Source organism: Gossypium arboreum, chromosome 3 (assembly GCF_025698485.1).
Source record: "Gossypium arboreum isolate Shixiya-1 chromosome 3, ASM2569848v2, whole genome shotgun sequence".
Taxonomy (NCBI): Eukaryota; Viridiplantae; Streptophyta; class Magnoliopsida; order Malvales; family Malvaceae; genus Gossypium; species Gossypium arboreum.
The window spans coordinates 117,093,215-117,165,303 of NC_069072.1; the positions used below are offsets into that span (position 1 = coordinate 117,093,215).

A 72,089-nucleotide genomic window follows, 5' to 3' on the forward strand; every position below is an offset into this window, starting at 1 on the left:
TTGTAAGATAGTTGATTATAAGACATTGTTCTTATTGAACAAAAAAGATGAATTAAGGGCTAAATTGATAGAAATTCAAGTTAGAAATGAAATAAGGATTGAATTGTAAAGTGATTCATAAGTTTTATGCTTTAAGGAATAAATTGAAAGAATTTCGAAATTATGGTTTTATGATGAAAAATAGATAATTATGTGTAAGTTTGGTTAAAATTGAGTAGAAGCAAAGTATGAATTAAGATAGAAAAGTAAGTGAATTTAGTTAGGATTAAATTGAAACTATTTTGGACAGCAGCAGTAGTTTAAGTTTGAAAAATCACAAAAATTGTACAAATTGAATTAGAGGATTAATAAAATATGGAATTAAATCTTATTGAGTCTAGTTTCTTATGAAAGAAACTATATAAGCAATTGAATTGTAAATTATGAGATATAATAACTTTTGTGAGACAAGGTCAGAATGATTTCGAGTTCCCTTGTTCTGACTTTGGAAAATCATAAAAAATGGATAAAAATAATTATGGGCTTAAATTTATATGTTTAGAATCTTTAATTAGTCTATTTTCAAGAGAAACAAACGAAGACATCATTAGAATCCTGTACAAGAAGATAATTAATTTTTAGTGAAGAAGGGTCGGAACTGTCAGACAGCAGAACAGGGGAGAATTTAATGAATAAACTGTATTAATTGGCCCAACCAAAAATTATGAAATTTTTTTGGTACGAAGGTATAAGAGTCTAGTTTCAGGGAAAATTATATGATCTTAATTTGGAGTTCTGTAGCTCAAGATAAAAATAATTTAGTGACTATGACACAGATGGACAGCTTGAATATTCACATAAGTAGATAGTGAAAAATTATGGATAATGTTACCTACAAGTGTGTTGTTTATACTAAGGATGTGGAATGGAGAGGAGGAGGAGGAAAAATATGTATGAATATTCAGCTAGCATGGCTAATTTGTATGTTTTTGGCTCAAGGACTAAATTGAATAAAAGTAAAACTTTATGGGTAATTTTGTAAAAATGTCGAAAATGACTAAATTGAAAGGAATGAATTGTTTTATTATCTGAATTAATATATGCAATGAAATTATCAATTTAAGATTGGGTGAAATTTGAGAAAATGGTAAATTACCAATATGCCCCTAAATCTTGGTATTTCTACAATTTAGTCAAGTAGGTTCGTATATCCTAAATGAGCATTGTAAATATGACAATTTAAGTATTGTATCGTATTTTATATGATGATATTTTGAATTGAATATATGAAAAGGATGTTACATGAAACATAAAAATGAATATTAAATAATAAAAATTAATTGAAATTATTCTGAAAATCTCGGTAATGCCTCGTATCCTATCCCGGTCTCAGGTACGGGTATGGGGTATTACATTGCATTTGGTTGCCAGAGGATGTAATAAAACGTATAGTAAGCATTCCACCCCTACATCCTGCCTCGAGCCCAGATAGGGTAGTTTGGGCACGAATGACCTCAGGTGCTTTCTCAGTTCGAAGTGCTTTTTGGTCTTTGAAGGAGGCTTCTCGGAATTCTAAAGACGTTTTTTGGAAACATATTTAAAAGTTTCAAGGGCCACAAAGAGTTAAAAATTTTCCTCTAGTTAGCTTCCAAGCACAGATTACTCACCAACTCAAAACGAACTCGCCGGGGAATTATGAACAATAGATCTTGCTCCCTTTGTGGTCATGACAATGAGAATACTATCCATGTACTTCGGGATTGCCCAACAACTAAGGAAATATGGATGCAAGTGCTCCCATCTAATCAACAACACATGTTTTTCTCTAAATCCTTTCAATCTTGGTTTTCTACTAACCTTTCCTGTCACATAAGGTTGTAGGGACGGGGCACCATTTGGTCGTGTCTTTTTGGAATAATCAGTTGGCGCATTTGGAAAAACAATAATTTATTCATTTTCCACAATATTACTTTGACAGCAATCGATGTTGTTAAAGTCTCCCTTAGTTGGGCACAACAATATGAATTAATCCACAAGGATTATAAGACTAGGAGCCATAATTTGAGGTCTCATCTAATCTCTGATGGATCACTAATTCACTTATTTACGGATGGGGCAGTGACTACTTCAACAAGAAACACGTCTTCTGGAGGAGTGGTTTGAGATCAAGAACGAAACTGGATCACAAGGTTTAACCGTTTCTTGGGATGATGCACGTCTTTTGAAGCTAAGCTCTAGGGTATTCTAGATGGAATACTAATTATTCTTAGTAAAGGATACAAGCGAGCCACAACTCAATCTGATAATTCAGAAGTGATCAAATCCTTGATTGTTAATAATTGGGAAGACTCGGGCATCACAATACTTTGAAGGGTATGATGACTCTTGAGAACCGAAGGACTATGGTGGTTGCGACATATACCTAGAGAAGATAATATAACTGCGAATTGCTTAGCCAAGTTGGGTCTTACGTGGGATTCAAGTATTTAAATCTTTGATTCAATCCCTAATGAAGTTTCAAACATCTTTCAACAAGATAAAGCAAGAGGTGATTTTGATCTTTTTAATTTGATGTAATTTTACTATTTTTCTTTTAAAAAAAAAAGGATTCAGATTATTTTAATAATTTAAAAATCAAAATCAATTAAAGTAATTACATCAAGAAAAATCTAACATATCAATCAATGTATTAATTTTAAATTAACCTCATTTCTTCACAACTTTGATTTTGATTTTGGAACATTTAGGATTCTTTCACAGAAATCTAATTGAACAAGCAAAAGATGGGAAGAAGGGATCTGCAGTGAGGACAAGCGGTGGCTGCTATAAGTTTATATAGAAAAAACCATAGGTTGTTTACGTGGAAAAGAGAAAGTAGGGGGTAATAAATCTTTACATTAAAAAATAGATCCAGAGTTTTACGTCATAAAAGAAGAAAAGAGAATAAAGGTGAAATTGCTCTCCAGTCCTTGGACGATTCTTGGATTATTTTTTTCCCTTAGCTTGTTATTTCATATTTATTTTGTTCAAGTTTAATTTATTTGCAATTTGGTATTCCTTCTTTCAATTCTTTGGTTTTAATGATTGACTGTTACTGTTATTAATACTATAGGCACAATCTTGACATTCTAGTTGACTGTTAATTTTAATGGTCAAAGGGTTTAATTGATTGTAATTTTAACGTTCAAGAGTTTAATTAAATATAAATATATATATATATATATATATATGAATTTAATTGATTTTTGAAAAACTTCAAGAGTTTTTAAACCCTTTAACCTACAACACAATATTTAAGTTTAATTAGTAATCTACATTCACTAATTAATAACTAAAATTAACTCAGAAATTACTATATAAAATTATAATTTAAAACAATGTACTAATATAATATTTATCTTTAAAAATAATTTTAAGATTTTTTATTTAAATTCAGCCTTATAGCAATTATTATGTTTTTAAAATTAAAATTATATATTTTTATATTTTAATTTCATAATCATATTATTAATCAAAATTATAAAATTTATGAATTTTATTTTAGAAATAATTAACTTTAATTTAATTGATACATACAATCAACATTACAATAAAAATTAGTTTGTTTTAATACATATCATTTTTTTAAATTTCATTTAATAAGTTTCCAAATGAATGCTAAATATGGAAACAAATATTTTGTTGCCATATACTTTTAATTAATTTACTAAATTTTATCTAAGTCTAAAATACTATTTTAAATATGGAATAATCTACAAAAATAGTCACTTTTATTTGCCCCATGTTATATTTTAGTCACTTATGTTTAAATGTTACGTTTTACTCACTTATGTTATTATTTTGTTACGAAGTGATCACTCTACCGTTAAGTTCCATTATCTTTCTAACAGTAATCCTACGTAGCAGTCCAACTAGATTTTAGCTGCCAACTTAGATTTCTAAATGGGATGAAAATAGGTTTTTAATTAAAAATTTTAATTAATTAAAATTTTTAAACCTAAACTTTAACTAAAAAAACTGTTCATCTCCTCTTTTTTATTTTTCTTCCGTCTCTTCTTTTTTTCAATGGTTTTTTTTTTCATTTGACTGGAAAAACTATTATTAAGATCAAAATGGTTGAAATCAAATTAACCACTTCATAAAAATAGATTCAATGGAGGGTTTAGGTATGTCTTCTTTGTATTCCTCTATCTCTTTTATTCAATACTGAAAAACAAAAGATTAGATTTTTTTATTGTTTAATGAAATCCCTAAATTAAAATTCTTGAAATTAAAAATCGGCTTCTTCTCAATTTTAGGTCACTTTATTGACAATGAAATCAATGTTTAAGCTTGGATATGTATGGTACTTTTCTCTTGTCTAATGTTTTTCTCCAGTTGGATGACAGGGCTACGATTAAGTTAGAAATTCTTAGATTTTTTTGGTAATCCACTTGAATTCTTTCAAAAATTTTAATTTAGGGTTTTTATTAAACAATAAAAAATCTAATCTTTTGTTTTTCAGTATTGAATAAAAGAGATAGAGGAATACAAAGAAGACATACCTGAACTTTCTATTGAATCCATCTTTATGAAGCAGTCAATTTGATTTCAACTATTTTGAACTTAATAATAGTTTTTCCAGTCAAATGAAAAAAAACCATTGAAAAAAGAAGAGAAGGAAGAAAAAAAAAAGAGGAGATGAACAGTTTTTTTAGTTAAGGTTTAGGTTTAAAAATTTTAATTAATTAATTTTTTTAATTAAAAATCTATTTTCATCCCATTTAGAAATTCAAGTTGGCACCTAAAATCTAGTTGGGCTGCCATGTAGGATTACCGTTAGAGAGATAACGGAACTTAATGATAGAGTGATCACTTCGTAACAAAATCATAACATAAGTGACTAAAACGTAACATTTCAAACATAAAGAACTAAAATGTAACCTGGGGCAAACAAAAGTGATTGTTTTTATAGATTACCCTTAAATATGAGTATTGTACCCATTGATATTACTACAAGTTTAATAGTTGTTTTTTTTTTAATAAATGGAGGTGGAGAATGAGTTTATCCAAATTTTTATGCCTACAATATAATTTTCAGTCAATTTTGTAAAAATAACACCCATGTCCAAAATTACGAGGGATTATGGCAAAAACATTGAAAATGGATTTAAGGGAAGATTTTTTTTTTTTTAATTTTGAAAATCAAATCTCTGAAAATTTGGAAAACAAAAGGAAATAATTAATTACAAAATCAACTTTTCTTTTCTGTTCTTACCAAGAAATTGACAACATTTTTATCGATTCTCAATCAAAAACTATTGAAAATTACACATCATTATAAGGAATTAGTGGAGAAATTGCATGAAGAACTTCTGATCATTACTATGAAATGGGGATCTGAAGCAAGGGACCATCTATCAGTTAAGAAAAAAATTTATGAGTTCAGAAATAAATTTGTATAGTTATGTTTTAATATATCTTAAAACTATTATCTCTCAATTTTTTTTAGTGTTATCTTATATTTATAATTCATTTAAAACATTTTGATTGATACATATGATCCACAAGGATAAAAAACTAATTTATAACTAAAATAAAAAAATGGGTGAAGTAATTTGAATTTATGAGAATCAAATTAATTGAAATGAAAGACCTTTTCTATATAGATGAGAGGATGTCAATTGAATATCTATAACCAGAGTCTTTGAATTGCAAAATTTGGAATTCTGAAATTATATTTTCTTGTCTTATAATTCTGGGGTATTTTTAAGATTTAATTACAGTTATTTTTTAATTAAAAAAATTAAGTTTATTTTTATCTTTTGTTTTTTCTTTAACGGTAATGTTAATTTTCAAGTTGGTTATCGTCTGCCTTTCTTCCCCTCCCATCAATTTTCTCTTTCTTAATTTTTTTTCCTCATTCACTCCATATCTTCTCTCTTTTCAGCTTGTAGATTTATTTTGCGGGTATCTTTGTTGTATTCACAAATTATGATGGAGAGATTGTAATAAGCCTAATTTGCCCTAACCTATTAAAGAATAAACCAAAAAATAATAAAAATAATCAGCCCAAAACTAACCTAAACCCTAGCCCAAATTACAAGCCCAAAATCCTAAAACTTTTCAAAAAAAAAAGGGGCAAAAAACCCTAGGTGCGCTTCACCTAGGTCTGCCACCGCCTCTGCCACCTCTGTCATCATCACCCTCCACTTGCACCACCACATGCAAAGACCAAACGCAGAAGTGACAGCAAATATACAAAATAGATTAAAACTTTGTAAAATGGCTATATAAGCCATGATAAACCATTGTAATTTTTTTTTCCGGACAGAGAGATTGAATACAAAAACGGTAAAAATATATACACAAAAACAAGAGAAAATCGAAAGGCAACAATTTTCAAAGGTTCTTCTTCTTCTTTATTTCATTTCATTTTGTTTTATTTTGAATATATATATATATATATATCTAATAAACATATACATATATATAAAAAAAAGAAAAAAACATACATTTCTTATTGGAACTGAAAAGTTCCTTCTCTTTTTGGCCATTATTGGCCCTTTTTTCTAAAGAATGACCCCAAATTCGGAATCGGGAGATCGAGAGGATTAAATGGGGCTTTTTTAATTTTTTCGACCACCACGGACGGCAGCGCCGTCACCGGTGGCCAGTGCAACAGTGGATGGCCGGAGCTTGGCCGGAGGGGAGAGGTATTTGAGAGAGAGGAGAACTTTTTTCAATTTTTTTTTAAACAAGGGCTAAAGGATTTTTTTTTTGTCTAAAAAACTAACTTATATAGGCTCCCAAAACGATGTCGTTTTGGGACTGGCCTCAAACGCCCAAAACGATGTCATTTTGAGCTACTTGATCCGACCGACCTGACCCGACCCACTAGCAGATCCGCGTGTTTTTTTAGCGGAAGGGCTAATTGCACTTCCAGCCCTTCCGCTTTTTAATTAGGTTGCAATTCAGTTTTTTTTTATTTCTTTAAATTTACCTTATGATTTTAGTTTTTGTTCATTTTAATCCTATAAAGAACAGTGTCGTTCTAGTGACCCGGGAATATTTCCATTTCAGTCCGTGCACCTTTGCTCATGTTTTATTTTAATCCTTCGATCGGCCCTAACCTTTTTATTTTTAAAAAATCCGCCCCAAAATATTGCCCAAATTGCAATTTAATCTTGGGCAACTCAATTTCAACTCTCTTACATTTTTATTATTTTATTTATTTACTTTTAGTTATTATTTATTTATTATTATTTCTTCATCCTTTTTACACTAAAATAGATCTTAAATAGATTACTCATATTTTTTAATTGTGTATTTTATTATTGTTTTTGTTTGTAATTTTAATTTTTTTATTTTGTTGTTTTAATATTTCTTTTAATTATTATATCTTCATGTTATATTTACTTTTTCTTATTATTATGCATTTCCTATTTTCATTTTATTTTATTTTATGTTACTTTATTTATTTTGTTGTTGCAATTTGATTATCAATATTGTCATCATTATTATTATTATAGTATTCTATTATTATTATTATTTATCATTTTAATACTTTACCTGTATTATTATTTTACATTATTTCATTGCCTTTTTAATTGTATCATAATTTTTATCCGATACATAAAAAGATTTTTAAAATAAGCAATATTTTGTATTTTGGAGATTCAAAAGTCATTCCCCAACTTACAAGATTTCGATTTTATCGATAAATCTGAATAACTGATCATTTTTTAAGTATGAGATTTTCATTAAAATATTCTCAGGAATTAAGAAAAATTGTGTTCTAACTTACGGAATATGATTTCTTTCTAAAACCGAGATAATTAAACATCTTCCAAAATAAATAATTTTTGGGGTTTATTCTCGTTTCGGGGATTTAAAATATTGTGTCCTAACTTACGGGACATAATTCTTTTCCTCGATTAACGAAGAATATGCTATTTTCTCAAAAAAAATTCAATTAAGCAATATTTAGCAAAGGATCGTATTTTAAAATTTCTTCAAATTTTTAATTTTCGACACCAAGACATTAATTAATCAACTAGGTACCAATTTTGGGCGTTACGAGGGTGCTAATCATTCCTCGTGTGTAACCGACTCCCGGACCTATCTTTCTGAATTTCGTAGACCAAAAGCGTTGTTTTAATAAATCAAACTGTTTATTAAAAACAACCACTTTTCGAGGTGACCCAATCCCACCTCATCAAAAAGGATTGGTGGCGACTCTCATTTTTTATTTTCTTTTTCAAAATAAAAAGTCGACCTCTTTTACAAAAAAATGGTTTCGACAGCCTGGTGACTCCACTAGGGATCCAAAATAAGAGGGTCAAGCCACGAGTTGATTACCTTTTGTCTTTTTGTCAAAAATTAAAAATTTTGTTTAAATTTACAATCCTTTCATTGCATTTCATCTGTCTTTGTTGCGATCTTCATCATTTTAGTTTATATTTGCTTTACTGGGTTGAGTTTTTGATATATTTCTGCACATTGCATTGCATAATCGGTCGATTTTACCTTTTTAAGTGGGAGTGAGAAGGTATTCCTTCGTGAGGTCTTCACCTCCGTATAGGATAGCGGATTGCTTTCGGGATACATCCATACTATGTCTTCGTGAAATTTTCATCTCTGTATAACCATAGGGAAATGTATTCCCCTGAACTGAACTCGATCCATATGAGCCTATAATGGGTGAGGATCAAGGACTCTGCTGGTTCAAGTACCTTTACTTTAGAATCGAACCCCATATAACGAGCCTTAATAGCCTACCTTAGGTACAGCTATACCAAACCCTAGTGGTTACCTGAGTAGGTGCTTTACTTATTATTCTTGGCTTGCTTTAAACTATGTATGAAGTACTGACTTGTTTTGTTTTACTTTTATTGTAATTGCATGGCATTTTCATCATAAAAAGGGTGTTGATTCACATTCGATTGCTAAATAGATAACTTGTCATGGAAAAGGGGTTTCTTGATAAAGTGGAGGATAATGCAGCCATCCAGATATGGGCTGAGACAACGCAGCAAGAGAAGGGTGATAGTCTTACAGAGGAGTATGTGCCAGAGTTGTGGGATTTTACTCGTATCAGCGTAACCCAAAATAATCTTCAAGAGATGAAAAAAATACGGGATCAATGGGATGGCGAGATCAAGCAACTATTCTACTGGAATTATGGTAATTTGCCCTATCTGTTCAATGTCAAAGTGGACAAGCATTTATTCCGAGCTCTCGCCCAGTATTGGAACCTTACTTATGGTTGTTTTACTTTTAGAAAGGTGGATTTGGTACCTACTACGAAGGAGTATACGGCCTTGCTTCGTTGCCTGAAGATTCAAATTGATAAGGCTTATTCCAGAGCTGCCAACGTCCCAGCGTTCTTAAAAAAGCTGATAGCATCATGGGAATAAGCAAACAATGGGTTGCAGCCTGAATCAAGCGTGTATTCCTTGGAGAAATTTGAGAGATTTGATCCTAGTACATCTTGATATGAAGAAAATGGTTGATGTCTTCGCGTTAAGCATTTACAGATTGGTTATCTTCCCTAAGGTTTTAGGGCATATAAACGAGGCGGTCTCCGATTTATTTGACCAACTTGATAAAAGGGTCACACTTGCTCCCGCAGTTTTGGCCGAAACTTTCAGATCCTTGAACGCATGCTGAAGAACAGGTGAAGGAAGATTCATCGGATGCGCACAACTCTTACTAGCATAGTTTCACAACCATTTTTGGAAAATGGAAAAGGTCTCATATCAAATCTTCTCCGAAGACTATTCACGCTGAAAGAGTTAGTGGTTACACCAAGATGAGATGATATTACGAAAGAAAAATGAATGATGATTCTCTAAATTCTGCAAGATGAAAACGTCGAACGGAAAGCCCCTTAGATGGTCCTTGACGAGATTTTATATCAGTGTGGAGATTTTGATTGGGTTCCCTACTTGGAATATGTGGGGCTGTTGGGTATGCTCCTCTACTCGTGTTAAGACAATACAGATCAAGATAGTTTACTTCAGCAACACAAGGGATAGCTCAGTGCGAGTTTGTATACAATAGAGATAATTACAAAAAGAAAGTTCGTGAAATATCGAATGCCTGGAACCGAACTCGCAGAATGAAAAGGTTTGTTGCCAACTCGATCACTACCACTGAGTACGATCGGTGGTGGAGTCAGAGAATCAATGACAACATCCATACGTCAAACCAAGAAAACATCCGTTTAATAGAAAAACACTTGCAAGTGATCCTAACCGAACTAAAGATTATCAAATAGGATTTTGAGAGAAAGAGTTTAGAACTAGAAAAAAGGATAGAGCAAATTGAAGGAGGAGAAAATGCAGCTAGGTCTAGATGTCGACGTCCAAAAACTAAAAGCTGAGAAAGGGGAAGAATAAAGCTGAAGAGGATTTAGATAGTTTGAAAATAGACTACAAGAAGTTGCGGTTGTCAATAAGAACTGCCGGTTTGGGAAAAACGTCAAAATAATGGCGGCAAAAAATTAAGGAGGAAAATAGTACAGCCAGTAAATAGAAAAGGAAATTCTGAGATGCTTAAACACGAAAAGACGTTCTGGAAGAGAGTTCGATGGAAAGTCAAAATAAGAAGGTGATGTTAAAAACTCGGGTGTCAGGGTTAGAAAGATCCCTACATCAGTGTCGTAATCGTAACTCTGTAATCAAGTTGAAGGCTAACCAGAGTAAAATTGAAGAGCTAAAAGGAAAGATAGAAGAACTCAAAACCGCGCTACAAAATTGTGAACTTCGACTTGAACTCTTGGAAGCAAATAATGATCAGTGGCAAAAACAACTTTATCGATCTCAGGATCAGATCAGGGATACGGATTACGTTATGGGTGTAGGTTTGACTCAAGTACGAGAGGTGGCTGATCATTTACAAACCTTAGCAGTCCAGGCTGATGTATTGAGTTTGAAATATGAGTCAGAGTCAAATCGAGATCGAGAGCTAGCTTGGATTCTTAGGAAGGTCGGGGCCTTAAGTATTAGGGTAAGGCCTTATATGTAATCCGTTTTATGTGAAAAAATTTGTTTTCTAGAAAAGTTACTCTAATGAAATTGAATCAGAATCAGTGTCTTTTTTGTATGCATTTCATGCATTAGCATTACATTGCATCATGTGCATTAAATATCACAAAGGGACCCTAAAATCATGTCAGTTACCCTGGAATATCATTACGATACACAAGGGAAAGCTAAAGCAATGGACCAAATATTGGAAAGTGTAACACCCCCTTACCCGAGTTCGACGCCGAAGCAGGATACGAGGTGTTACCAGACTTAAACACATACATATAAACATTTTCAAGTCATAAAATCTTGCTTGATTTTTAAAACTTTCAGACTTTCTCTTAACGATCTTAATATAGACCTACGAGGTCCAAAACACAATTTGGAAATCATCCGAGAATAAACTAAACATTTTAGAAAATTTTGTAGACTTTCAAAGAAAATAGGGGCACATGCCCGTGTGAAAGGGCGACACGCCCGTGTGTCCTCTTAACATGGCCATGTTGAAGGCCCGTGTACTTCATACAGCTTGAACATATTGGGACACACCTGTGTCCCTAGCCCGTGAGAACTTATTTTTTGATTCGAACCTACAGGGATTTTCACACGACTTGGCATACGCTTGTGTCCATGACCCGTGTCCCCCACACGGCCATGACACGCCCGTGTCTCAGCCCGTGTGGTTGTTACTGGGTATTCTGTTTTGAAAACTTTAGGTGCAAGGGACACACGGCCTTACTACACGCCCATGGGGCAAGCCGTATGTCATTCACAGTCTAGACACACGCCCGTGTGTCTGCCCGTGTGGATAAAAACAAGGCTATCTATCAAGCCTTTTTACCACCCTTACTTGCACTAACCTATACAACATCAAACATAACCAATCCAAGCATAAACACACATAACCAAAACAACCACAACCATTAGAATTTTCATCAAATGCATTTAATAATAATCAATATTAGCCAACATTAATGGCCTATACAAAATGAATATCACATCCATATGACCCAACACTTGTGGCTAAACTAACATTACACTAAATAAAAGATCAAGTCCCTATACATGTCACACTCAAAACATTTAAACTAACTATACCAAAAGCTTCAGGTGATAGTGTGATCGATGCCTCCGACATCCCTTGATTTCGGGTGCTAAGTTAGCGGAACTACACGAAAATAGAAAAGAGAGGGAGTAAGCATAACGCTTAGTAAGTTACATATAAATAAGTAACAACATCAGCCATGCATTTTTAAACATATAGCATATTATAAATCAACACAACATTCTTGAGTGAACAAAGGTAGATATCACTACATACTTATATATTACAAGTATAAGTCAAAGATTACAAAATCATCCCAAAATCATTTTCATAGATAGAACTTACTCATGTTATTCTTACCATTAAGGCAACATAACTAGATTCAATCTCATAAGTTTTGAATGAGAACCTGTACCACTCACAACATGATTATATCATTCCATATCTTTATCATAAGCTTTAGAATAACCTGTAAAACCATTTGGAATACTAAAGGATATCCGACAAGCCTTACACAAGAGGGTAAATTGTCGATGCCATGTCCCAGACATGGTCTCACACTGGCTCACATGTCGAGGCCAATGCTATGTCCCAGACATGGTCTTACACTGGCTCTCATAATGTGGTCGTTGTCATGTCCCAGACATGGTCTTACACTAGCGCACCTAACAACGCCGATGCCATATCCCGGACATGGTCTTACACTAGCTCTCATAACATTGCCGATGCCATGTTCCAAATATGGTATTATACTGGCTCTCATATCATGGCCGACACCATGTCCCAGACATGGTCTTACACTAGCACACATATCACCCAAATGTCATGGCATGGATATCCGATCTATTCCTAGGTTTAATTGGGACTTTACTACATTAAATTTCATCATGCATTATTCATAAGCATTTTCAACCATATTACGCAAAATTAATCACTCAACACATAATAACGATAAAGTTGTCTTACTTACGTACAACTTACTTCGGTATACAAAAAGTGGACGACTAGTTGGATTTAGTCTACTGGCTCGGTCTTCCCCCGATCTAGGTCTGGATTTTTTATTTCTTGATATAAAATCATAAAATTTCACTAATTTAATCATCATATTAATTCATGCATTTCATAATTCATATTTTGACAAAATGACCGTTTTACCCTTAGGCTCGTAAAACGATTTTCATTGAATTTCCACAATAACCAAGCCTAGCCAAAACTACTTTAAGTCTATAGCATCTCACAATTTCAATTATTTCACACATTTGCAACCTATTTTATAAACTTTACAAAATGGTCATCTTAGGTGTTTTCATGAAAACCCCTTTCACAAAAGTTGTTTATTTAACAATCATGATTCATTTTCTTCCATGAAAATTCAGTAAACAACATGAACACTCTTATGGAAAAACCCTATACTTTCAACCATTTTGCAAAATAGTCCCGTCATTAGCTAGATTAAGCTACAAGGGTTCCAAAAACACAAAAATTATCAAGAAAGATCATCAAAATCACTTACTTGTAAGGGTAAAGAGTGGCTGAAATTTTTGAAGCCCCAAAACCCTTATTTTTGCTCATATTTTCGGTGGAGAGGAGGAAGATGAAAGGTGATCTCTTTTTCTTTTTATTATATTATAAATCTAGTCAATTTAGTCACCAAATTTCACCTAACTTTGACCCTACAATTTCTTTGTCTCTATGTTCAGCCATTAACAAATTTTTAGTCTATATACTCAATAAATACCTCTAATTTAATGTTCCATAGCTATTTGACACCTTTAGCTAGTAGAACAAAACTTTCACATTTTATGCGATTTAGTTATTTTTCGCAATTAAGCATGAAATCGCTAAAATTATTTCACCAAAATTTTCATACGCTCATATAATCATGCTACAACACATAAAATAATATTAAAAATAATTTCTCTGACCTCGAGTTAGTGTTCTGACTAGGCCAAAAATCGAGCTGTTACAGAAAGATTAGAGCAAATACAAAAAGAAATGCAAGATCTGCTGCAAATACAGATGCAAGAACAATTGGCTAAAATTTAACAAGACATGAGGGATCAGATGCTAGAGTCCCAAAAGAATATGATGAGCCAATTAACTCAGTTACTGACTGGAGTGCTAGAAAAAGGAAAAAGCCCTATGGTCAATTTCAGGGATGATAATGAGGACCATGCTTATCCTCTAGGCTTTACCCCAACAAACAACCAAGCACAACCAAACGCATATCCACAAAGGGTGTCCATTAACATTAGGCCCCAATTTCAAGCGGGTACCTCGGCACCAACAAGCTTCCCAACAGGATCAGGCTCCAACCCAGGAAACCATCCAGCGAATGCCTTTGTCTCTGATCTTGATAATATAGTAGAAATAGAAAAGGCGAGAGTGGAGCTCCCAAAACAACTTGAAGACCGATGCAGATGGTTAAAAGAGAAATTCAAGGCATTGGAAAGCGCTGATTACCATTATGGAATTGATGCTAAAGACTTGAGCCTGGTTCCAGATCTAATGCTCCCGCCCAAGTTTAAGACCCCAGAATTTGAGAAATATAATGGGACTAGCTACCCTGAAGCCCACATTACGATGTTCTATCGGAGGATGACAGGATATGTCAATAATGATCAGTTGTTAAGTCACTGTTTCCAAAATAGCCTGACCGGGGCTGCGACCAAATGGTATAATCAATTAAGCTGTGCCCAAATCAATTCAAAGAAGGACCTGAAACAGGCCTTCATGAAATAATATGGCCACGTAACATATATGACACTCGACAGAATCACATTGCAAAACATGGAGAAAAAGTCAAGAAAGAGCTTCAAGCAATATGTTCAAAGGTGGAGGGAAGTCGCTACGCAAGTCCAACCACTTTTGCTAGAAAAGGAAATGACAATACTCTTCATTAATTCCCTGAAGGCTCCATTCATTCATCACATACTAGGAAGCACAACTAAGCGTTTCTCAGACATAATATTATCCCGTGAGATAATAAAAAATGCAATAAGGTGTGGAAAAATAGAAGCCGAGGAAAACGTCAAGAGAACTGCCCCGAGAAAGAAGGAAAATGAGGTAAATAATGTGAGTACGTATGACAAGGGCTATTCAAAACATATTACTGTAAGTCAGCCAAGGGCAGTGGCTACTAGCCATCAAGGCCTCCCAAGGCAAGAATCCAATACAAGGCAAAATACGGAGAAACTCAAATTTACGCCCATCCCAATAATGTATAGGGAGTTATACCAAAATTTGTTTGATGCACATGTAGTATCCCCTTTTTACCTAAAACTTATGCAACATCTATTCCCCAAATGGTATGACGGGAATGCCTAATGCGACTACCATTCAGAAATCACAAGACACTCGATCGAGAACTACACCGGTTTTAAAAAGTTAATCAAAAGACTCATCAAAATGGGCATTGTGAGATTTAATAATCCATCTGGTGCAGAGAATCTGTTACCCAACCATTCTAAAAAAGTGGTAAACACAAAAATCGAAAATTCAGGGAAAAGAATCAAGATGAATATAGAAGAAGTGAAAACCCTAATGAGAGAGGTTTGGAAGCAAATGGTAGAAAGTGGATTAATCACACAGGATTTAGGGGAGAAATCTCGATAAGCAAGGAACTACTATGAGTTCCATAATGAAGAAGGTCATGAGATTCAAAGATGCAGTGAATTTAGGGCCCTAGTACAAGGTATGATGGACAATAAGGAGCTAGAATTCTTTGAGTATGCCGAAGGCCCAAAAGGAGAAGATGTATGCTCCTCAGAAGAGGGGTTGACATAGAAGATCTATAAATTCAACCACCCAGTGGTTATCATTTCACTACCAATAAGCAATGAAACCGAAGTACAAATTGCACCAAGAGTCATAATCCAGAAATCTGTAGCCTTTCCTTACAAGGACAACAAGAGGGTTCCCTGAAATTATAACTGCAACATGATGACCCCGGGAGAAGAGAACCCAATTAGAGCTTCAGAAGAAGGTTGAGATATGGGTTTCTACATGCACAGTGGAAGGCGCTACGACCCATAAAATGCAAAGGCTGAGCCCGCAAAAGAAAAAGCCTTAATGGTTGAACAAAAGAAAGAAAAGGCGACCAGACTTGAATCGCCTGTTAACGAGCCGACAATTGAAGAGATGACTAAAAAGTTTTTGAAATTCTTAAAGCATAGCGAGTATAGCATTGTGGAGCAACTGCATAAACAACCAACTCGCATATAAGTGCTAGCTTTACTCTTAAGCTCGGAGGTACATCGTAGCGCGTTGATGAAAGTATTTACTGAAACTTATGTCGCTAGTAATATCTTCATCAACAGGCTAGACCGTCTGGTTAGTAACATAAGTGCCGATAATTTCATATTTTTTAATGATGATAAAATATCGCCTAGAGGCATGGGATGGACTAAGGCTTTGCACATCACCACCCGCTGCAAGGGATATACACTGCTAGGGTGTTAATTGATAATGGATCCGCACTGAATATCTTACCCTTATCCACACTAAACAGATTACCTGTGGATAGCTCTCATGTAAAGACGTGTCAGAATATAGCGAGAGCATTCGATGGTACCGAAACAAAGGTGATGGGAAGGATTGAAATACTTCTTTTGATTGGTCCAAACACGTATGAAGTAGATTTCCTAGTGATGGACATCAAGCCTTCTTATAATTGCTTACTGAGGAGGCTTTGGATTCACTCGGCTGGAGCAGTGCTGTCATCACTGTACCAAAAGCTAAAGTTGATAATTGAGGGTTGACTGGTAATGATAAATGCAGAAAAAGACATTATTGCATCCGTAACCAGTGACGCGCTATACATAGGGGTAGATGATGAAGCTATAGAATGTTCTTTTCGATCACTGGAATTTGTAAATACAACCTTCATTGTCGAAAGGAACAAGATCCCTATGCCCAGAATATCCAAAGCTACAAAGATGGGCCTACAACTAACGGTCAGAAAGGGAGCCATGCCAGGAAAAGAACTCGGGAAATATCTCCAATAGAGAGTCGAGGTACCAATTTTGATGGATAAACAAGATCACTTTGGCTTGGTATATAAGCCTGATGCGAAGCAAAATAAGAAAGAATAGGAGAAGAAGTAGGAAAGGAGAAAAACTCGATTAAGCGAGGAAGAAGTAAAATGAGAACCGATGACCTTTCCCCATATATCTAGAAAATTTGTGTCAGGAGGAATTATTCACCCTGAACGGAAGATGACAAGAAAAGAAACTGCTGAAGAAATAATGGGAAATCTGTCAATGCCATATCTGAAGAGAGAATTTGGGAAGAAAATTTATCAGCCATTCGCCTTTATGTACTTGGAAGTGTTCTGAACAATTGGATTGTAGAAGAGATTTCTGTAATTTTTAGAGCTAATTTAGAGTAATGTTCAAAACACACTTATTACTTTAAGCCTAGGGGCAATAAGAATCCTTTTGTGAAATATGCCTATGTCCAAATCTTTATTTCAATGAAATGCATCTTTTTGTCTTATTCTGAGAAAATATTCTTCTATTCTTTCATTTCATTCATAATCATACCATACAGATACTTATTCTTAGATTCTTTTGTTATTTGGATTTTTCTTCATCCCTATAACAGGTTTTCAAAAATCAATGATATGAGCGACGCTGCTATTAACTCAGAATCTCTATTTGAGCGAGATATATGTTTAAAGGAACCTCAGGACTTTGAAGATGACAAAAATTGTAACCTATCTCTTGATTTGTTAAGGATGGTGGAACAAGATGAGAAACAAATTCTATATCATAAAGAGTCAGTAGAGATTGTGATTTTGGAAGAAGAAAAATAAGTAAAAATTGGAGCTTGCATTGCCGTAGAGAAAGCGAGACCTCATTGAGTTATTCCAAGAATTCAAAGATGTTTTCGCATGGTCATATCAAGATATGCCTGGACTAAATACTGATATCATGGTACACTGACTCCCCATAAAGGAAGAGTGCAAGCCAGTTCAATAGAAGCTCCGAAAGATGAGGCCCAATGTTTTGCTAAAAATAAAAGAAAAAGTCAAGAAGTAAGTTGATGCTGACTTCTTACGAGTGGTTAAATACTTATAATGGGTAGCCAATATAGTCTCTGTCCCTAAAAAGATGGAAAAGTATGAATGTGCGTAGACTACAGAGATTTGAACAAAGCCAGCTCGAAGGACAATTTCCCATTGCCCCATATTGACACCTTAGTGGATAACACGACAGGTTACTCATTATTCTCCTTCATGGATGGCTTCTCAGGATACAACCAGGTAAAGATGCATTTTGAAGACATGGACAAGACCGCATTTGTAACCATGTGGGGAACATTTCGCTATAAGGTGATGCCATTTGGACTAAAAAACGCGGGAGCGACATATCAAAGAGCCATGGTAACCCTGTTCCATGATATGATGCACAAAGAAATTGAATTTTATGTCGATGATATGATCGCCAAATTCTGAACAGAAGAGGAGCATGTACAAGTCTTGAGGAAATTATCCTTGAGATTGAGGAAATTTCAACTAAAGCTCCATCCAGCAAAATGTACCTTCGGGGTCAGGTCAGGGAAACTGCTAGGATTCGTAGTCAGCGAAAATAGGATTGAGATTGACCCGGATAAAATCAAGGCTATACAAGAGCTACCTCTACTGTGTACTCAAAGAGAAGTTCGAGGTTTCTTAGGGAGATTAAATTACATTGCCCGGTTCATCTCACAACTAACTGAGAAATACGACCCCATATTCTGTCTCCTTAAGAAACGCAATCCAAGTGTATGGGATGACAAATGCCAGAAAACTTTTAACAATGTCAAACAATACCTGTCCAATGCCCTAGTGCTGATACCACTTAGTCTAGATAAGCCACTGATACTGTGTTTGGCAGTATATGAGAATTCTATGGGATGTGTGTTTGCCCAACACGATGAGTCAGGAAGGAAAGAAAGGGCGATATACTACCTCAGTAAGAAGTTCACTGAGTGTGAGATGAGATTCTCGCTAATTGAGAAGCTGTGTTGCGCCTTAATCTAGACAACCCGAAGATTGAGACAGTACATGTTGTACCACACAACTTTGCTCATCTCGAAACTAGACCCTTTAAAGTACCTGATGGAGTCGACTGCTTTGAATGGAAGGATGAACTGATGGCAAATTCTGCTTTCCAAATTTGATATAGTCTATGTGAATCAGAAAGCTGTAAAAGGGAGTGCAATAGTAGATTTTCTAGCCAATAGAACTCTAGAAGATTACGAGCCTTTGAACTTTGATTTCCCAAATGAATGTCTAATGTATGTTGCCATCACCGAAGAAGACTATCAAGAAGGCCATCATTGGAAGCTAAACTTCGACGGAGCCTCAAATGTTGCGGGTAACGAAATCGGGGCAATTTTAGTATCCCCAAACGAAGATCATTATCCCTTCACTAGTAAATTAGATTTTGATTGCACAAATAATATGACTGAATATCATGGGAATTCTTGCAACTATAGAATGCAAGATCAAAGTGTTGGAGGTCTATGGAGATTCTGCACTAGTGATCTATCAGCTCAAAGGTGAATGGGAGACAAGAGATCCTAGGTTGATCAATTATTGAAAGTTGGTCATTGAATTAATTAAAGAGTTTGATAATATCACCTTCTGCTACCTCCCGCGATAACAAAATCAGATGGCTGACACCCTAGCAACTTTAGCTTCCATGGTCAAAGTGAACAAACAAAAGGATGTGAAACCGATCTAGATGAGTATTTATGAGGCTCCGGCTTATTATTACAACATCGAAGAAGAAGAAGAAAAGGATGATCACCCTTGGTACCACTATATATTGCGATACGTGAAGAATCGTGAATACCCTAACCAGACAATTGAGAATGACAAAAGGACGCTAAAAAGACTGGCAGTGACTATGTTTTGGATAGGGAGATCCTATATAAAAGAAGAAATGATCAAGTACTACTAAGATGTGTGGACGCTGTTGAGGCTAAGAAAATCTTGGAAGAAGTCCATGAGGGCGTCTACGAAACACATGCTAATGGTTTCACAATGGCCAGGAAAATCATGAGATTCGGGTATTATTGGTCAACCATGAAATGAGACTGTAGCAATTATGCCAAGAAATGCCATAAGTGCCAAATTTATGGAGATAAAATTCATGTACCTTATTCGCCTCTGCATGTTATGACTTCTCCATGGCCTTTCTTTATGTGGAGCATGGATGTCATTAGGCTGATTTAGCCAAAAGCCTCGATGGGTATCGATTCGTCTTTGTGATCATTGACTACTTCACCAAGTGGGTAGAGGCCGTTTCATATGCCAATGTTACAAAATCGGCAGTTAGCAAATTCCTGAAAAAGGAAATCATTTGTCGATATAAAATGCCAGAAAGGATTATATCTGACAATATATTGAATTTGAACAACAACACGATATCAGAAGTCTGCAGTCAGTTAAAGATCAGACACCACAACTCATCACCGTATCGTCCGAAAATGAACAGTGCAGTTGAGGCAGCCAATACAAAAATTAAGAAGATTATGGGGAAAATGACTGAGACTTATAAAGATTGGCATGAGAAATTATCATTTTCCCTATATACTTATCGAACGTCTGTCAGGACCTCCATCGGGGTAACGCCTTTCTCATTGGTTTATGGAATAGAGGCAGTTATGCCTATTAAAGTCGAGATTTCTTCTCTCTAGGTTTTGTCAAAATTGAAGTTGGATGAAGCAGAATGGATCCAATCTTGATATGATCAGCTAAACTTGATCGAAGACAAAAGGTTAAAAGCCATCCGTCATGGTCAGATGTACCAAAAGCAAATGATACGAGCTTACAACAAAAAGGTTCGTCCTAGAGAATTCCATGAGGGAGACCTAGTATTGAAAAAGATCTTGCCCATACAAAAGGACTTCAGAGGGAAATGGATGCCAAATTGGGAAGGACCTTATGTGGTAAAGAAGGTTTTTTTCTAAAAGAGCATTAATATTGACCGATATGGATGACAAGAACATGCCTAATCCAGTGAATTCAGATTCGGTCAAGAAATACTTCACCTAAAAAAATGGGGGGAGAGGCCAAGGCTAAAACCCGTAAAGGGCTCTTGAGACTAAAGGGATTTGAGTTGAAAGCCTGGAAAGAGGCAGCTTAAATTTGGAATGAAGATTGAACATGTAATGGTCAGGTCTTTTCAAAGAGAAGAACGTTACATCTTGAGGCATCGACAAAGTACTCTAGATTCCCTAAACACATAATTGAGCTCAAAATAGTTCTTAGGAATTTTGTGCAGAGAAGTTCATGCTGCGATGTCTGGGGCACTGACTTCATCTTACCGCTTTGTACTTTAGCAAAATTTACTATTTTGATTAATTTCATTCATTTCGAGCTTTGCTTCCGATAAATTTCAGTCTTGACCATTGTTACAATCTTTTTCAAGTATTTTTTTATTAAAATAACGATTAATGGACTCATAATATTCACGTAAAAGGATTTTTGCATATTGCTCTGAAAAACGTCTAAATAGTACAAGGACCTGAAATATGACCACTAGTTAGAACCAACTAAACCTAAGAATTGGAAACATTTGAGAAAGAATAGTCTAAATTGTGACTATTTCTTCGAATTTTCTGCAAAAGAGATCAGTTGAACAAGAAGGCATGGTAACACGTCAGTGATAAAATCTTGATGAACAACGAGCAATAACAACCCAAACATTAAAAAGGGACCATTCTCAAAAAATGACATTCTGCATTCATGCAAATACCATTCATACACATCTAGTTAGGAGCATTCGATTCATCCTGATCATGACATCCTAATCACTAGGCATAAATAGGCCCATGAAATGGATTCTACAGGTCATGTTCCCTAGAGAGCGGTGTAACAGATCAATGAAACCACAAATCCTATACCTTTGAAGTTAAAATGGGACGAATTATAGTCATCATGGAAAATCTTATCTCCCTGAAGTTGCAGTGGAGTAGACTGAAGATAGCAAATCTTATCTCTCTGAAGTTGCAGTAGATCAGATTAAAGTTATAAACCTTATCTCCCCGAAGTTGCAGTGGAGCAGGTTGAAGTTACAAGTCTTATCTCCCTGTAATAGCAGTAGAGCAGACTGAAGATAGTGGATCTTATTTCTCTAAAGTTACAGTGGAACAGATTAAAGCTAAAAATTACAAATCTTATCTCCCTAAAGTTACAGTAGAACAGATTGAAGTTATAGATCTTATCTCCCTGAAGTTGGAGTGGGGTAGATCGAAGATAGCAAATTTTATCTCTCTGAAGTTGCAATAGAGTAGATTAAAGCTACACACTTTATCTCCCTGAGGTTGTAGTGGAGCAAGTTAAAAATAAACAAATCTTATCTCCCTAAAGTTGCGGTAGAGCAGATTAAAGACACAAATCTCGTCTCCCTGAAGTTGCAGTGGAGCAGATTGAAGCTGCAAGTCTTATCTCCCTAAAGTTACAGTGGAGTGGATCGAAACTACAAGTCTTATCTTCCCGAAGTTGTAGTGGAGTGGAACGAAGCGACAATTCCTATACCCCTAAAGATAGAGTGGGTTGAAATGAGGCTACTTAAAAGTCGAGATTTGATTAGACGGAGCAAAATTGGTCTTTCTTAAAAGTATTTGCTCCATTCTCATTACACGACAACGAGCAAAGAGGGGCAGCTGTAATAAACCCAATTTGCCTCGGCCCATCAAAGAATAAACCAAAGAATAATAAAAATAATCAGCCAAAACTAACCTAAACCCTAGCCCAAATTACAAGCCCAAAATCCTAAAACTTTTTAGAAAAAAAAAGGAGAAAAAAACCCTAGGTGCCCTACACCTAGGTCTGCCACCGCCTCTACCACCTCTGTCAGCACCGCCCTCCACTTGCACTGCCACCTGTAAAGACCAAAAGCAGAAGTGACAAAAAATATAAAAAAAAATAGATTAAAACTTTGTAAAATGGCTATATAAGCCATGATAAACCATTGTAATTTTTTCCCGAATAGAGAGATTGAATACAAAAACAGTAAAAAGTTATACACAAAAAATAGAGAAAATTGAAAGGAAGAAATTTTCAAAGGTTCCTCTTCTTCTTTATTTCATTTTATTTTGAATATATATAATAAACATATACATATAAAAAAAAAGAAAAAAAAACATACCTTTTTTCCTGGAACCGAAAAGTTCCTTCTTTCTGGCCATTTTTTCTTAAAAAATGACCCCAGATTTAGAATCGGGGGATCGAGAGGATTAAACAGGGCTTTTTGTAATTTTTCGGCCATCACAGATCAAGATCTGATTGTCGTTTGGTGGTCATGCAGCCGATGATGGCCGAGCTTAGGCTGGAGGGAGAAGTATTTGAGAGAGAGGAGAGAGAGCTTTTTTCAGGTTTTTTTTAAAACAAAGGCTAAATGATTTTTTTTGTCAAAAAAACTAACTTATATGGGCTCTTAAAACTTCGTCGTTTTGGGACTGGCCTCAAACGCCCAAAACGACGTTGTTTTAAGCTACTCGATCTGATCGGCCCAACCCGACCCACTAGTAGGATCCACGTGTTTTTTAGTGGAAGGGCTAATTGCACTTTTAGCCCTTCCGCTTTTTAATTAGGTTGCAATTCAATTTTTTTTATGTCTTTAAATTTAACTTATGATTTTATTTTTTGTTCATTTTAATCCTATAAAGAACGGTGCCGTTCTAGTGACCCGGGAATATTTCCATTTCAGTCCGTGCACCTTTGCGCGTGTTTTATTTTAATCCTTCAATCGGCCCTATCCTTTTTATTTTTAAAAAATTCGCCCCAAAATATTACCCAAATTGCAATTTAATCTTGGGCAACTCAATTTCAACTCTCTCACATTTTTTATTATTTTATTTATTTACTTTTAGTTATTATTTATTTATTATTATTTCTTCATCCTTTTACACTAAAAATAGATTTTAAATAGATTATTCATATTTTTTAATTGTGTATTTTATTATTGTTTCTGTTTGTAACTTTAATTTTTATTTTTGTTTTTTAATATTTCTTTTAATTATTATATATTCATGTTATATTTACTTTTTCTTATTATTATGCATTTCCTATTTTCGTCTTATTTTATTTTATGTTACTTTATTTATTTTGTTGTTGCAATTTGATTATCAATATTGTCATCATTATTATTATAGTATTCTATTTTTATTATTATTTATCATTTTCATACTTTACTTGTATTATTATTTTACATTATTTCATTATCTTTTTAATCCGTATTATAATTTTATCCGATACATAAAAAATATTTTTTAAAATAGGCAATATTTCGTATTTTGGAGATTCGAAAATTCGTTCCCAAGTTACAGGATTTCATTTTTCTCGATAAATCTGAATAACTGGTTATTTTTTAAGCATGAGATTTTCATTAAAATATTCTCGAGAATTAAGAAAAATCATGTTCTAACTTACGGAATATGATTTCTTTCTAAAATCGAGATAATCAAACAACTTTCAAAATAAATAATTTTCGGTGTTTTTTCTCGTTTCGGGGATTAAGATATTGTGTCTTAACTTACGAGACATAATTCTTTTCCTCGATCAATATAGAATATGCTATTTTCTCAAAAAAAATTCAATTAAGAAATATTTAGCAAAGGATCGTATTTTAAAATTTCTTTAAATTTTTAATTTTCGACACCAAGACATTAATTAATCAACTAGGTACCAATTTTGGGCGTTACGAGGGTGCTAATCCTTCCTCGTGCGTAACTGACTCCCGAACCCATCTTTTTGAATTTCGTAGACCAAAAACATTATTTTAATAAATCAAACCGTTTATTAAAAACAACCACTTTTCGAGGTGACCCGATCCCACCTCATCAAAAAGGATTGGTGGCGACTCTCATTTTTCATTCTCGTTTTCAAAATAAAAAGGCGAACCCTTTTACAAAAAATGGTTTCGACAGAGATGATGGTGCCTATCACCACTAAAACTCCACGAGCTACCAGAAATTTCTCTTGGAAAGTGGGTGACCCTTCGCTGGCTTCTTAATTTGTTTCTGTTTTGAGAATATTTCATGAGTCGGTTTGGACCCGTGTTATCTTAATCTCTATATGTATTTTTGTTTATTTTTCATTATTTAATAAGTCTTCACTTTTAAAAGTTGGGTCTACTCTTTTAGCACATTTTTTGGTTTTGCTTTTGCAAGTGATTTTAAGGATGGTTTTGTCGTCATCCTCTCCAGTTAGGTGGTTGCTTGGTTCTTGTGCTGATTTTTGTTTGTCGCTTTGGACCATTCGAGGTTGATTTTCTTATCGTATTAAGTACTTGTAATCATTCCAAATATGACGTGCTTGAGTTGTGACAAAGCCAATTGTCAATGTGCCATAATATTCATTTGATGCTGAGGCTGAAACCTTTGTTGTGTTGATAGAGCTTGTCATTCACGTCCTACAATAAGTGATCATTGTTTTTTCTCCTCGAATTGTATGGTCTCATTAATGGAATGAATTAATGATTTTTTCTTAAAAAGAAATCAAATTATTGGATAACCAATGGGTAATTAATTTATAAAATTAGGAGTGATTGATTTAGAGAATAGTTTATATATTATGATCATGGTAATTTATAACATCTTTTGTATAATTTGTCATAGTAATTTATTTTTAAAGTAAATGTTTATTTTATATTAAGTAAACTATATCGTATGTCACTTTGAAATAATGTTGTTTCTATTTTGACCACTCTAATTTTTTTTTTGTCAATTTAGCCACTCTAATTAAGATCATTTCTCGAATGAGTCGTTACCATAAAAGTTTTCCATTAATTCACTAACGAATTGCTGACGTAAAATTTTTTTGACTTTTGACTAAAGCTAGGGACCTCTTTGTAATTAATCGAAAACACTTTTTTTGTTTATTTGCAACATAAGGCTAAAACTTGTAAGTTTTTTGTTTTTCTTTCTTCTAGCTTGTTTGCTGGAAAAGTAACTGAGGGAAATGATGATAGTTTTGACTTGTTTGTTTGACTTGTCCAAAACACCTCATGTTCTAGTTTCTTACTCTTTTATGAGAAAACATGCAAAAGATAAAAGAAAAGAAAAAAACTCAAAAATTCCTTAAAATCTTCTCTTGAGTACGCTCAAAATTATCCTTTCATTATTAACGTTTAATACCCGGTAACAATAACATAATTACTATGAAAAGAATAAAAAATATATAGGAATTATTTATATAAAAAACATTGTTTGGAGGATTTTTTTTATCATAAAAGTTAAACACCTAACAAAGCCAGATTTGTAAATAAACAAAACACTAAAATAACCTAATTCTGGAAATGTAAGAATTAAGGGGAAAAATAAACTTTTCCTAAAAAAGAAAAGAAAAGAAAAGAACAGAAAAACTTACCATACTATGACTAGATCTTGAAGAAATTACAAAGGATTTCTAAAAAGCATGTAGTCGAATCTGAGCACAAATCAAACGTGTAGAAATAAACATTATGAACATAACACTATTTTAAAACTATAAGTCAAACAAATAAGTCAAGACTATTCTCATTTTCCTCTGTTATTTTTTCCAAGAAACAACCAACAAGAAGATGGAAAAAAAACCTACAAGTTTTAGTCTTATGTAGCAAATAAACACACACAAAAAAAATAGTGTTTAGACTAATTACAAAGAGGTCTTTAGCTTTAGTAAAAAAAAAAAAAAAGCCACATCAACAATCTGTTAGTAGATTAATGAAATTTTTAATAGTAGTGACCAATTCGAATAATTATTTTAATTAGAGTGACTAAATTGACAAAAAAATAGAATGAGCAAAATAGAAACGACACTATTTTAGATTGACATGTAGTTTACCCTTTTATATTTTCTCTTTTCTTGTATAAATATTGTAAATTATATATACTTTTTACATATTAATATTTTGTTTAAAATAAATTTTGACATTTTTATATTTAAGCCATGCTCATTTTATTTATTTATTTTATTTTTAGTAATGACATGTTCCAATTATTTTCAAAATTTTTATGTCATGATTTAGTTTATTAATATTAGTTGTACAATTTTAATATAATACCTCAATTTTAACTCTAAACATATTCTTTTTAAAAATTGAATCATTATACAGTGACTAATTATTAGTTTAGTTATGCAATTGTAATCTTTTTGGAGGTTGCTATATTTCATCATGGGTTGAGTCGAGTCAAGTCGAGTTGATGTAGGATTATATAAAAAAAAAATTTAAAATTTTACCAAAACTCGACTCATATTAAAAATATTAAATTCGAGCTTGACTTGGCCCGATCATAGTAATTTTTTTACATTACTATTTTTATACTTTTTTTAAAAATATATAATATATTAAATATACTAAAAATATTAAAATGAATGTTTCCCAACAAATTAAAAACACACAAAAAAAGTATAGGCATGTGATTTGGGATGGACCCGGGGCGTGACCCGTTTAGAAAATAAGCTTTATTTTTTATCCAAGTCCATTTTTTCGGCCTATATTTTTTCTCAAACCCTTTCACTTTTCAGACAAACCTTCGAGCTTGGACAGATGACACGACCCATGATTAGGTTTAGAGGTTGCGGATCTAAGTGGATTTTTTTAGGTAGGGTTGAAGTAGACTTAAGCATATAATATAGTTTGCTTCCACATTGATACTTAAATCATACCTTTTTTCCAATTTTGGTGCCTTAAATTTTTTTTGTCATAAGTAGTATCTAAACTATTTTTTTTTCTAAGTTGCAACATTTGTTAGTCAACTTGTTAAATTTATTTTAAAAAGGGCTTAATCCACAAATTAGTACCTAAACGGTACTTTTTTCCTATATTCGTACCTAAATTTCTTTTTTGTTATAAGTGGTACCTAAACTATTCTTTTGTTACTCATTTTATACCAAAATATTATTTATGTTAACAAAATTCCAACCAACAATAAACTGCCACATCATATAAATTTTTAAAAATGTATCTTTTTAATTCTTTTTTTTTACATTATTCCCCTTTTTTTTTTCTTTCTCTTCCTTTTTAATGTTTGGCAATACTAGTAATGCTCGAAATTTGCCCTCTTGAGGCTGAGACATTGATGATTAATTCTATTTTTGAATTCACCGCTTGCTTGCTTAACTTGATGATATAAAAAAAGTTATTTCACTGATAACCAATGCTTTAAGAATCGAACTGATTAGTCCAATAATCGGTCAAGATATTGGTCCAAAGACCAAGGTTGAATCAATTGACCTACAAACATATACAAAATGATTAAACCAAGCTAAAAAAATTAGCTGAATTGGTTTCCTCTTTTTTAAATATTTTTTATTTTATGAATTTTTAATAATTTATTGACTGAAGGATAAATTGATCAAATTGAGAATTAGAGGCCTAATTAGTTCGATCGTCATCGATTCTCAAGAAAGAAAAATATATAAAAGAGAAAATAATATTTTTTGTCTTTTTATCATATGTCAATTTTAATTAGTTATCTTTTTTTAAAATTAGACTTAAAGATTTAACTAATTATTGAACTAATATAGGTATTTACTTAGAAAAAAATAATTTAGGTATCATTTATGACAAAACAAATATTTAGGTAATAAACTTTAACAGTTTAACTAATGAATGTATCAACTTAGGAAAAGAATAGTTTAAATATCACATATGATAAAAAAATTAAGTATTTAGATGAGAAAAAGGTATAATTTAGAAGAGAAAATTGATTTGAGTTTTTTAGTTAAAATTTAGCCTGATTTTAATAAAGATAGAAACGAAACATATATGTTTGAGTTAAACAGTGATAAATGAGAGAAAACTTTATCCCAAAAATTTGAAAATAAAAATATATATTACTTTATCGGGTGTCAACAAAAGTTTGAAATATATATACATATAGTATGGCTGTTAACCACAAAGTCCGAGGTAAGCCTCCGTTAAATTTATTTTACTTTTACTTTTTGGACTAAAAGCCCATCTATATCTGAGTTACCGTTTATATTTATTTTAGACCTAAAACTCATCTGTATCTGCGCTTATACAACCCCATTTCATCCATCCAATTTGAGTCCGAGGAAAAATCATTTTATACTTTTTATGATTTTAACTTTTGAAAATAATTTTAAAACTTAAAAATTAATTAAATATTAATGTGTTATCTACGTTTATGTCACATCAACAATGCTAAAAAAATATTATTATTATTATTTTGATGATTTGACAAAAAATCAAGTTTAAAGACTAAAAGGTAAAAAATTAAATTAGGGTTAAAATGATTTCTTTTATAAAATTGGAGGGTTAAATAGGTTATTATGCCTAAAATTTTCAAAAAAAGTGTGAATAGTATAAGTAGGTAAATAACTAGTTATCATTTAATGTTGAAAAAGCCTTAAGGGTATGTTTGATAAATTAAAAATTAAGTATTCAATTTATCATTTATATATTTAAATTAAATTTTAGAAATAAAATATATTAATTGTTTAAAAAGTATTTTAATTTTATATTATTGTAATATTAATATTGAGTTGCCATAAATTATTTTATTATATTTGTATTCTAATCTAAGAAGAATATTTGTTAATATCAAAAAATAATGACTTGGTATCCTAGTGTTAATCTATAATATATATATATATATATATATATATATATATATATATATATATATAAAAGCACACATTTAAAGAAATTTTTGAATTGACAAGAATATCGTTGTTAATTATCATTTAGTTAATATTATAATTATATACCAATTAAAATTTTAATTAAATATAAAATATATAATATAATATAATATAAAATAATCATTGATAATATTTCTGGGACAATATTGAATGTAAAACTAATACATAGCTTTTGGATTTATTTTCTCATGATAAGTTATTAATTAAAATATTTACAATGATAATTATTTTATTAATGATATTTTCATTAGTGTTACAATTATTATTTCTTAACTATATATTATTATTATAATTAGACTTAATTATAATTATTTTATTATCTTAAATTAATAACTATTTAATTAGTATTATAGTTATATACCATTTAAAACTAATATTTAGCACTATAAATATATATATATATATATATATATATATATATTAGTAATAGATTTTCAATTAAATAACATCTAAAGTATTATATTTTAGTGCCATTTAATAGGTTATGTTTCCATCACCAATAAAATGTATGATTTACATTATTATTTGGTATATTTAGTTTTCATTATTAATTTAATATTTAATAATTTTATTATTAGATTTTAATTATATTTAAACAATTGTAAATAATTTTTATCATTATATTTTGAAATATTATTCAAAAGCTAAAAAGTATTAAGTAATGGTTGTTTGTAGATGAAATTTTAACTCATATTCAAATGGTAGGTTATTTTATCTAATTACTTAATATTTTACTATTGTTTTTTTCCCATTTTTATTTTTAATACTTTTAAAATATTTTATTCTCTTAATTATTTATCAAAATTAATAGGATTTTACTATAAATTAGACTATTCCTCTTTTATTTAGTAAATATATTTTTTTAAATTATAAAATTATATTATTTACTAAATTAAAAATAAACACATAAAATCACAAGTAACATAATAACATTGAAACTAGTAATAATAAAGACAGGAAAATAATGATACTTTACATTTGAATCAATCATTTTTTTTTTATATATTATGCATTTCTATTTTACGGTCCATGTTCGAGATTCATGGCTGCCTCTCTCAATAATATTGTCTCCAAGATTCAAATCTAAGTTCTCCCATTGGGAGTGCAATGTGTCTTCCCATTATACTCAACCACTTATTGATTGAATGAATCATTTTATCCTTCATGAAATTTTTCTTAGGCTCTGTTTGTTTGCCAGTAAAATATTTTTCGAAAAATAATTTCTAGAAAATGATTTACTTTTTTGGTGTTTGGATGAATCTGTGTAAAATATTTTCTGTTGTTTGACAAATTTCCCTGAAAATATTTTCCGAAAAAGCTGTTTTTACATATATTAATAAATGTCTATATATATTAGTAAATTTATATTTTAAATTGTTTTTCCATAATTGCAATGATTTATTTATAAATAAATAAATCAAATTAAATTATAATAATACTCAATTATTAAGCTAGAATATTAACCGTAATAAATTAAAAACAAACAAAACAAAAAAAATTCTAATTGTGTTATAAAAAATTAAAAACAAAGATTAAATAATTATAAAAAGGTTCTCCCCCATTTTTTGGCTTATATAACAAACTTGTACATGCAAAAAACACAACATGAGTGAAGCAAATGTACTAATCCAAGAAACAATCAATTCAACCACAAGTATGTAAAAACAATCAATCACAACTTTAATATTTTTTCATCAATTTTACATAATTTTGATTAGAAAAATAACAAATTTATCCCTTAAAATTTACACATTTTGTCTATTTATATATATATTTGAAACTAATTTTCTTATTATATTTTTGAGGTTTTATACATTTTTCAATTATTTTTAAAATAAGAATCAAATTAACAAAATATATAACATTGAAGATTTAATATGTTATTATGTCAATTAAAATTATGTACAATTAACATAAAATATTAATAGTCGTAATGAATTGTTCTTAATTGCTTACTTTTGAAATTAAAAGATTAAATTACTCTTTTTAGAAGGACTAAATTGCTCAATGTCTAAATTGAGAGAGACTAAAAGATGGCTTTACACAATTTTGATTCAAAATCCGAATCTGTTTATTTATGTATTATTTTCTAATTATAAATCCGAATCAATTAAATTCGGTCTAATATCCAAAACTGTTAAATATCCACATTTATTATATAAAAATAAAAGTGAAAATCCAAGTATATTATGATATCCATTATACGAATTTGCATCCGGAATATCAATATCTAAATCCACTAATAAAAATACATTTCATATCACTTTACTCTAAATCTTTTAATCATTGTTCATACAACCGGATTGCACATGAACAAGTTCACGAATCAAAAAAATTAATCCAAAATTGCAGTTGAAAACAATGCATCATGGCAATGCCTTAGGCATAAGCGTGCATTGTCCAAGTGACAATGCTACTTGTAATAAACTAGTGCATAAACCGGTTAACCAAACTAAGCAATTATCGAGAGCGCATAAATTGTTTTAATATGGAAATAAACTAAACAATTACACATGGATAGAAGAACTCGTAATGTGGACGTGTTAACACAATCCACAGAAGCAATAGTCCATTAGCGTTACGACCAGCTCCATATAAATGAGATCTTTGGCAGGTGCTAATTCACCGAAAACCATCTTACAATGGTTCGAGTTCTTACTTTCTTCTGAACCAAACAAACTTTTGCTTCAATCTTTATGATCCTAGATAAGTCATCTAGTATTCAAGAAATTCTGCACTAGTGCACCTGCAGGATCTAGTGCAAAAAAATGGGAAAAATAGTCCCAAATTTAAGCAGATCAGCTCAAACTCATAACATTTTACATTGAATCCAAAAAGGTCAGTCAAGCTAACTTATTTTTCTATGAAGCTTCACTTAGTTTAATAAAGTATATGGACAATATATAAGAGGTACTAATTGGTTCATGAAAATGGTAAGCATTCTCTTTCACAGCTCCGAGCCCTTTCTTTGTTTTTCTTGTTTAAGAGGAAAAATAAACAAAGAAAGCAAAAGAGCAGAAAATCTAACCTAATCATGTCACTAATATAGAACTTGAATACATATTCTCTGTGTTTATTCAATCTCTAAGTATATTATGGTCGATCTCTGCCTTAACTCTCTACCGGTTTCCTAACACTGGTTGTCTTTCCACACTTTTCATGAGTTTATTCATAGAATTCCATAGACAACAATTCTCAGTCAACTAGAGTGTCAAATGATGGTGTATATAAATAATTCTTTGAAACCATAAAATAATGGAAACTAAACTTATGCCATTTCTATTTGATTTCTTGAAAGAAATAAACTATTACTAATAGGAAAAGTTATTATCAAATTGGGGGTAAAATGTCTTTGTCCTTGGATGTTAGTAGAGGATTTAAACCTTACAGATAAATTTTCAGTGTCCATTTCAAACCAAAGTGCAGCATAAATTAAGTTTTTGAGACTCAGATAGGGAACTGAATAATGTTCCCACCTGCTCAGACCAGATAAATTGAAATTAGCACACAGGATTGTTCAAACCAGACTAGAGTTGGTCTATGCTAGTTAATATCTAATTTATGACTTACCATTTTATGTTTATACCATCATAAGTATGGTATGCAATACACATATGGTTTTGGTGTTATATGACTATATGGAAGGTAACATGAACCATTATAGACATACCATACATGGCATAAAAGAAATAGACATACACCACAAGTTACCTTGAAAGACAGACCATGCATACTACACATGCTTTTCTTACCTTTTGGGTCACAAAAGGCAGTGTTTTTGGCACATTCCTGTCAGAATTTAAATATTAGGATACAGTGAATGCACTATCTGTCAGAAAAGGCAGTTAATTTGGAGAAAATATATTTTCCATATATGAATTTTTATTTAAAGATGCAGGTATTAACTATCCAAATATTGTGATGCCAATTGAATGGAAATTCGATACAAGGAGAGCAACACAATCTCTTATTTATAAGGTTGTTTGAGATCAACTATTTCTTCGCTACATCCATCTTGAGGAAATAGTTACTGTATGGCAGGAAGAAATTGGCCATTGTGATGCCATCTGATAAGAACTTAGACACAAGGAGAGCAGTACAATCTCTTATTTATAGGGCTTTTTGAGACCAATTATTTCATGATTGCATCGATTATCAGCTAGAAATGAACTGTTAATTCAACATAAATAAATCTTCCGTAAATGGATTCTTATGTGATATTTGAATATTTAATACTTGCATCTTTACTTAAAAATCTATGTATGGAAAATTTATTTATGCTAAATTAACAGTTCATTTCTGACTGAAAATTGATACAATCATGAAATAGTTGGTTTCAAATAGCCTTACTTATTAGTGAAGCAAAATTATGTAAAAGTTGGATGACTTCAACAAGGCTAATATGTTGTCAACAAGCACTGCCTCAATATCTCAGTTCAACGACAAGTATATTGCAAGCATTCAGTAGAAGAAATTCAAAGCTTACTTGTTCCTCTTTTATTCCCTCTTGACTCTGCTTCCTCATCTGCTTTCCTTACATCAATCAATGCCTTCTTCACTCCCTTCACATTAGCAAATTCAAATAGTCAAAGCTTAATCTCTAGGTTTCGGCTATACTACATTGCATTAAGAAATGTGAGATAAAAAAGCATATATATAATGTGAGATTAAAAAGGATTTTGCATTGGTCACAACCTTGACATTAGCACCAGAAATTTTGTGGGAACTTGTTTTGTTGGTGAGGATGAAGATATCAAAATCACCCTTACTCTGCAACTGCAATTCCAGTAGAGTATTGAATCTGCGTATGGCTCGACTTTCATGCAAGTTTTACGAAATCTAAAAGATAAAGCACAACAAATAGCAAACACTTAGATCAGCATAAGCAACCTTTCTTATTAACATATGTATAGAGAATAGTTGGAAGGTTACGTTGTCTAACATTAACCAAAATAAAAAATCATGTAATCAGAATTGATTACATATGTATTCACTAAATTTTTAAAGGAAATATGAAACATAAATCTTTACTTATGTCATATTGCATGAGCACTCACCGATGTTATAAACTGAACAATGAGGTTGAATGAAGCCCACCGCTGGTCCTATGATTTATAAATATAAAGCATAAAAGCAATAACAAGTCAACTGCCACAAATAATTTGAGTATGAATGTTATTATGTTAATATCTGAGTTTTGGTACCCACCACAGCTTCCTATGGATATTTTATGTACTCCAAAGCAGAATCATTTTGCTACTGTATTGATATCTCAGAGTTTCCATTCAGTTTTCCTCCAAAGTAATTAATATGGAGAATTTCCTAAACAATGAAGCTGAATGAAGCCCACCATTGATCCTATGAATAAAAAACAACCAATAACTGGTCAACCGCAAAAAAGAATCAAGTATGAATCTTGATATCTGAATTTTGGTACCCACCACGGCCTTCTATGGATATTTTATGAACCCTATTAACAATGGCAGAAAAAAAGTATGATCATTTATATGATAAACCAGAAATTGTATCTCCTCAAAAGTAGACCCAAAGATGAAAAGGTGTACAACTATTTCAATCTTTTAGTCCCTCCATCCCTTTCTTCACCATTATTACTAAAACTTCTTTTGTACCGAGCACGTCTCTCTGCATCCCCACTAACTGATAATGTATATATATTCAACTAATTTTTGAAGGAAATATGAAACATAAATCAATGCATTGAGAAAATTCACTATTAACAATGGCAGGGAAGGACAAAAATGTGTATGGTAATATGAAAAATGAAATGAAGCCCTCTTACCTACGCATTTGGAAGACTTCATTGAGAACCTATATCTCTTCGAAAGCAGACCCAAAGCTCTAAAGGAATAAAATATATATTTCAATCTTTGAGACCCTCCATCCCTTGCACCATCATAGCTGAAGCCTCGGTTGTGTATTACCATCAACTTCCTCAAAAATTGCATCTTCTGCAAAGTAAAAACTGTCATTGGATTCATCACTGCTCATCTCATTCAAGTTGGGGTTTTCACTGGATTCAACAACATGGGGAAAAGCTTTGATGAACGCCGGTGTCTAGTGTTGAGAATCGGTGTTGGCTGACGGCAAGCAGAAGATCAAGTGTCAAGAATGGGGGAAAGGGAAGGGGAAGGGGAAGCAGAAAATCGGTGTTGGCTTCTAATTTTCCTGAAAGTGTCTTACCGAATTAGAAACGGTAAGACATTTTCCAAAATTAAGGGGCTGTTTTCCTGTGTTTGTAATTGGTTTTACATTAGGAAAATATTTTCGGGCAAACAAACACTGTATGTAAAATGAAGAAAATATTTTCCGGAAAATCAAATCCTTGCAAACAAACACACCTTTAATTTAAAAAATTGTATTTATATGTAATTTTAATATTTCAAATATTATTTATGCATTTAAATTAAAATTTAAAAATATGTTATATCGAATTAAATACTTATATTTAAATTCATATTTCATACATCATACTATTAACGAAATAAAATCAACTTACTTTTACTTTATACCATCATATATAAAATCAATATTTTAACTTTTCAAAACATTTTTAATAACATTACTAAAATCATCAAATTTCTAAATAACACTTTTAAAAGCCTTAATCTTCTAACTCCTAAAATCAAAGTCAAAATTCGCCGCTACTACCATATCTGAAGTAAATTAATAAAAATCAACAATCAATAATTTCTCCTAAGTATGAAATTGTTGCACTATTCACAAAGAATGCTTAACGTTATCAATCATCAGTGCCGTTAAACAGCAGCTTCAACTTTTTTTTCCCTAATTTTTCTTTTCAAAATATCAGTTTTTCCCCATACTTGAAAAAGCAGATCCAAGTTCTTTCAAAAAAAGATTTGAGCAGAAAAAGAAAATTAATATTTTAAAAAAGAACCCCTCTTACTTTTCTATATTTTTCCCCCAAACTTCAACGATACAATTAATATCTCTGTCTCTCACACTCTCTCTCTTAAGTGGGGTAAACTATGATTAAACTCGCTTTCTCCATTGGGACGACTTATCATTATGTTCATTAATTATATTTGCAGTCTCTGCCTTATGATGTCATTCATCATCTTCATTATACTATATGTTTCCAGCCTATGCTTCAAATTATTTTTATCATATTAATCATAAAATGTATTACTCAAGCTCCATCTATTCATATATAAATTATGGGAATTGCTTTCCTTTCACAAATTTGTCACTTTTTTATCAACTGTCCCCTTTGCCATTTTTTGTTTGATTTATTGTTTATTTTCATTGCTTTATAGGTTGTTTAGTTTTTTTTTTCTGCTTCTAACAACTCTATTTGGTTACATAATTTAAGAATTGAATCTATTCGTATCATTTTAATCTATCTTAGGAATACCCAAATTATATTTAAGAAGAGTGGTAAAAAAATTATGTTCAAAATTTTAGGTTGTACTAATTTCGAGTTATATCTCTAAATAATTCTTACTCTTTATCTAAAAAAATCTTAAAATATAATTGTTGATACAACGCACAACAAAAAAGGAGGACAAGGAGGGGCAATGAACAGATCAAGTGTGGTACAATGGGGGCCAGTTCACCTAAAGAGGTCAAGAGCCAGAACAAGGACAAAAGAACAAGTTGATCAATAAGACAATAACTCAGAGTAACTTTAGGATGCTAAAAGATCGATCCCTTTTTCATCGTTCCTCAAGGTACTTATAGGGAAGGTTCTCTTGTCTATTGGTGTGACGTGGGTGGATAAACATTCAATACCATTAAATGCTTAAAGGATATTCATAGGAGTATATCATAGAAACTTATTGATTCAAGGCTATAATGCCTAAATGGACTCCTTATTACATAAGAAGTGTGTTCACATTAAGAGAGTGCTCATACTTAAAAACAGGTAAATAGTTCCTTTTGAGAGGAATGTGTGGTCTATTGAAGCGTTACTTCAGATAAGGTCAATGAGAAGGTTAACAGTGTGTCTAATGTTAACATGTTTTCGAGTGGCAAATGGGTAACAATAGCCCCATCAAGTTAAATGGGAGGTTATAAAGTGGCCTTTTGCAAGGCATCATTTGAATTTTGGTGAAGGTCTGTCCCATCGAAGAAGATGAAGTGTCAGATTCTTTATAGAAAAACTAATATAAATACAAGTTTTTAGGGAAAATGTGGCCATGATGAGGTGTATCTGATACTATGTAGGTGGCTAAATGTTATTGGTCATGGCCTTCGAACCCCAAATGGTTGCGTTTATAAAGGAGCACTGCAATATATATAAATATAAGCTTTTGTCTACCATGTAATCACTTTATCTTTTCAAAGTTCTCATTTAGTTGTAGTTTGAAATTCTTTTTCAGTGGTTGTAGTTTGAGATTTTCTTTATTTCTTCATTTTTTTTCGCAATTTTACCAGAAAAAAGGTTAGACTTGCAAGGATAGGGGAAAACTGGTAGGTTTATATTGCAAAGGGGCAGAGGTAGGTCTTCTACTATCGACAACAGGGTGGCGACAGCCAATCCTAAGGAAACTACGATGATTAGTGGCAATAAGGGCAAATCCCCGAACATCTAAAAGATGTAGATAAGCCAATGGCCTACGGTGAATATGGAGGGTGCTGAGGTGTAGGGGTCTTCCTAAGAGGCATCCCAATTATGAATTTAGTATTCTAGAAGGGAAGCATCATCTGAGCTCTATGATTAATTTGAGCTATGGTGGGGGAGGCCAGGATTCTACCTATCGATATACTTGTTGGAAACGGGGTTCCACTTGCCACCTCATTAGTTTGTATGGATTTGTTGAATTTCTACTACTTGGCACTCAGATAGCAAGTGGGGAGCTCATGGTGGCTGATTATTGGGTTTATCATCAAGTGTGAACAAAAGGGTATATAGCCTATAATGTCATTGTTTTAGTATATGTACACCCTTAAGGAGGGAGAAAATCACCAGAGCTTTATTTCATTGTCCTAATGGAAGAAAGATAACAATTCATTTACGAAGGGGTGGGAAAGATGAAGCCAGACCCAAAAAGTATATTCTATAGGAGTTAAAGTTAGGAACATCTTTTGATTTTCCTATTGAATAGAAAAGACCTATACCCTCTCGCTTTGTCTATCATCTTGAAGTTAGAAAAGATTCTTGATAGGGGTGACACTTATAATATTCTTAATCATAATGGCCATTTAGTTATTCCTTAGGATATTTCTCTCTGGGAAGTACTTCGTTATTGTCTTCATGATCAAGGGACAATGAGATATGTGCCTATGAACCTCATAGATAGCTTGAGGGATGTTAAGTGTTGAAATGACATGAACATTCTTGGCAATTTTGACTCTAGGGATGATGTTGCTAAGTATCTCTGAGGATTGCGTCCGGAGCCGTGAAACTTTATTTTAAAGTATGCAAGGCTTCCATATCACAGGTGGTAGATCCCTCACGGGGCTTCACTCATAGTGCCTATGCTAAGGCCAAACTTGAAGGAACCAATTTATTCTTTTAGTATCAACATTGTTTTAGATGAGTGTGATGCAATAGTTTCTAGGTCCTTAACGGGTATAAAGTGTTTTAGCTACTTTTCTAGTGGTCTAGATATGGTTGTATGCTCATTTTATCTTTTATGGTTTTGCATATATTCCTTTGAAAAATACAACCAACTGAATGAGGGTACAATAATTTAAGTCCTGTTGTGTCGTTGAAAGCACCAAAAATAACCTATCCCTAAGAAATAACGAAAAGAATAGCATAAGGTAAGTAGTGTCAAATTTTCAGGGACTGGATCACTATAGGTTCTTGTTTCTGGAAATCTTGGGCACAGTCGTGCCCAAGAAAAACATCTGACCTAGGGAAAAAAATAAAATTAGAAATATGGACGAGTTGAAATTAAATAAATTGAAATTGCAATTATAAAAAGAAATAGAGTTTAGGAAAGATTTTCTTTTTAATTTGAGGGATTCCAATCTTCAGTTTTCTTAATCCTTATTTGGTTCAATCATAGGCTTTTAGATGATCTTTCTCATGATCGAATAAGCCAGTTATAGTGGAAAAGGACGCCTACGACCACCAGCTCCACTTAGGTTATAACCTTATGATCTAGAGGAACCTAACTCTAGCCAACCGTCACTTTTGTGGGACCATCTTACGTTAGATCATTATTTCTCAATGGTGAATGCCATGCCATTTCATCTCTTGGGCTCAACAACTTCTGACACAATAACTTAGCAAACCAACTGTGCAACCTTCCCAAAACATACAAAGTGATTGTTCTTTGCACAAGTTGAAAACATGGACAGAAGCGTCAGTCCATAATGCGGAGAAATGATGAATACTCGTTAAGAAGGGTTAAGCGCGAGTTCTAAGCCTCATGAACTCTTTTGGAGGAGTCTTGATAACCTTAGGTTAGATGAGTTTAGTGACTCATGCTTTTCGAAAACAAAAACACGAGTTTAATGGAATGGAATTTTATTAAAGAAGAAAAGAAACAAGAAGGCTAAGAGCCTTAGAGGGAAGGAGTTTTTTTACAGAAGTGGTGGGTGCATATTCATGTCACGCTATCCCCTATTTATAGTATATAAAAACCTATTTTGTTCTTATTTAAACTCTAGATGATAATGTTTAAAAGATATAATTTGAAATTAAATCTGTAACACCCCTTACTCGTGTCCGATGCCAGGACAAGGTACGAGGCATTATCATATTTAAACATACACATACATGCAAAAATCGGGCCATAAAATTTCTTTTAATTCAAAAAATTTCAAACACATGCATGTCATCCCTTATTTGGGTCTACAAAGCCCAAAACACACATCGGGATTGATTCGGGACTAAATTGAGAATTTGAGAAGTTTTAAGAAAACTTAGAAAATTTTTCCATGAAACAGGGTCACATGCCCATGTGGACATAGGGACATGCCTGTGTCCTCAGGCCGTGTAACTCTCTGCTTATGACGTCAGCATGCAAATCGAGCCACACGGCCAGGCCACACACTTGTGTGCTAGGCTATGTCATCCACACGGCTGGGACATATGGCCGTGTCTCTGCCAGTGTGGCTAACACTTAGGCTATTTTTCAAGCCTTTTGTTCCCATTAATCCCTCACATCTTTACACACATCAAAGTTATACATCATGGCATCATTTTAATGATTTAGCATACTTTACTAAGGTGTATTCTCAACTTTAACGTGCTATCGTACACAAGTTTCACCTACTCATATAATATCAAGTCTAGACGCAATAAATCCATATTCATTGACCTTGTTAAGTGACCTTATTTAAAGATTAAGCATTCATGTTCAATCATCATCGTCTTGTTTCTATACCATACAATTACTTCATGGCTATAACCATTTCGATTGGTCATGAAACATTTATCATACACACATGTCTTAACACCCAACATGCATTTCCCACAAGCATAAAAACATCATCGCATCACAAGCATTAGAACTTATCATGGATAACTAAGCTTACAAGCCACAATCATTATAAGCCACATCTCATGGCTATATACAATGAATCAATATAAGCTAATACATTTGGTTGATCATAACAACATCTATTATAAAAAATAAGTCTCTATACATGCCACTCACTTGAAGGTACTTAATACACATATGTCAATACTCCAAAGATGATAGCTTGATAGTTGATGCTGCCTCCGACGATCTCCAACCCCGAGCTAACCTGACAACACTAAGAAATAGAAAGGGGAGGGTAAGCTTTATAGCTTAGTAAGACCGTATGAAAATAATAAGCAATTTATCAACTTACTTCTCAAGGTAATACAACCCTATTTGCATTTTTACTTATGTTCCAATCAAGCTGTTTTCTTGGGTCATAGTTACTAAATTATTTATATCTGGAGCTACGGAACTCCAGATTAAGATCCACTAATTTTTCCTGAAACTGGACTCATATCTTTTCTTACATAAAATTTTTAGAATTTTTTGTCTAGCCAATAAGTACAGTTTCTTCCTTAAACTTACCCCTTTTTCGCTATCTAATAGTTCCGACTCCTCTTCAATAAAAACTAATTATATCATAATACAAGTCTCGGATGGTGTTCTTGTCTATTTCTCTTGAAAATAAACTAATTAATAATTCTAAGAATATAAATTATAACACATAACTATTTTTGTACAATTTTCAATGAATTTCTAAAATCAAAATAGGGGATTTCAAAATCATTTTGACTCTGTCTCACAAAAATTTAAATATTTCGTAGTATGAAACTCCTTTGCTTACACCGTTTCTTCTATGTGAAACTAGACTCATTAAGCTTTAATTTAATATTTTATTTAGCCTCTAACTGAATTTTCACAATTTTTGGTGGATTTTCAAATTTGGACTACTGCTATTGTCCAAAACTGTTTTAGTGTAAATTAATGATACTAAGTTTATCACACCTTATTAATTCATTTTCACCACATTGGTAAAAATACATGTTTATACATCATAAGTATAGACCTATAATCACATGGTCATCACAAAATCATTCTCATAGGCATGACTTACCTATTTATATCCTCACCAAATGTGCATCATAAATCGAAATCATTTCTCATGAGTTTGGCATACATACCTGTGTTACTCAACATGCTCGTATACTTACTCATATCCATTCCTTATTAATCATACAACATGAATTGAATTCACATCTCATCAATTTCATGTAAGTGCCTGTACCACTCACAACATAGCCATAAGCTCTATCATTTTGATATAAACCATACATCTCCCGTTGAACCATTTGGAATACTACAGGATATTCAATAGCCCCAAACATGGGATAAGATGCCGATGCCATGTCCCAGACATGGTCTTACACTGGCTAGCACATCAAAGTCGATGTCATGTCCCAGATAGGTCTTACATTGACTTTCATATATCGAGGCCGATGTCGTGTCCTAGACAGGTCTTACACTGGCTCTTATCTATCGGTGTCGATGCCATGTCCTAGATAGGTCTTACACTGACACACAACAAGCTGACACCATATCCCAGACAGGTCTTACACTAGCTTGTATATCTTGAGGCCAATGCATGTTCCAGACATGTCTTACACTAGCTCTCGTCTCAATTCCATTGCATGTCCTAGACATGTCTTACACTGGCACTCATAATGTGGCCAATGCATGTCCCAAACATTCTTACACTAGCATACATATCACCCAATGCCTTGGCATGAATATCCAAATCTATTCCTAAGGTTCAATTGGGAGTTATTGCTACGTAAATTCTCATAATTTACATTCACAATGCAAGTCAACAATTCAAACCATACTAATTGTACAATACATGGCAACATTAAATTTGTATTATTTACGTACAACTTACTCGTTTCAATGGAATATCGTATTCCACCAAATTTCTAATGTATTCTATCATCATATGAGTGTTATTAACTTTTGGCATCACTTTCTCATACATAACTCCATCAACATATAATTCAATACAATTATAACAAAATACAATGCAAGTATATTAACAATAATATGGATAATATGCTTATTTAGTCACACGAACTTACCTCGAATGCAAATTTTAACCAATTATTCCATTTTAGTCCATAACCTCGTACTTTCCGATTTAAGCTCGAATCTCAATTTTCTTGATCTATAATGATAAAATCCACTATTTTAATCATCATATTAACCAATACATTTCATAATTTATAATTTGGCAAAATGCCCTAGACTTTCACAAAAATTATGATTTTACCCCTAGGCTCGTAAATTGATTTTTATCGAATTTCCTCCCTTACCAAGCCTAGTCGAATTCTTTTTATAACTATAGCAACTCACAATTTCAATTATTTCACACATTTTCAACCTATTTTAGATACTTTACAAAATAGTCCCTTTAGGTGTTTTTCATGAACACCACTTCACAAAAGTTGTCTATTTAACAACCAAGACTCATTTTCTTCCATAAAATTTTAGCTAAAAACATTAATTCTCTCATGGAAAAACCCTATACTTTCATCCATTTTGCAAAATAGTCCCCTCATTAGATAGATTATGCTACAATGGTCCCAAAAGTACAAAAATTATCAAGAAAGACCATTAAAATCACTTACTTGTAAGGGTGAAGAGTGGCTCAAATTTTAAAATTTCAAAACCCCTATTTTTCTGGTATTTTCGATGGAGATAATGAAGGTGAAAAGATGATATCACTTTCTCTTTATTTTATTTTATTTCTAGTTAAACAAGTCACCAATTTCACCTAACCTTTGAAAATTTTCATTCCCCTGTCTCTATGGTCAGCCAACACTAATTTAAAGGCATATTTGCATTTTAAAGACCCAAAATTATGGTTCTCTAGCTATTTAACACATTTGGCTAGCAAAAAAAAGACTTCTGCCCTTTATACGATTTAGTCATTTTTCTCAATTAAGCTCACAAACACTAAAATTAATTCACCAAAATTTTCATACACTCATATAATCATGTTATAATACCCAAAATAATATTAAAAATAATTTCTTCGGCCTTGAAATAGTGGTTCCGAAACCACTATTTCGACTAGGCCTAAAATCGAGTTGTTACAAAATCTAAACAATATTATAATAATCCTAACAATAATCCTAAAAATAAAATTTAAATTTAAATAAAGTCTTATGTTCATAAATCTCTTCTTTTGAAATTTTTCCCCAAGTTTTCCACACTTTGTATTTTCGACACCACTTTTTCCCTATTTCTCATGCTGACCTGTTTTGTCTTTAAATTCATGTTTTTTGCCTCCAAATTTCCTTTGCGTTCAATTTAGTCCCTACAAGATAAAAAGCCATAAACAACCAAAATTAGTAGGATCATACTCAAAATATATATGTAATGAACACATAAAAGTGTGTGATTTTAAAGTATTATCAAGTCCAAAAGACCTGCCGCTCCTTTACGAAAAAATACCCCACCAAAAGGGCAGCCTTAGAGTGTGTTGCCCCTCACCCCTTTTCTCAAGTGTTTCTTCCTTCCCAAACTACAACTTCTCCCTCAAGAGCATAATATATTTCTTAACAAGAAGTTTTTGTTTTCATCCTTTCGATTGTAGAAGCTTCAAAAGGTGAGCTGAATTCAACATCTGTTCCCCGAGAAGATCTTATTCAAATTGAAGAAATACAAGGTTCTATTGGTAACTTTCAAATATATATAGTTGGTTGTCTCAATTTCTTATTCTGGTTAAGCTACTTGATTAACACAAATATTGAGCTGGCTATTGTCCCCTTGCAAGAGGTTAGTCAGACGATTGAGACTACTTATACTCCTCTTAATGATTTTTTGAAGAATGAGCAATTGGTTTAAGAAGGCATGACCAGTATGAGGAAGTAGTATCAGTAAATGATGGAGGTGCTGCAGAGGGTTAAGGAAGAGAATTCCCTCGTAAAAAGAGAGAATACTCAATTGAAGGAAGATAAGCAATAGCTTTGAGAGGCTCTATTGGAGCAAGATGTTGAAGTTAAAGACTTGAGCCTTCAACTCCAACATGTGTGCGCATTTTGGACGAAAGGCTAAAAAAGGCTTAAAGATGTCCAAGTAACCGTCTCGACCATTATCGTGGATGGGGTCATGTTGGCCATGCAAGTGGCCTTTAGTCCTATGTTGATGCATGGGATGAACTTTAGGTCAATCTTTGATTTAATCAGGTGTGGTCATTGCTTGGATTTTGACATTAATTGCCTATCCGAAGATTGTTGGCATTATTTTCACCAAGATATGTAACCCTTTATTTTTGTTGGTGACTTTTCAAGAAGTAAATCCCTTGAAGATAAAACTTAGAGGTCAACATCCTACCTAGAGGAGTTAGAAAAGGATAGTAAAGGAATAGAGTCAATGGGTGGAGAGTCAAGCTCGCAAGGTACACAACAAGAGGGCACATTAGATAGGAGATGGGGGCAAAGTTCTTTGTAAATATACATATAATGTTGCGAAGGTTTTGTAATTGTACCTTCATGGTTATCACTTAATAAAATATTATCTTTTTCTTGTTATATCTTTGCTTTATGCTTTCTAGCTATGTGTTCCCTTCTTATCTGTAACATACCTAACCCGTATCCAACATCGGAATAGAGTTATGAGGTATTACTGGATAATACACCTTTATCACATACATTTATACAAATCATGCACAGTGTCCCTTATTGTAACACCCCTTACCCGTGTCCAATGTTGGGACAAGGTACGAGGTATTATGGACTTAAACATGCACATACTTGCAAAAACTGAGCCATAATTTTATTTTTAATTCAAAACTTTTCAAACACATGCATGTCAACCCTTATTTGGGTCTAAGAAGCCCAAAACATACATTGGGATTGATTTAGGACTAAACCGAGAACTTGAGAAGTTTCAGAAAAACTTAGAAAGTTTTCCCATGAAATAGGGTCACACACCCGTGTGGACATAGGGACATGCCCATGTCCTCAGGCCATGTAACTTTCTGTTTATGATGCCAGCATGCAAATCGAGCCACACGGCCAAGCCACACTCCTTTGTCCTCAGGCCATGTCCCTCACACGGTTGAGACACACTATTGTGTCTCGGCCCGTGTAGTCAACACTTAGGCTATTTTCTAAGCCTTCATGTTACCCATAAACCCTTACAACCTTATACATATTACAACCACAAATCATGGCATCACTGTAGTGATTAAACACTCTTTATTAAGATATATTCATAACATTAATATGTTCTCTTACAAGCAACGCATCTACTCATGCAATACCAAGTCTAGATTCCTTAATTTACATTCATAAGACTTGCCATTTTGATAATCACTTTTACCATTATACTATGGTTATCAACTCATCCATCCAGCACTCATGTTCAACCATTATCACGTTGTTTTTATAACATGCAATTACTACATGGCTATGACCACCTCAATTGGGCATAGAGCATACACCCAACACACATGTCATATTACCAATCATGCATGGCAAACAAACATAATCACATCATAAATAGTAGACATGACATGAATACCTAAGTTTACAAGCCATAATCAATATGAGCCACAACTCATGGCCATATACATATAACTCAATATAAGCCAATACATTTGGCCAAAGAATAATAATACATGTCAATAAACTAGATCCCTATACATGCCACTCACTTGAAATTTGTAATATATGCTTCATTATTCCAAAGGTAGTGATTTGATAGTGTGATGCTGCCTCCGACGATCTCCAACCCCGAGCTAACCTGACAAAGCTAAAAGCAATGGAAATGAAAGAGTAAGCTTCACGCTTAGTAAGTCCATATGAAAATAATAAACAACTTATTAACATGCTTCCACCAATTCTTACAATGTGATCTCAAAGTAATACTATCATAATTGCCTTTTTACCTATGTTCAGGTTAAGTTGTTTTCTTGAGTCACAGTTACTAAATTATTTATATCTGGAGTTACGGAACTCCAAATTAAAATCTGCTAATTTTCCCAGAAACTAGACTCACATATATTTTTACCATAAAATTTTCAGAATTTTTGGTTTATCCAATTAGTAGAGTTTATCTTCAAAATCACCCCTATTCTGCTATTTGACAGCTTCAACCTTTCTTTACTAAAAATTAGTTATCTCCTCACACGGGATTCGAATGATGTTCCCATTTGTTTTTTTTTGAAAATAGACTCATTAAGGGTTCTAATAATATAAATGGTAGCTCATAATTATTTTTTACAAATATTTATGATTTTACCAAATCAGAATAGGGGATACCGAAAACATTCTAACTTTGTCTCACAAAAATTCAAATATCTCATAATCTGATATTCTTTTTCTTACACCGTTTCTTCTAGGTGAAACTAAGATCAAAAAGATTTAAGTTCATATTTTATTCGGCCTCAAATTCAATTTCCACAATTTTTGGTGAATTTTTAAAGTTGGACTACAACTAATGTCCAAAATAGTTTTAGTACAAAAATGATGATAACTAAGTTCATCACACCTTCATTTCTTTTAAAATTAGAAATCTATGCATTTATAAACATATATCATAGTACACCAAATTAATACAACATCATTTGACATTACTCATGGACTTACCATTCATGTATTTCATATTCAATTGAGTTTCTGTACATACCTGTACTCATTCTTAACATGACTCAAGTTCGTTCTCATCAATGACATAGCTCATTGGGACCATCATCAATTCCTTCCTTGAATTACCCGTTGAACACTCGGAATACTAATGGATACACGAAAACTTACACATAGTGCCATATACGCAGCTAGAACCAACTTATAGTGCATAACGTATGTAGCTAAAGCTACCACATATTTTGTAATGCCCGTATTTGAGCTACTCATGAGTCTGTACACAAAGTTAGCACCTGAACCCCAAAGCATTATCATGTAATGCCCACTCATTGAGCTACTCACGGGTTTATACACAAAGTCAGTACCCGGAACCTAAAGCATTAACATGATATGCTCGCTCAGCGTGTTACTCACGAGTTTATACACAAAGTCAGTACTCGGACCCACATTACATATATCACTTATCTCATGAACTCAGACACAACTCATGAGTTCAGACCACATTATTTCTCATGACATATCTTATGTATCCTATACTATTTCTTAGGTTCAAACAAGATTTCTTGTCTAGCTTAATATTGTCGCACTTGCTCATAATGTCATTTATTCTTCCATCATACATTTCATACTTACATGATAGTAATAAAACATTTAAATGCACATATTATCAAAGCATTAAAATATGCTACAACATCACATTATTTGTTTATGTACTTACTTATTGAATCTTCATCAAGAATACCCGTATAATCAATCATACAATTTATATAATGATAACAATAAAGCATTTAATATTCAATTATAACATTGCATTATTATAACCACACGAACTTATCTCGAATGCAATTTCGGCTCATTATTATCTTTTTGTACTTAACCACGTACTTTCTCGATTTAAGCCTAAATCTTGATTTTCTTGATCTAACATGACGAAATTCACTCATTTAATCATTACATTAATTAAAACATTCTATAATTCACAATTTGGCAAAATGACCGTTTTGCCCTTAGACTTTACAAAATTACGATTTTGCCCTTAGGCTCGTAAATCGATTTTTATCAAATTTCCTCCTTTACCAAGCCTAGATGAATTCTTTTTATAACTATAGCAACTCAAAATTTCAATTATTTCACACATTTACAACTTATTTTACAACTTTACAAAATAACCCTTTTTAGGTGTTTTTCATGAACACCACTTCACAAAAGTTGTTTATTTAACAACCAAAATTCATTTTCTTCCATAAAAATTCACCAAACAACATGAATAATCTCATGGAAAAACCCTATAATTTCAACCATTTTGCAAAATAGTCCCCTCATTAGCTAGATTATGCTACAAGGTCCCAAAAGTACAAAAATTATCAAGAAAGACCATCAAAATCACTTACTTGCAAGGGTGAAGAGTGGCTTCAAATTTCAAGCTTTCAAAAACCCTATTTTGCTGGTATTTTTCGTGGAGAGAATGAAGGTGGAAAGATGATATCACTTTCTGTTTATTTTATTTTATTTCTAGTCAAACAAGTCACCAATTTCACCTAACCTTTGAAAATTTTCATTCCCTTGTCTCTATGGCCGACCACCACTAATTTAAAGGCCTATTTGTACTTTAAAGACCCCCAATTATGGTTCTCTGGCTATTTAACACATTTGTCTAGCAAAACAAAACTTTTGTCCCTTATGCAATTTAGTCCTTTTTCGTAATTAAGCATGAAACCGCTAAAATTATTTCACCAAAATTTTCATGCACTCATATAATCATGCTATAACACATAAAATAACATTAAAAATAATTTCTCCGGCCCTAGAATAATGGTTTCGAAACCACTTTCTGACTAGGCCCAAAATTGGGCTATTACACTTATAAGGCTTTACGAGACCTTAAAACATGTTTAGAAGTGGTTCGGGACTAAATCGGTAATAGTTGCAAACTTAGGGAATCTTAGAAAATTTTCCAACATTTAAGGGTCACACGCCCGTATGAACAGGCCGTGTGCTTCACACGGCCACCAGACACGCCCGTGGCACAAGCCGTGTGAAAACAGGGCATACATACTGACTTGTACCACACGGTCAGAGACACGCCCGTGTGCCATGGCCGTGGAAAAACTAGGGAGGTTACTGACTTGGGTCACACGGCTGGGCACAGACCTATGTGCCAACCTATGTGTCTCACACAACCAGTAGACATGCTCGTTTGTCTAGGCCATATCAAAATTGTAGGGTATACTGCCTTAATTCGAAAGGGTACCCTAGGGGACACAAGGCCGTGTAACATGACTGTGTGTCGCACACAGCTGAGACACATGCCCGTGTCTCTACCAGTGTGGACAAAAATAGGCTATTTGTAAAGCCAATTTGCCACCCTTCTTGCAAACACATCTAGCAACCAAAATGATACCATTTCCACACACTTATCATACCATCTAGCATCAACCATTTCAACTACTCAATTCCACATTCAAAACCTACCAAATTATTATGCCAAAACTGTCACAACTTGCATAAGTTCCATATACATTAATTCATCATATTATCATCTATTTTATATCACGAAAAACATCATTAAACTTTATCAACAACTAAGGCCAACATACCCTAATCAAGCCAATATATATAAGGCATTGTGCATATCACTTAGACCAACTTAAATGACCAAATACATATCAACATTTTCAACCAAAAGTAAGCCAAATCTCATGGCTTAAATCATAATTCAAAACATATCATCAACTCACTAGCCTATACATGCCATATACTATTTTTACAAGAATCCAAAAATACCAACAAGTAGTTGATAGTGTGACGATGGTTCCCGATGATCCCCGTTGTTCGAGCTAGCTTCAATACTCTATAAAACAAAGAAAAATAACACACAATAAACTTCATAGCTTAGTAAGTTCGTAATAAATATTTACTCAACAGTTCATAATAAAAAATTATCAATTAACAAACACTTAGTAAGTCTCATAGCATCATTCGATTCTAATTCATGACCATTTACCATATATATATCAATCCATCAAGCTTCGTACACATAGTATCAACTACCACATAGGTATCATAGTATCAACTACCACATAGTTATCGTACGTACTTGTACTTTTCATATTTATTTATTTCATTTTCTCCTCATTGTTCAATATATTATGTAACACCTCTAACCCATATCTGTAGCCGGAATAAGGTTACGAGGAATTACTAATCAACACACTTCATTCTCATACATTTAAGCAATCATAAACAAAGTCCATATAAATCATTCACAATGTCCCTTACATAGGTGTACGAGACCTTAAAACATGCTTAGAAGTGGTTCAAGACTATACCGATAATATTTACAAACTTTAGGAAACCTATAAAATTTTCTTTAATTATAGGGTCATACGCCCGTTTGAATAGGCCGTGTCCCTCACACGGTTACCAGACACGCTCGTGTCATAGACCGTGTGAAAACAGGACATACATACTGACTTGCACCATACAGCCGGAGACATGCCCGTGTGCCTTAGCCATGGTCGAAACTGACTTGGGTTACACGGCTAACTACACGTCTGTGTGTTTAGCCCACGTACTCTTTGAAATGACCACACACGGCTATGTGCCAAGGCTGTATGCCTCACACAGCCACCAAACACTCCCGTGTGTCTAGGCCGTGTTCAAGACTGACTTTAAATTTGTAGGACTACCCTAGGGGTCACACGACCGTGTAACATAACCTTGTGTCGCACACGGCTGAGACACACGCCCGTGTCTCTACCTGTGTGGACAAAAATAAGCCATTTGAAAAACCAATTTTGCCACCCTTTTCTCATACATATCAATCAACCTAAATGGTACCATTTCAAGACATTTATAAACAACCAAAACCAACCAATTCGTACTCATATTATGTCATCTTTACACAACATTTCAACTACTCATTTCTATAACCAAAATATACCCAAAATCATTAAAGTTGTATGACTTCTAAATACATTTCATTAACACTTATTTCATAACACAAAACTCACCATATCGTCATTTTAAACCAAACCAATTTATAAAGTATTATATACATCACATATAACACTTACCAAGCACATAATTTAAGCCAAATTAAATGGCCAAATACATACCAACTTTTCAACAAAAGCAAGCCAAATCTCATGGCTATATCAATATCAAAATATAACATCAATTTAGTAGCCTATACATGCCATATACCATATATACAAAGCTTCTAAAAATACCAAGAAGTTGATTCTATAGTGTGATGACGGTTCTTGATGATCTCTGATGTCTGAGCTAGCTTTAATACTCTAGAAAACAAAGACAAATAACACACAGTAAACTTCATAGCTTAGTATGTTCGTACCAAAAATACTCAACAGTTCATATTATCTAAATCATCAACTAATAGACACTTAGTAGTTCTCATCTTATCATTCAATACTAATCCATAACCATTTATCATGTATATACCATTTCATCAGGCTTCATACACATAGTATCAACTACCACATAGGTATCGTACATACCTATACTTTCCCGTATTTATTTATTTATTTCATCATCACCTCTTTGTTCAATACGCTAAATCGTTCGAAAATCTTTCAATGCTATAAGAACTCGCACACTTAGTGCATAAATGTTTAACTGAAGCTATAACAATATCACACACTTAGTGCCATCACATTGAACCGAAGTTATCTTAGTATCGCACACTTAGTGCCATATAAAACCGAAGTTATTTCAATTCGAACACTAAGTGCTGTATATAGCCGAAGCTATCTCAAAACGCACACTAAGTGCCAGACATCGTAGACTTCTCATCGTACACAGTCGTAGTCACAAATATACAATTTATGCATTATTAAAGCAATAAAAAAACATAATTGTAACTTCATTTATCACGTACGAACTCATCTCGTACTCGGAATAGAAAAACCGGATCGATTACTCTATAACCTTTGATTTTTCTCGATCTATATCCGAGTTCTTTCTTTCTTGATCTATATATATCCAAAATTAACCCATTTAATCACCAACTCATTCAATATCATCCAAAAATATACATTTGGGCATTTTTGCACTTTAACCCCTAAACTTTCACATTTTGACATTTTAATCCCTATCTCATAAAATCACAAAATACACATAATTTCACATTTCTCATGCTTAGCCGAATTTTCATATAGTCTCTAGCAACCCATATCTTTCATTTATTCACATGTTTAACCCTAAATTTTCATTTTTTCACAAATTAATCTGTAATATGCTTTTTTACTCAAAATCACATTACAAAACATGCATATCAAGCACCGAGCTTTCATTATTCATCATCAAACATTCAAAAACTCAAGCTTTCATCAATGGAAACTTTCAAAATCATCAACACATTCCAAAATTTAGACATGGGCTAGCTAGTACTCAAAGCAACAATCACAAAAACGTAGATATCATCAAAAATCGAGCAAAATACATACATTAATTACTCCACACAAGTGTCGAATGTTTTTGAGCATTCAAAACCCTATTTATTTTCTCATTTTCAACAATATAAGTGGAAGATGATGAATAGAATGTTTTTGGTTTAATTAATATTAACATATTAACCAATTTACAATTTTAACCTTAATTTAAACCATTTAAAAACATTCATTTTATGGCCATTTATGTCCATCTCCACTATCAATGGACTAACTACAACATAAGGACCTTTCATTTAATAAGCCATGGCAATTTGACACCTTTATCAAATAGAATGTAACTTTTGCATTTTTACACGATTTAGTCCTTTTCTCAAATTAACCACTTAAACGATAAAATTAACACACCAAACTTTCACAGATATCTAATCTCATGCCATAAACACACAACGTAATATTAAAATATTTTTTGACTCGGATTTGTGGTCTCAAAACCACTGTTCCAATTAGGGTCTAAACCGGGCTGTTACAACTCTCATCCCTTAGGGATTTTCATCCCTGAAAATCTTACCAGTGAATAGGTTTGAATTTTGCTTTCTCATAGCATCCTCGGGTTCTGAAGTAGCTTCTTCAACCCCGTGTCGATGCCACAATACTTTTACTAACGCTATTCTTTTATTTCTCATCCCTTTGATCTCACGAGCTAAAATTTGTATTGGTTCTTCATCATAAGATATATCATGCTGAATTTCAACTTCAATGGGGGAAATGACATGCGAAGGATCTGATCTGTATCTTTGTAGCATCGATACATGAAATACATTATGAATCCTTTCTAACTCAGGTGGAAATAACAATCTATAAGCAACCAACCCAATACGTTCGACAATCTTATATGGCCCAATGAATCTCGGACTCAACTTTCCTTTTTTGCCGAATCTGATTATTTACTTCCACAGTGAAACTTTTAAAAATACTTGATCTCCGATTTGAAACTCAATATCTTTCCGTTTCAAATCTGCGTAAGATTTTTGATGATCTAACGTTGCTTTAAGACTACCACGAATCATTTTTACTTTCTGTTCAGTCTCTCTAATCAGATCAACCCCGTGAATCTTATTCTCACTTAACTCAGTCCAGTACAACGGTGTTTGACACTTTCGACCATATAAAGCTTTGTAAGGTGCCATTTTAATACTCGATTGAAAACTATTGTTATACGCGAATTCAATCAATGACAAATATTTTTCTCACGTACTTTCAAACTCAAGAATGTAACATCTCAACATATCATCAAGTATCTGAATAAATTGCTCGGATTGACCATCCGTCTGCGGGTGAAATGCGAAACTGAAATGTAGCTTTGTACCTAGTGCATATTGTAGTTTCTTCCAAAACCTCGATGTGAATCTCGGATCTTTGTCCGATACAATAGAAACATGTACTCCATGTAATCTCACAACCTCAGAGATGTATAACTCAGCAAGCTTATCAAGTGAATAATTTGTACGCATAGGAATGAAATAAGCTAATTTTGTTAATCGGTCAACAACAACCCAAATTACATCTTTCTTACTCGGAGATAGGGGCAAACCCGAAACAAAATCCATAATTAATCTATCCCATTTCCACTCAGGAATCATAAGAGGCTGTAATAAACCTGATGGCACTTGATGCTCAGCTTTGTCTTGTTGACAAATCAAACTTTTCGAAACAAATTCTGAAATGTCATGTTTCATACCATGCCACCAATAGAGCTGTTTCAAATCGTTATACATTTTCGTGCTTCCCGGATGCACGGACAAATGGCTATTATATGCTTCGTTCAAAATCATCTGAATTAACTCTGAATTCCTCAGAACACATATTCGACCTCTGAATCTTAAACAGTTATTTAAATCAGCTTGGAACTTTGAATCAGGGTTCGAATCACATTGAGCTTGTTTTGCTAACATTTCATTATCAATTTTCTAAGCTTCACAAATCTGTTATTGTAACACCCCAAATTTGGGCCTAGAAGTATTGGGCCTTGAGTGTGGGTTTGTAAGGAGGTTTTATATAGGTATTTAATTGTGCAATGAAAGGACACAATTAAATGTTTGCTTTAGTGGTTAATGGCTTTGAGAAGTGTTGGAGAAATCTTGGGTTCAAACTTGGGCTTTAGCAAAAATTTTGGTATTAAGTGAAAAAAAACCTGGATTCTTGAATGAGGGTTTTTAAATTATTGTGTTAACTAAATGACACAAGGAAGCTTGTAGTCTAGTGGTTGTGGCGTCATTAAGGTTGTGACAGCCCAAAATTGACCCTAGTCGGAATGTGGTTTCGGGACCACAAAACCGAGGCATAAAAATAATTAAAAATTTATTTTGATGCCTATGATATGTGTTAAATTGTGTGTGAGATTTTTGATGTTTCGATTTAGTGTTATAAATGCGAATTTCACTAGAAAGGACCTAGTAGTGAACTTTGAAAGTATGGTGGGGAAATGTGTGATGACTAGTTGCTCATGCATGCAAAAATAAGGGATTTGCATGTCAAATTTCCCCCCAACATAAAGTGGCCGGCCATGGCAAGAGAGGATGGGCAAAACATGTCATGAAACATGTTTTGTTGGTGCATGAGGGAGAAATAATAAACAAAGGTGTATGGGTAAGAAAAGAATGAAAAAAAAATGTGTGTGAGTGTGGTATTCCCCCCCATTGCCGTGAGTTGTAGAGAAAGAAAGAAAAATTTTGTTCATCCTTTCTTTGAGCCAAAACTAAGGAAGAAGGAGGATTTTTGCTTCATGCTTGGTTTGGAAGAGATCTAGAAGGAGATTTGGCTAAGTTTGCATCAAGATTAAGGTATGTACGAGGTTGTGTTAGGAGTTTCATGCATGTTTTGGTTGCTAACTTGATGAGCATGTTAGCCATGGCTCAAATCTTTGTTATGCCATGGAAATGGTATTTGGCCAAAGTTGTTATGGTGATAAAGCCATTGCATGCTAAGTGTAAAGCTTGATGATGATGCATGCAATGATGGATTGTCTACTCTTGAGTAAGATTTTGAGTTTTCTTTTGTTTAATCATGATTGAAGTTGAAAAGGAGCATGATTGTCATATTCGCCATGATGCATTCATAAGCATGGTTCATGCTTCTTGCATGTTAGTTAAAATTTGTGTTTTGGATGGCTATGGACACCTTGAAATTCGCCATGCTCATATATGTATATATATGTTTGCACATGATGTTTTGGTTATGAACTAAGTGATGAATATGTTGGTTTAAAGAAGAAGATGTTGAAGAATGATTGTGAAATCGCATAGCACATTCGACCTAGCACACATATGAGTGCTTGATGCTATATTATAAGTTTTGAGCTACAATATGCAAAGCATTAACTAGTAAAATGCATGCTGTTTTTGTGAGGTATTAAGTGCATAATTGGCCTCAACATGGACATGAATATTCGCCTTGGGTAGCCTATTGAAGGCCTTAGCTTTTCCTCGATGCTCGAATGAATTGTATTGAATTGCTTGATGTAGTATAAAATGTGCATGACCATTGTGTATTCAAGCTAAAGGTTGGCCATATGACCATTTAAACTCCTTGTCATATTCGCCATAAGCTAGCACAATGAGGTTTTAATAAATTGAATTTGTTTGAATTAGCTCAAGAGCTTAGAGGGCCACAATTGGACAAGGGAAGGAAAAGTGATCGAATAGCCGTAAAAGCCGTTCGACAACATCCGAGGTAAGTCCTCAAGAAGTGACCCTACTTGAATTATGTGAAATGAAGTATGGATGTGTATTGATTATTGACTATGTGTGTATGAGTATTTGAATGATACCCGGCTAAGTCCCGAAGGCGATTATGCTAGTGATTATAATTGTGTTTGAGCCTTAGTAACGAAAATGAAATATGTATGTCCAATGATTATTGATGTATGTGCGCATGAGAAATTGAATGATATCCGGCTAAGTCCCAAGACGTTAATGCTGGAAATTATATCCGGTTAAGACCAAGGCAATTGTGCTAGTGGCTACATCCGGGCTAAGTCCCGAGGACATTTATGCTAGTAATTATATCCGGGCTAAGACCAAGGCATTCGTCGAGTCATTCTATCCGGCTAAGACCAAGGCATTTGTGCAAATCGTGATATCCGAAGTTAAGTCCGTGAGGCCTTGGTGCGGGTTACCATAACCGGCTATGTCCCAAGGCGATTGAACGAGTAGCGATATCCGGTTAAACTCGAAGGTATGTGATTTGAAAATTATAAGCTTGCTGGAAAATTTTAGCTAATGCACTTGTGAAATTTCCCAATGACAAGGTAAGTGTGGTGTGTGCTTTGCTGCGCTAGGAGTAAGAGCGTATGAATATCCGCTCCTATGATGGAACGAGTTATCGGCCTTAACGGCCGTTATTTGTGTATGAACATAAGAGTTGGGATGGTGAAGTAAGTATGATTATGTGAACGTGTATTAATGAAATGATGCATTTGGCTATGTGAATGTATTGTTTTAATTAAAGCTGAATTTATTGCTTGAGACTTACTAAGCATAAATATGCTTACCCGTTGCTTTGGCTCTCGGTTTCTGATTTTGCTCGATGGCAATCGGATTCGGGATCATTAAGGTCAAGTCATCTACACTATCAAAGCCTCCATCTTGGTATAATTTTGGTTGGAATTTGAAATGGCATGTATAGGACTACCCTTGTTGGTTCAATTATGTTGTGATGTATATGTGTACGGCCATGCGAAAATGGCTCGTAAAAGTAGAGTATGGACTTAGACCGTTTGTGGTTTGTATATATATATATATGGTGTCATGATGTGATTATGGATTGGAAATGGGAGTGTTGGTCACATGATCAGCCATTGGTATGGTTAAAATGATCATATATGAACCTTTGTATGGCAAGACTAGTTGGTTCATGGAGACTACAAAATAGGTAAGACCTACCTTAAAAACAGAAGCTGCCAGCTGCAGTGACGTGAATGTGAAAAATCACCAAAATTTATAGGAATGGTATTAAATAGTGAATAAGCTATGTAAATGAACCTTGATGAGTCTATTTTCATATGGAAGAAACGAGATGGTCATAGGAGCTACATGTTAAGAGATATGAAAGCTATTGTGAGACAGGGCCAGAACGGTTTCTGGGTCCCCTGTCGCAACTTTAAAAATTTACTATAAATTATCCAGAAAGAATTAGGAGTCATGCCTTATATGTACAGATTCCATTTTGAGTCTAGTTTCATTAGAAACAAACGGCACCAGTATTAAAGCCCTGTACAGAGAGATATTCAAGTTATAACGCGTGAAGGTCAGAGCAGTCGATCCCTGTAACATGGGTGACTTTAACTAATAAACTGTACCAATTGGCCCAACCAAAAATTCTAGAAATAAATCCATGGATGGATATATGAGTCTAAATTCAGGGAAAATTTACGAAACTAGTTTCCGAGTTTTGAAACTCGAGATATGATTTTTAAGGCGACGGTGATGCAGTTTTCCAGCCTGACTGGAAATGTCAAATTGGTGGGCAAATATGTGGACTTGGCTTGTTAACCCCTCGTGTCCGACACCGGCAACGGTCTCGGGTTCGGGGTGTTACAAAGGTTGTATGGGAGCCTGGTTTCAAGCCTTGGCTCTTGCAATTTATTTTGGGTTTTTAAAGGGAACCTGGACTTTGGCCTTTAGACTTTATAATTAATTGGGGATAAAATATAACACCAAAAGCCTTGTGGCTTAGTGGCAAGTAGCGTGTGGAGCATTTAAGGGGAGGCATAGGTTCGAATCCCATGGCAAGCAAAGAGCATTTATTTTGCTAACAGGGGGCGGCAAGAGTTGGTGTTGAATTTAAACTCTAATGTTGGAGGGATCCCACATCAGGAAGCTAATATAAGAGTGGTTGTGAAGCTGGCTTTAAATAGAGGGAACCATGAGGAGAGTAAATGTACCTTTCTTGGCTGATCCCTTTCGCTGTATGGCGTGCTCGTTTGGGTTGGGCGTCGGCTAAGGGTGCTCGGAGTGTGGATTAACTCCAGTCTCCTATCAGGTGTGTATTTATCACTACTCTTGTTGTTGGATGGCAACTTCGGGCCGCGATGGGCCGAAAGGGGCCATGTGGTCCCAATGGGCCTACGGGCCCAATTGGATAAGTTGTTTGATTGTGTAGTAAATATTGGACTAGGCTAGGTGAATCGAATATCTGTGGCTAGGTTTGGGCTAAAAGGGCCACACGAGCGTGTGGGCCCATTTGGGCCGAGAATAGGCTTTAGGCCCATTCGTATTATTATCCCTGTTTAGAATACTTTAGTTTACTAAAATTACCGAAATACCCTTAGTTTGTAAAAATACTGAAATACCCTCGATTTGTAAATTTACCGAAATACCTTCGACTTGTAAAATTACCAAAGTACCCCCGATTTACAGAATTACCGTTTTACCCCTAATTTACATAATTACCATTTTACCCCCGTTTTACCCTCGGCTTACATAATTATCGTTTTACCCTCGACTTACAGAATTACTGTTTTACCCTCGATTTACAAAATTACTAAAATACCCTTGGTTTGTAAAATTACCAAAATACCCTTAGTTTGTAAAATTACCAAAATACCGTTGGTTTGTGAAATTACCGAAATACCCTCAATTTGTAAAATTACCAAAATACCCCTGATTTACAAAGTTACAGAAATACCCTTGACTTTCTAAAAATTATAGAAATACCATTGGTTTACAAAATTACTGAAATACCTTTGGTTTGTTGATTTACCAAAACACCCTTGTAGGATGAAATGACTAAAATACCCCTAAAAGGTAAAAGACCATAAAGCCCTCAGTAGGGTAAAGTGACCGTAATACCCTGTATGGTAAAATGACGAATATGCCCTTATGTTCCGTATGGTGATGTGCTTAGGATTTACATGTATTGATATTGGATTAGTTAAGTTTGAGTGATGGTGGTGGTTATCGTAGGCGATTGATTTTGGAAGCGTTTCAACTTCAACCCGTAATGTGTGTGTACTAACCCTCGTAATAGCTTAGATTAATATTTGCTGAAAAGCCGAAAGCTTCATATTTTAGTGATTCAGAAATTAATATTTAGATCTATTTTCTACGCACGTTTGAGTTGGATTCACAACGGATATGGGGTAGGAAGGTATTTGGAACGTTCTTCAACGAGTAGATCTCTTGGTAAGTATTTGAACCTTCTTTCCATTTGTATCTTGTGGTTTAAAAAAAGCTGAAAACCCCTCTGTTGACTAAGGCTAAAAGGGTTTTTGGTGTTATTTGGTTTGTTGGTGCTAGTGAGGATTAAAGGCTACCGATCGAGGAGTGTGTGAAAAGCTTGGATCATCGGAGTGACTAAATCTAGTCATCAACTTCGGCAAAGGTATGAACCCAAGGGCCATTGTGGATGGTGGCCGAATGTGTAAGTGATGATAATAGGTAATTTTCGATTTGGTTTAATATTAACATGGTCTAATCTATAAGTGGTTGATTATAGGAGAAATTGCATAGGAGATCTCATCAAGGAATATCGCAAATCAGGTGTGTAACGAACCCTTTTTCATAGCTTAAAGCGATAAATGCCGAAAAGCCGGAATGCCAAAATTCTGGCATTTCGAGGACTTGTGAGCAAGCGAATGCTCACTAGTTAGTTAGAATTGATGAGATGATGATCGGGAACAATGGAAACGATAATGACGTGTTTTTGGTGTTCACGGTAAGTTGGGCCTCGAGGGGCTGAAATAGGGCCCAATAGGCTTTCGAGCCCATTTGGGTAAAATTGGTAGAAAACGTTAAATTGAATGTTAAGATTGTTAATACTATTATGGATATAGGCTAAATGGGTCTAGATGACGAAATTGGCAAAATAGGGCCCATTAGGGGTTTTAGGCCCAATAACTCGATTTCGCTAAAAATGGGCCAGAATCACTATTTGCACCCATGAATTGTTAGTAATCGTTAATGAACATAGAAACCCTAATTTTTGGTAGAATTACAAGATTACCTTTATAACATGAAAATGACCATTTTGCCCCTAGGTAAAAGTGACCATTATACCCCTAGGGTTTATATATGAACTTAATGCATGGGATTTTGATAAACATGATATGTATGATATGCACATGACATGTATGATATGCACATGATATGTATGATATGCACATTAGATGTTCATAAATGCATTGGGTTGGGTTTTTATATGGATGGAGGAAGTGCAAAAGGGCTTATGCCCCAGTTATTAAAGGGCTTATGCCCCAGTTATTAAAGGGCTTATGCCCTAGTTATCAAAAGGGCTTATGCCCCAGTGATCAAAAGGGCTTACGCCCCAGTTATTAAAGGGCTTTTGCCCCAGTTATTAAAAGAGGCAAGGCCTCCAGTTATATGATAAAGCAGCTATGCTGCCAGTGGAGAGTTATGGCGGGGTGGGTCGAGTTAATCCCACATGGTGTCTTTGGTTGGTACGGGTGGAGAGTAGCAGATGGTGGGTTGAGTAGTCTCCCAAATGGGTTTGCATACATTCATTGGTATTTCATGTGATATTGAAATGGGCTTGCATTCTTTCATTGACATTATATGTGATATTGAAATGGGCCTATGGGCCATACCGTTTCTGATAAAGGCTTGACCTAGTAATATGAAATATGAAAAGGCTTCGGCCCAGTGTTATGAAATATGAAATGTGAAAAGGGTTATGGCCTAGTACATGTTTGAGATTGGATTTGGGCTTAGGCCCAACAGGCTGTTATTGTTTTGGGCTCTGAAAGGGGCTTGTTGCATACTGAGTTTCCAAACTCACCCCCTTTTTCCCATCTTTGCGGTGAGCCTTAAATCGATGGACTTGGAGTCAAGGATTCGAGTGGCCACGAAGATTAAGTTTCGCTTTCTTTAAAATAAGTTTCGCATTTATTATTTTGATAATTTTATTATGCTTAAAGTTGTAATAAGGCCGCTCTTTTTAATTACTTTTATTTTGGGGATTATTAAACTGGCTACCACTAGGGTTCGTTTTATAAAAAAACTACTCGTTTTTATAAAAGATCACGATGACGCACAAAGTTTCCGCAAAGTAATGTTTTTCCAAGAAAATAAATATTTTAAACAAACGTTTTCAAACTTAATCATTTTCTTAAGACGGGCATAACCAAACGGTTTTCTCAAAATTATACGAGATGATAAAGTGTGGTAATGGATGTGTGCATGTCTAGGATTGGATCCGGGAAGAGCTTGGTACTTAAGCAGTCCGACGGACTCACCTCCTCTTTTTCCTGGTTTCCTACCTGGTGCGCAGCTTCCATTCACTTTAACTTACTTTTAAAAGTGTCTTTTACAACACCAACTCAGCTTTTCCAAACTAAGTGTTTTGAACGCATCAATGTGGCGCATCAGATCCGGTCATAACATCCAGGCCGGGTTTGGGGTGTTACAGTTGTAAAAACAACGGTCTTGCTTTCAATTCAGCTACAATCAAGCCATCCTCAGATATAGCCAACTGAGTATTCATTACACGTAGAGCAAACAAACATTTTCGGCTTAAAGTATCAGCTACAACATTCACTTTTCCCGAATGGTAACCAATTATTAACTCGTAATCTTTTAACAATTCTTGCCATCTCCACTGTCCCAAATTCAAATCTTTCTAAGTCATCAGATATTTCAAACTCTTATGATTTGAATAAACATGACATTTCTCACCAAACAGATAGTGACGCCAAGTCTTTAATGCAAACACAATGGCTGCTAACTCTAAATCATGTGTCGGGTAATTCTTTTCATGTGGCTTCAACTGTCTTGAGGCATAAGCTATGACTTTTCCTTCCTGCATCAAAACACAACCCAAGCCATTCAATGATGCATCACTATAAATCACAAATTTCTTACCTGATTTTAGTTGTACTAGTACTAGAGCTTCAGTCAAAAGAGCTTTCAGCTGATCAAAACTTTTCTGACATTTCTCAGACCATTCAAACTTTACATCTTTCCAAAGTAGTCTCGTCAATGGAGTCACAATCATCTAAAAGCCTTTTACAAACCGTCGTTAATATCCCGTTAGTCCTAGGAAACTATAGACTTCAGATTCAGATACATTTCTCAGAGGCTTCCAATCCATAATCGCAGAAATCTTGCTTGGATCGACTCGAATACCAGATGCTGACACAATATGCCCCATAAAACCAACCTCACACAACCAGAATTCACATTTATTGAACTTTGCATATAATTGTTTATCACGCAGAGTCTGCAATACGATTCTCAAATGCTCGGCATGCTCAGTTTCATCTATTGAATATATCAATATATCATCAATGAACACAACAACAAATCGATCTAGGTACAGTCTGAAAATCTGATTCGTTAAGTCCATAAAGATTGTAGGAGAATTCGTTAGTCCAAAAGGCATAACAAAGAATTCATAGTGTCTATTAGAGGTGATCATGGGCCGGGCTGGGCCGGGTTTAGGCCGAGCCCAGACAAAATTTTAGGCCCATCTACTAAGCTCAAGCCTGGCCCGACCCGAAATATGGGCCTAAAAATTTGTCCAAGCCTAGCCCGAAATAAAATTGCTAAGCCTGAGCCCGGCCCGACCCGACCTATATTAATTTTTTTCTTATTTCATTAAATAAAAAAATTTAAAAATATAATAAATTAAATATATTTAAAAACATAAAAATAAATATTAAAACAAATAAAATGATACTAAAACAATTATTAAAATAATACACAAATTGACAATATAATAAAAATGGTTATATTAAAATTTTAAAATGATTAAAAATAAAATAAAATATATTAATATATAATTCGGGCTGGGCCCGGGCCAAAAAACTCTTACCCGAGGCCCGACCCATTTTCTAAACGGGCTTCGTTTTTTTGCCCAAGCCCATTTTTCGGGCCTATATTTTTACCCAAACCCTTCCATTTTTCGGGCGGGCCTTCGGGCCGGGTCACCCGGCCCATAATCAGCTGTAGTGTCTATACCTCGTTCTAAATGCAGTTTTTGGCACATCAGAGTCTTCAACTCTCATCTGATAATAACTCGACCTCAAATCTATCTTTGAAAACACTGTAGCCCCTTTCAATTGGTCAAACAAATCATCAATTCTTGGTAGAGGGTATTTTTTCTTAATTATCACTACACATTCTCATCGTGCCATCTTTCTTTTTCACAAACAACACAGGAGCACCCGAAGGCGAGAAACTTGGTCTTGCAAACCTTTTGTTGGTTAATTCTTGCAACTGAGCTTTTAATTCTTTTAACTCTATTGGAGGCATTCTATACGGAGCTACGATATTGGTGTTGTACCCGACATTAGCTCAATACCAAATTCAACCTCTCGGATTGGTGGTAAACCCAGTACTTCTTTAGGAAACACATCCGTATACTCACACACAACTGGCACCGATTTAATCTTTTTTTTCAGTCATTTTCTTATCAAGCACATAAGCTAAATAAGCTTCGCAACCCTCTCTTACATATTTCTGAGCTAACATTGAAGAAATCACTACTGGCAAACCATTTAGATCATCTGACTCAATTCTAATAATTTCATTATTCTGACATCTCAATTCTATCGTCTTTCTTTTGCAATTCACAACAGCATCATGCAACATTAGCCAATCCATACCCAGAATTATATCAAACTCATCAAATGGTAACAATATCAAATTGGCTGGAAAGTAATTATCTCGAATCATCAACGGACAATTCTTGCACACTTTATCAATCGAAACACACCTATCTAAGGGGTTCGATACTTTATTTACAAATTCAGTAGACTCTATAGGCAAATTCTTATTGAATACTAAATTCACACACATATATGAATGAGTTGATCCTGGATATATCAATGTAATAACTTTAGTATCATAGGGAGTAAAAGTACTGGTAATAACATCTGGAGATGACACTTCTTCACGAGCGCGAATAGTGTAGGCTCGGGCAGATGCTCTAGCATTAGATCTTGCTGCAGTGTCTCATGTCACACCTCTACCACCACTTACACTGCCCGAGTTTCTGGTTGGTCTACCTCTAGTTGCAGTGTTACTTGGCCTCGCGTTCTAAACATTATTTTTTCTAGATACCCGGGCAATCTTTAATAAAGTGATCTCATGAACCACAATTGTAACAAGTTCTATTATTATATTTCTTCCAACAATCTCCAAAATTCTGTCTTCCACTCTGTTGGCACTCAGGTTTAACATCTTTTACGTTACCAACACTCGATATCGATGTTGCTTGAGCTTTAAGGTTGGTGCATGATTTCCTGTGATCTCTATTCTGATATCCCATTGAAGCTGTCGGTCGGTTAAAATAGTCTCTAGATTTTTTTGGTGAGGAATGATAAGATTTATTTATCGACCTCTTCATCGAATCTCGTGCATTTGAATCAGTCATTCTCTTTTCTTTATTGAGATCTTTTACTTTACAAGCCCTTTCAACCAATACTATAAATTCTTTCAGTTCAAGTATCCCAACTAACAGCTTTATATCTTTATTCAACTCGTCAACAAATCTTTTACACATGATCTCTTTAGTAAACATATTCCCGGGCATATTTGCTTAACCGTATGAATTCTCTTTCGTACTCAGTGACAGTCATTCGGCCCTGCTTCAATTCTAGAAACTCTTTATGTTTTTGATCGAGAAATCTCTGGCTTATATATTTCCTATGGAACTCAAATTGAAAGAATTCCCAGATAATTCGTTCTCTAGGAACCACCGATGTCAACGTTTTCCACCAATGATATGCATCTTCCCTCAACAACAATACAACACATTTGATACATTCTTCTGAATTAAACGACAATTCATCAAATACTCTGATCGTGTTCTTGAGCCAGTATTCTGCTCTCTCTGTATCGTCATCAACTGTAGCCCAAAACTCTTCAGCCCTATTTTTACGAATCTTATCCACTAGCAGCTTACTCAATCAGATTGGATCTATAAATTGTGGCACAGTTGGGATTTTTTGAGGAACAGGTGGGGGTAGAGGTTGTTGAGCAGCTGGATTTGTTCGTACGAATTTTGTAAACTACTCACTTATTATTTCGAAGAAGTCTCGCTTAGCCACTCCTCCTTGGCTACTAGATACAAGTCTAGAATCAGACTGCACTGCCCCTTGAGTAGGAGCGGGTGCATTACTTTCAACATTGTCAACTATTGCTCGTTCGAGATCCATTCACTACATATAAAAACAGATTTTAACTGTCAGGAATCAGCACACTATCGCAATTCATATATATGGCATGTGTAGCTAGACTCTCACTCACTACATTAGTCCAAGAATCGACTAAACGGTAGCTCTGATACCAATTAAATGTAACACCCCTAACCCATATCCGTAGTCGGAATAGGGTTACAAGGCATTACCAATCAACACACTTCATTGTCATACATTTAAGCAATCATAAACAAATCCATAAAAACCATTCACAATGTCCCTTACATAGGTGTACGAGACCTTAAAACATGCTTAGAAGTGGTTCGGGACTATACCAATAATATTTACAAACTTTAGGAAGCTTAGAAAATTTTCTTTAATTATAGGGTCACACGCCCGTGTGAACTGGCCGTGTCCCTCACACGGTTAGCAGACACGCCCATGTCATAGATCGTGTGAAAACAGGGCATACATACTGACCTGCACCACACGCCCGGAGACATGCCCGTATGCCTTGATCGTGGTTGAAACTGACTTAGGTTACACAGCTAACTACACGCCCGTGTGTTTAGCTCGTGTACTCTTCGAAATGGTTACACACACCCATGTGCCAAGGCTGTGTGCCTCACATGGCCATCATACACGCCCGTGTGTTTAGGCCGTGTTCTAGACTAACTCTAAATTTGTAGGACTACCCTAGGGGTCACACGGCCGTGTAACATAACCGTGTGTCACACACGGTTGAGACACACACCCGTGTCTCTGCCTGTGTGAACAAAAATAGGCCATTTGAAAAGCCAATTTTACCACCCTTTTCTCATGCATATCAATCAACCTAAATGGTACCATTTCAAGACATTTATAAACAACTAAAACCAAACAATTCGTACTCATATTATGTCATCTTTACACAACATTTCAATTACTCAATTCTATAACCAAAATATACCTAAAATCATTAAATTTGTATGACTTCTAAATACATTTCATCAACGCCTATTTCATAACACAAAACTCATCATATCATCATCTCAAACCAAACCAATTTATAAAGTATTTTATACATTACATATAACACTTACCAAACACATAATTTAAGCCAAATTAAATGGCCAAATACATACTAACTTTTCAACAAAAGCAAGCCAAATCTCATGGCTATATCAATCTCAAAATATAACATCAATTTAGTAGCCTATACATGCCATATACCATATATACAAAGCTTTTAAAAATACTAAGAAGTTAATTCTATAGTGTGATGACGGTTCCCGATGATCTCCGATGTCTGAGATAGCTTCAATACTCTATAAAACAAAGACAAATAACACACAGTAAGCTTCATAGCTTAGTAAGTTAGTGCCAAAAATACTCAACAGTTCATATTATCTAAATCATCAACTAATAGAAACTTAGTAGTTCTCATCTCATCATTCAATACAATCCATAACCATTTATCATGTATATACCATTTCATCAAGCTTCATACACATAGTATCAACTACCACATAGGTATTGTACATACCTGTACTTTCCTGTATTTATTTATTTCATCGTCACCTCTTTGTTCAATACACTAAATCGTTCGAAAATCTTTCAATGCTTTAATAACTCGCACACTTAGTGCATAAATGTGTAACCGAAGCTATAACGATATCGCACACTTAGTGCCATCACATTGAACCGAAGCTATTTTGGTATCGCACACTTAGTGACACATAAAACCGAAGTTATTTCAATTCGCACACTAAGTGCTGTATATAGCCAAAGCTATCTAAAAACGCACACTAGGTGCCAAACATTATAGACTTGTCTTCGTACACAGTCGTAGTCGCAAATATACAATTTTTTCATTATTAAAGATTTAAAAAAACATAATTGTAGCTTCATTTATCACGTACGAACTTACCTCGTACTCGGAATAGACAAACCAGCTCGATTACTCTATAATCTTTGATTTTCCTCGATCTAAATCCGAGTACTTTCTTTCTTGATCTATATGTATTCAAAATTAACCCATTTAATCACCAACTCATTCAATTTCATCCAAAAATATACATTTGGGCATTTTTGCACTTTAACCCTTAAACTTTCACATTTTGACATTTTAGTCTTTATCTCATAAAATCACAAAATAAACATAATTTCACATTTCTCATGCTTAGCCGAATTTTCATATAGTCTCTAGCAACCAATATCTTTCATTTATTCACACATTTAACCCCAAATTTTTATATATTCACAAATTAATCTCTAATATGCTTTTTTACTCAAAATCACTTTACAAAACATGTGTATCAAGCACCAAGCTTTCATTATTCATCATCAAACATTCAAAAACTCAATCATTCATCAGTGACAACTTTCAAAATCATCAACACATTCCAATTAGACATGGGCTTGCTAGTACTCAAAGCAACGATCACAAAAACGTAGAAATCATAAAAAACCGAGCAAAATACATACCTTAATTAATCCACACAAGTGCCGAATGTTTTTGAGCATTCAAAACCCTATTTCCTTTCTCATTTTTGGCAATATAAGTGGAAGATGATGAATAGAATGTTTTTGGTTTAATTAATATTAACATATTAACCAATTTATAATTTTAACCTTAATTTAAACCATTTAAAAACATTCATTTTATGGCCATTTATGTCCATCTCCACTATCAATGGACTAATTACAACATAAGGACCTTTCATGTAATAAGCCATGGCAATTTAACACCTTTATCAAATAGAATGTAACTTTTGCATTTTTACGCGATTTAGTCATTTTCTCAAATTAACCACTCAAATGACAAAATTAACACACCAAACTTTCACAGATATCTAATCTCATGCCATAAACACACAAAATAATATTAAAATATTTTTCTGGCTCAGATTTGTGGTCCTGAAATCACTGTTCCAGCTAAGGTCCAAACTGGGCTGTTACATGTTAAACCATTTGGAAATCTTTCCATACTCAAAGAACTCGCACACTTAGTGCATAAATGATTAGCCGAAGATATAACGATATCGAACACTTAGTGCCACCTCATAAAACCAAAACTATCTTGGTACCGCACACTTAGTGCCACTTATAGTCGAAGCTATTCTAAGTCGCACACTAAGTGCTTTATACATCCGAAGCTATTTCGAATCACACACTAAGTGCCAAACATAGTTGATTCATCTTTGTAAACAACCGTAGTCGTATATATCCAATTTATGCAATATTAAAGCATTAAAAAGGTAATTGTAATAGTGTTTATTACGTAGGAACTTACCTCGGATACTAAAACAGTGAATTGAATCGTTTAGTCGATAGCTTTGGTTTTCCCTTGATCTAGATCCGAATTCCTCGTTGCTTGATCTAGATGTATTCAAAATTAAATTATTCAATCACATATTTATTCAATTTAATCCAAAAACACATATTTGGGCATTTTCACACTTTAGCCCTATAACTTCACATTTTCTCAATTTAGTCCCTATTTCAGAAAAAACACAATTTACAACAACTTCAACTAAACCCAAGCTAGCCGAATATCTATAGGCTCCATAACAACTCATATTTATCAATATTTCACACATTTAACCACACATTTTATACTTTTCACAAATTAGTCCCTTTTATGCAATTTCACTAAAAATCACTTTACAAAACATGATAATCTATCAACAAATACTAATTTTCCATCATCAAACATTCAAGAACACATGCATTCCTCAATGGAAACTTTCAAAATCATCAACACTTTCAAAAATTGAGGCATGGGCTAGCTAGAATACAAAGCAACTATCACAAAAACATAGAAATCATCAAAAACCAAACAAAAATCACATACCAATTGAGCCTTGCAAGTGCTGAACCCTAACAAGACATGAAAGCTTTATTTTCTCTTCAATATTCGGTCACCATTAAGAAAGATGGACAAAAATTCATATTTGGTTGTATTTTAATTAACTTATTTAGAAAATTACTTATTTACCCTTAATGAATAAACATTAAAAACATATAATAGCGGTCCATAATAGTCCACTATCATTTAAAATTGTCTAATTACAATTTAAGGCCACCATAATTAAAAGCCAAGGCCAATTTACACCTTTAACTAATAGTATGCAACTTTTTCATTTTATGCGATTTAGTCCTTTTTCTCAAATTGAGCTATTAAACAACAAAATTGGCTCACGAAATTTTCACACATATATATTCACATGCTGTAAACACAAAAAATAATATTAAAATAATTTTTGACCTCAGATTCGTGGCTCTGAAACCACTATTCTAATTTAATTAAAACCGGGCTGTTACATTATCTATGCCTTGCCAATCTAAATGATATGAAACAATTTGTTTTGAATTGCAATTACAATACTTTACTAAATAACGGGTGGTAGTCTCCAACTATGCCATATCTTCTCCTATTCTTCCTTATAAAAATTTTCCTCATCAAAATTGTTTTATGGATAACCATCTGTTCTTAGCAGATGTTCGGGTGAAGACTTGTCATTTTTAATAGATGGTTGCAAGAAACTGAAGTAGCATTTTTCTTTAAGGTTATTGCACCCACATGGTGGCTGCAGATACCTTCATGAACCTCTCGGGTCACATACCTTCAGAACCTCTCGGATCACATACCTTCATGAACCTCCCGGATCACATACTTAGTGTCAAATAGGTCTAGGCATTTTAAGAGTGGCTATAAAAAAAAATTTCTTATACAAAATCTCATCAATAAAAGTGTACCAGGAAGTCAGATAAGAAATGTGATCAAGTTCTTTAGGATCGAAGGGTGTCGAAACACCAGAAAAGAATTCTATTAGTGGTGTCATCCCTGTATTCTCAAGGTTTATGTTGAAAACCTATCCTATTGCCACATAATTGGGGACTTCCTTATGTTTTAGTCAGATCTTGCCCTTTTATCAAATTTCTACAGCGGATACAACTCTGGACAAAGAATCAACCGTTATGTTTGCGAATCAAGGAACCTTGTCAACTAGGACTTCTAGGAAACCTTGCAATAGCTTCATTACCATGGAGTATCATTTAGCTAAAATGGGATCTTTAACTTCATACTCTCATTGGATCTACTTTGCCATTAATTGGGAATCGATGTAAACATAAAGCTTTTGAACTCTCAATTTCTATGCAAGTTCCAAACCATCCACCATTGCTTCATATTTCAATAACATTATTAGACACAATAAAGGAAAAAGATAGACCATACTCCCACTCGTTATCATTTAGATAAACTAATGAGATACCTACTTTAGAACCAAACTTTCTTGTAGAACCATCCACATGAAATAACTATTGACACTATTCTCGAGAGACTTTTTTGCGAAAGGTTCTACAATAGTTTCTTGAGCTTTTGAAGGGTTTACTACAATGTTTTGACTCTAGATGATGAGCAAAAGAACATTCGATAATAAAGTTCACTCTTTAAATTCTACACTCTATTTTACCTTGCGACCAGAGGCATCAATCTTTCCTAGAATTTCTCACAACGACAGGTCTAACAAAATGATGACCAAATAGGCTTGGAAATATGGGTGAAGCTTTTTGGTAACTATCAGCAAGGCAAAAACAATCTTCTCTAGCTTAGGGTACATCAGTTCACCCTCTTAGAAGCCTCATTTACATAATATAAAGGACATTGTTGGACTTCCACCTCTTTTATTAATATGGTGGTTACTGTTCTATTCGAAATTTCCAAATAAACATTCAGAGTGTCATCTAGAAGCAACGATACTAACAACAGAGGGTGCCAAGGTATTCTTTCAATTACTCAAACAG

The 72,089-nt window shown here is 33.8% G+C and overlaps 1 long non-coding RNA gene across 2 annotated transcripts; it reads right to left on the reverse strand.

Annotated features, from left to right (window-relative positions):
* Nucleotides 1–31,936: 31,936 nt before the first annotated feature.
* On the reverse strand, nucleotides 31,937–36,037 carry LOC108474853 (uncharacterized). Of its 2 annotated transcripts, XR_008280213.1 has the most exons (6): nucleotides 35,484–36,037; nucleotides 35,125–35,153; nucleotides 34,892–35,041; nucleotides 34,741–34,788; nucleotides 34,379–34,522; nucleotides 31,937–34,245 (listed from the first exon to the last, which is right to left on the reverse strand). It is a non-coding gene; the product is annotated as an uncharacterized LOC108474853 (long non-coding RNA). The 2 variants fall into 2 exon arrangements; XR_001869956.2 differs by lacking the exon at nucleotides 35,125–35,153.
* Between the last annotated feature and the right edge of the window lie 36,052 nt (nucleotides 36,038–72,089).